Source organism: Acipenser ruthenus, chromosome 4, assembly GCF_902713425.1.
Source record: "Acipenser ruthenus chromosome 4, fAciRut3.2 maternal haplotype, whole genome shotgun sequence".
NCBI classification, from domain to species: domain Eukaryota; kingdom Metazoa; phylum Chordata; class Actinopteri; order Acipenseriformes; family Acipenseridae; genus Acipenser; species Acipenser ruthenus.
This window is the reverse complement of record NC_081192.1, coordinates 20,053,204-20,125,292: the sequence shown is the minus strand read 5'-3', so window position 1 is coordinate 20,125,292 and position 72,089 is coordinate 20,053,204. Positions and strand designations below refer to the sequence as shown.

At 39.3% G+C, this 72,089-nt stretch overlaps 1 protein-coding gene and 1 long non-coding RNA gene across 3 annotated transcripts; one reads left to right on the top strand and one right to left on the bottom strand.

The window, feature by feature from the left end:
- Nucleotides 1–39,389: 39,389 nt before the first annotated feature.
- LOC117399986 (uncharacterized) lies at nt 39,390–49,313 on the bottom strand. 2 transcript variants are annotated; one of them, XR_009328423.1, is made up of 5 exons: nt 48,888–49,313; nt 41,227–41,388; nt 40,503–40,748; nt 39,861–39,912; nt 39,390–39,739 (listed from the first exon to the last, which is right to left on the bottom strand). It is a non-coding gene; the product is annotated as an uncharacterized LOC117399986 (long non-coding RNA). The 2 variants fall into 2 exon arrangements; XR_009328422.1 differs by having other exon boundaries at nt 49,018–49,313.
- Nucleotides 49,314–52,710: 3,397 nt separating this feature from the next.
- Nucleotides 52,711–67,186, top strand: LOC117400729 (uncharacterized). The gene is made up of 5 exons (XM_034001028.3): nt 52,711–53,286; nt 55,575–56,105; nt 62,023–62,231; nt 65,596–65,854; nt 66,781–67,186. The coding sequence occupies exons 1-5, from the start codon at nt 53,058–53,060 to the stop codon at nt 66,909–66,911; spliced, it is 1,359 nt and encodes a 452-aa protein (XP_033856919.3). The 5' UTR covers nt 52,711–53,057; the 3' UTR covers nt 66,912–67,186.
- The last annotated feature ends 4,903 nt before the right edge of the window (nt 67,187–72,089 follow it).

Below are 72,089 nucleotides of genomic sequence, written 5' to 3'. Positions count from 1 at the left end.
CCACCCACCGGCGGGGCCTTAACTAGGGGCCACGATGGTGGAGTCTACTGGGGGGAACCCTTCATCATCATCGCTGACTGATAAGTCAGCATCACTGTCACTGGTATGTCAATGGCTTCCCACAATATATCTCAGTCTTCTAAATGCCCACAGGTAGATTGGAATCGCTACATAACATGCAATTGGATACAAATGTCACCTGACCCTCCCCCGACTTTCATTGCACATTCCTGCCTTAAAGAATGAAACCTGAAATGCTAGACTGAGAAACCGATCATAGAATAGAATGGGAAACTTGACGTACGCACGTCATAGTGTTGAAGTGGTTAATAACGAAATATATATTTATTTTTAAAATAAAGATTTAGCATTTAAATGTTGAAAAGTTGCTAAATATTTTAAGATTAATAAATTATATCTGAATCTACACATTTAAAAAAATATTTATTTATTTTCACAACATTTATAAATCTGGGAAAAAAATACAAGATTTAAGTTAAATCTGGAAAAAATAGACATGTTAAAATATTATTGCTTTTTTTACACATGGCACCCCATAACTGAGCTTGAAACGCTACGCAACTGCACTCTGTTTAAAAAGAAAAAAAACAGCATACATTGCTTTGCGACTGTAGTCTGCTTTTTCTAACCCTCAAGGTACTTTCTAGTGCCAAAAAAGGACGGTGGCCTATGCCCCATCCTAGACCTTAGACACCTCAACGGGTTCTTGAGGGACAGGAGGTTCCAGATGGTCACACATCGCCACATCCTCCAGTCAGTCCGGCAGGGTGACTGGTTTACCACTGTGGACTTAAAGAATACGTATTTTCACGTGCTTATTTGTCCCACGCACAGGAAATATCTCCGCTTCGCCTTTCAGTGAAGCATCTTCGAGTTTTCCGTGCTGCCATTCAGTCTCTCCTTAGCCCCCCGCACGTTCTCAAAGTGCATGCATGCCATCCTAGCCCCCTTGCAGCTGCAAGGAATCAGGGTGTTGCACTACCTGGATGACTGGTTGATTTGTTCCTAATCGCAGGAAGAGGCAGTGGCCCACACGGTGATCGTGACGGAGCATCTGATGAGACTGGATCTCATCCTCAACGAGGCCAAAAGCAAATTAATACCAGTGCAAAGTACAGTTTACTTGGGTCTCCGGCTGGATTCCCTTACAATGCGAGCCTACCTGTCGAACAACAGAGTGGCCACCATTCACAACTGTCTAACCCTGTTTCAACAGGGATCCACAGTACAACTGGTGTTGTGCCAGAAACTATTGGGTCTGATGGCCGCAGCTGACCGTGTCTTGCGTATGCTGGGAAGCCCTGCGCCGGTGGAAGCACGCCTCTCACCTGCGTGAAGGTGTAAGGATGGGAGTGATCCACAACCCTCAGGTGGTGATAACAGATGCATCCAACTCGGGTTGGAGTGCAGTCTGGGCAGGCAGAGGAGTCCGCGGGTCCTGATCGGGTCGCTGGACATCCCTGCACATAAATGCACTGGAACTGCGGGCGGTCCACCTTGCTCTCCAGCATTTCCTTCTAATGCTCCAGAGGAGACATGTCCTTGTCCGCACGGACAACATGTCTGTAGTAGCATATGTTAATCGCCTGGGAGGGCTTTGGTCCCCGGGGTTGCAAAGAAAACACAGAATTATAAATCTATTTAATTGTATTGTAGTAGTCCTCAATGCATCATATAATAGCATCAGAATATAATAAAAATAATCGAATATAATAATATAGCACCTTTCATAGTGGACTGCCATGAACAAAACACTTTACAGAGATAGGCTGTGAGAGTCACTTACAATAGGACATTGATTTAACATCTTGTCTGCAGGATAGAGCACAAAGAGGTTAAGTGACTTGCTCAGGGTCACACAGTGAGTCAGTCAGTGGCAGAGGTGGGATTTAAACTGGTGACCTTCTGGTTACAAGTGCTGGACTTTAACCACTGGACCACACTGCCTCCTAATCTACACTGCAGTTGCCAAATTCAACTGTTTCATTTTGGTTATTTTCCATACTTTGGACTTGTTATATGAACAGATTACATACAATGAGTGCTGTTTTTATGTCACTCATCAGGAGAGTCATTGGTTATTCATCTGTTATAATTCCTGAAACAACTACAATACTTCATGAATGTTCATGGTGTACCACTAACCCTAGCCCTAGCCCTAGCACTAGCACTAACCTTTTTTCAGATCAACTTTGGGATCTGTCCTTGCATTTATTGAAATATAACAATGTAACATAATGACTGAGTGAATCTCAGGGTTCCAAATCATGCCTCATTGCTAAGCAGACACAGAACTTGACTTAAGGAAATCAATATGAAACAGAAATTAGTTATTTGTTATAGAGAAGCTCATCAGTATCTTTCCGGCAAAAAAAAAAAAAAAATGCTTTCTATGGCAGCTTCTGCAGAAAACGTTCTACTTCATTTTCACATTCATGAGTAAATGACTGATGCTTTTTGCAAAAATGAATTTTGCAATCCCTGCAACTGAGAATTCAAGTTAATAATAATGTCACCAGAAATCACAATCGGAACATCATCCGATTTTGATGGAAACACACAATGGTTGGGAAACACTAAACCCAGGCATTATATGGAGATCGTTTTTGGAAGAATTATGCATTGTAAGTCATGGCATTGATTTTATATATTTAAACAGTGACTTTTTTTTTTTGATTGATATGTATTTCACTACCAGCAGCATGATGCACAGTTGTTAAAATATTTGCTGTCCAACTGTCAGTGAAGACGGCAACCAAAGACCAAAAAAAGCATTCAATATGGTAAGCATTCAATATGGTAAGCATTCAATATGATAAGCATTCAATATGGTAAGCATTCATATGGTAAGCATTCAATATGGTAAGTTGGAAGATGAAGCGAACCATAAAATGATTTTTACTTTTAATTGCATCACATTTTATAATTTGCTTAATTTATATTTACTGTTTGTGTCACAGCAGGAAAAATTAGCACAATGTTTCTCCTTGAAGTTTTAAGTTTTTAATTGACAGATGATCATTGCCCTATTGTCATAAGGCTGGCACTGGGGGCGGCAAAATGTAAGAAAGATAATTTGACGGTTTTGAGGACCAGACCCTTTTTGGAGCATGAACTGCTTACATGAATTGCGTAATATATAGAAAATATATACAGTATTTTATTTTATTTGTACCTTTTAAAATCCTCCCTAAGAGTAACAACGCTATAATTAAAACACTTTCCTAGGGTTTGCATTGCACTGCAGTAAATGGTTTCCCTGTATTGGGAATAAAATAGAAATGTATCCTATATTACGTTACAATCAATGCTTTGGTGGGAAAGGTTAACTGAGACAGGGATTTAGGAAAGTACATTGGAATTGTCCCCATATATAGTGGTTTGGGGAAAACTTGTTTCTAACTACACTTTCATTGCAACTTAATGAGTGTGCAATCTTCAGCTCTGTCTCTGTCTTTAGACCTCTGAAAAAATGAGGTAAAGAGGTAATATAACTCATCTTTAATGGAAGACAATTTCCAGCTGTTTTCCCATGTACAAATACTGCTTTGGAATCTCAGGTAGTTAGCAGTTAAGGGATTAAACGTGATTCAAATATACCACACTATCTGTTATAATTGTATTCTAATGCTAGATAAAAAGTAAAATGCATTATTGCCAATTAAATTAATAATGTTCTAGTAAGACCTCCAGTGAAGCAATTCAATTTAATTTCTCAAGTCTGTTATAGTTTGTCAGTGGAAGGATAATAGAATGTCTGTGAAGCCAAGGTAAATGCAACCTGCAATGACATGTTAGTTAGGTTTGGCTAAGGCAGGGATGTGTTTTTCTCTTATTGCAGAATTTAAAGAATTCTAACCATTTACACCACAGAACACCTTTCAGAGGACAGATTTGCTTTGTTTATCTCTAATTCATTTTAATAAATGGGGAAGAATAGTCCAATTTCAAGTCTGCAGTTTTGAAATTGTTATTGGAAATTTCTCACTGGTTAAGAACCTCGAGTTTTGCTCTAGGCTGAGTCCTTTGTCGTGAGAGTCACAGACAACATCCTCATTAGCTCTCTGGGTTACCTTCCTGCTTAGTTCTCCGAGGCAGCATTTGGCATCATACATCATTGGTGTCTGTTTTATTTCGGGTGAGTGATATATAATTGGTTCCACTCTTATCTTCCCCACCACAACCAGTTTTTTCAGCCAACAATGTTTAATTCTCTCTGTGTGAGTGCCGTAGGACTCCATCCTGGGCCTGATTTTATTTATCAGGCAACAATTTCAAACGTATGTCAATAACTAGCTTTTTTAAAGAAAATTTAAGGCATGGTAAAATCATCTGATTGTCTTTCAAATATCAAAAGATTGTTCAAACTATTAACCGTTGTTGGTCACCATGGCAACATTTAATTTTTTGGGAGACAAGCAATGACACACAACAGGGTGTTTAAATGTGGTCCCATATCCTGCTGTTAAACAGCCAAGGCCTACATATTTTGGACTGTATTTGAACACCATGGAGTGTGTTATTGTGCTTATAATATGGTTCCCCACCCTACCCATCTCCAACCAAAGTGAATTAGTTGTAAAATAAATCAGCAGTGGTTCTAAAAGTTCCAAGCTGTGCTGGTATAGTGACATATTGGACAGGTTCGAACACTTGTTAGGAAACTAGACTGCTCTGTTTTTTATTCTTGCCATTTTATAACTGTAAATATTACACAGAGACACAACATCTGAATGCAAATCCACAAATCATGGCTATAAGTGGCTATGGCGAGAACTATTCAATGACATATAACTTAGTACAACTTTAAAATAAATGGCAATGCTGTTATACTTCCAAGTATTATATGCAGGCTCAAACATAATTCTGTGTTTCTGCTACTAACTTAAATAGAAACTATTAGACATTAAATTAGGTTTACAAAATGTGCCCATGAGTGACAGCCAATGTACTGTGGAAACTTTATCATGAGGATGAACATTTGTGAACGAATGTACACTGTCTTTAAAGGGTTAATATTGATCTAGAGTCATGGATTTCCTTGTTGTGTATGAAATGTAATAAACCATGTGAGAGATTATGCATTAGGATATGTATTCAGGATTAATTATTTTTTTAATTATTAATTACATGAATTGCTGTGTGTAAAGGAAATATGTGCACAACGAAGAAAAAAGGCTTCTTGTATAGCACACAATTTTTAGTTGCAATGTTTAGGCGCTGGAACGACCAGTGCTACATTATTTAGGTTTAAAAATATGGCAGATCATGACTGTGAATCATGAATTCAGTGGCAACAGACAGAGCCTATAAGTGTGCAGAGCAACCGCATGCAAATTCTGATTGCAGCCTTTATTTTTGCTGTGAGCTAACATTTTTTCAGCATGAGAAATAGATCACTTTTAATGTAGGAAATATAGAGAAAAGTAGTATAATTAAAGAATGGAAAAATTAATGCTTTAGAAGTCGATAATAATCTTTATTTTACCCTATGCGTAGTTTGTGTTGTATGTTATGTTATTTTTATTTCAAATTAATAATTGTTGGGCACGGGTGTTTAAGGTCGGCAGGGAAGGATTATCTTTCCTGCCAAATTAGTTCACGTGCAGAATGTGCCTGGGCCCGATTGAATGATTAACAAGCAATTGAGCCCAGGCATAGCTGCATAAATGAGGCAGGGATCTCTCACTTGGGGTTGGGTTTTATTCAGAGGAGGAAGGTAAATTAAAGATACAAAAATATAAACAATTGCTACTCGGGCTGGTCTAATGATACTTGTTTGTTCAGTGTTCGTTGTTCACTTATTGTCTGTTTTGTTTTGCGGTAGCGACTGTACTGCAAAGTATGAATCGCTGAGGCGCGTGTTTATTAAATAAAAGATTTAAACAAAACACAAATCAAAACACTTTCCAAAACAAACAGCAGTACAGTACGGTGTGTGTCTCTTCCTGGTCTGACGTCACCATCAAGCCGTATCCATGACACACCGCCAGCAAAAAATACAACAAAACCAGGCAACATATTACATTATTTGTGCAGGAGCTACTCTCCACAGCAAAGAAAAAACACTGACAACTTTAAACGCAGTGGCTTTGATAAGCATACACAAAGATCGAATTGACACTGTGAATGATGGAAACATTATGATCGTGTTTATAGCAAAGAATGAGCGCAGAGAAGCCTACTTTGGCAAGTCAAAGTCTTAATCCTCAATCAGCAGACCTCAAACCGTACTGCAAGAAAATGCTTTATTATATGCAGGGTGTTATTTTGTTTATTGTGGTAAAATATAAATATATGATTCAATTTGTTCATAGTTTAGTACTATAATGTTTGGAGATTGTGTTCCATATCAGTTGTTAAATGCAGATCCTTTGTAAAAATATTACCAGTAGGGTCTAGTGTTCAGGATTTGCTGAGGAACTCTGAGTGGGTGCAGGTAAAAGGTTGTTACATTGGGAGTACATTTTGACCAGTATTTTCTCAGTGTTAAAAATCTGGAGACTAAATACCGGTTGCCAGTTGAACATCTTGCACTGGCATAAAATTCCTTCAAAATGTTGTTAGGGTTTTCTGGACTTAATTCCTTGAAATGAATGTCCATATTTGTTTCTTTAAGCCTTTAAATACATTAACAACCCATGTTGTAGTCTTTTTTTTAGTATCTTTTCATCATTTTCATCTTTGTTGTCTTCTATTTCATTTAACTGTGCCTCATTTAATCTTGTGTGTCTACTGTTGACAGTTCTTGTAGCACATACTTTTTTTCAGGTGGCTTACTGTCTTCACAAGGAAAGTTGGTGCTGTACCAGTTCTCTGTAGTTTCATCTCCAAATATATTAAAGAAAATGAGTGGAATGTCACTCATTTTGTGGCAGTGGTTTTATAGCTAATAAATAAAATTGTAGTTTGTCATGGAATTTTGTCATTGAATTTTTATAATGTTGTGCGAATTGATTTATACAGTGTGAAGTGGCTCATTAGTATGCAAGCCGTGAAAAAACACCATATAGCTGCACGGTCATGTTTAACCAGTCAGAGTTTTGTAAATTTTTCCAAGCCATTTTACAATGTAGATGAGCAATGTTTTTAGGGTTTTTTTTGGATGAAAGCAGAGCCTAGCTCCGAGGTTGCCCGGAGTGACTCACTGTCACATTCTCCAGTCTGTCCGGCCGGGTGACTGGTTTACTACCGTGGACTTACGTGACGTGTACTTCCACGTTCCTGTTCATCCTGCGCACAGGAAGTACCTCCGCTTCACCTTTCAGGGGAGCGTTTACGAGTTTTCCGTGCTGCCGTTCGGCCTCTCCTTAGTTCCTCGTACGTTTTCAAAGTGTGTAGACGCTATCCTGGCCCCCTTGCGGTTACAGGGGATCAGAGTATTGAACTACCTCGACGATTGGTTGATTTCTTCCCAGTCACGAGAGGGAGCAGTGGCCTACACAGAGATTGTGACAGAGCATCTGGTGGGGCTGGGCCTCACCCTCGACGATGCAAAGAGTCGGCTTACACCGGTGCAATGCACAACATACTTAGGGCTCCAGCTGGACTCCAGTATGATGCGCGCATACCTGTCGGATGACAGGGTAGCAGCTATTCAAAAGGGTTACCTTGGTGTTGTGCCAGAAATTATTGGGTCTGGTGGCCGCAGCCATATCGGCCATCGAGCTGAGCTTACTTTGCATGTGCCCGCTGCAAGCTTGGCTCAATGCATTCCACTTGCATCCAAAGCACAACAGTCACCTCGGCTGACAATGTCTTGCTCGTGTTCGGCAGCCTTACGCTGGTGGAGTTGGGACTCTCACCTGCGTGAAGGCATGCAGATGGGAGCGGTGGTGAACTATCAGGTGGTGATGGACGCCTCCAACTTGGGTTGGGGGGGAGTCTGGGAAGGCAGAGGAGTTCATGGCACCTGGTCGGGCCGTTGGACATCCCTGCACATAAACATGCTGGAGTTGCAGGTGGCTTACCTTGCTCTCCAGCATTTTTCCCGGATGGACAACACATCAGTGGTGGCGTATGTCAACCACCAGGTTGGCCTTCGGTCCCTGGGGTTGCATCGCATTGGCTTGCAGCTCCTGACTTGGGCCCAACAGAACCTGCTGTCTCTACGGGCAACGCATCTTCCTGGAGTGACGAATTGGGCAGCGGACCTCCTCTCGAGGAGGGTACACATCCGTCAGAGTGGCGGCTCCACCCTTAGGTGGTGAAGCACATTTCGGAACAGTTCGGGAACGCGCAGGTCAATCCTTCCACTGCTTAGGTCAACTCGGCGTCGACACCCTAGCCCACGAGTGGCCCAGGACACTCCTTTACACGTTCCCACCAATACTGCTGCTCCCGGCCTTCCTAGAGAAGATCTGGTTAGAGATGTGACAGTTCTCCTAGTGGCCCCTTGGTGGCCCAGGAGAGTCTGGTTTTCGACCCTGTGCCAGCTCCTACAAGGCCAGCCCTGCTCAGTCAGGCGAAAGGCACTCTCTGGCATCCGGATCCAGGCAGGTTCCAATTATGGGTCTGGCCCCTGAACGGGAACGCTGGTTAGCCCTAGGGCTATCTGATGCGGTCATGGGCACACTGCAGAATGCTAGGGCAGGCTCCACTAGGTTGTTATACGCCTATAAGTGGAGATACTTTCAGAACTGCTGGATGCCACTAGGTCACCTTCTACTTTGAAGGTGTATCTGGCGGCCATTGCCCCTGTTGACTCTGTATCTCCGGGTGCATATTTCTTGGTGACCCGTTTTCTCAAGGGTGCTCGGGGATTACGCCCTCCACGGAGGGACGTTCTCCCCGAACGGAGCCTTGTTATTGTGCTGGAGACTCTCGCGAAGGCCAGTTTGAAGTATGATGACAGCCTTCCTCTTGGCTATCACCTTAGCAAAGCGGGCCAGTGAGCTAGGCGCTGTCAGTGCACAGCTCCTGTATGTGTATTTGGGATGATGGGAGCAGGGTGTCACTGCGTACAAACCCTGCTTTCCTCCCTAAGGTGATCACAGCGTTCCACATGAACCAGTCTGTGGAACTGGAGTCTTTCCATCTGCAGCGGAGATGAAACAATAGGTTTTGGGTGCAACCCCGGTTCCCTGAAAGAGAAAATAACCATCAAGTATGGGACATTGCCGTCAGGCAGTAGGGATTGGCTGAGCTTTATAGCAAAGCTGCCGATAGGCCTCTGCGCGAGCTGCCACGTAAGCCCGCCCCCCTGGGAGCTTACTATACGCAGTGCGCAGAGACTCTCTTCCTCTTTTGCTCTTCAGGCCGTGAAGGCTTCCGGAGCGACCACGCGGCTTGATGGTTATTTTCTCTTTCAGGGAACCGGGGTTGCATCCGCAACCTATCGATCCCTTTCAAGTCGAAAATAACCATCAAGTATGGGAACAGTGTACCCAAGCCGTCGCGAGGGAGGATTCTAGGCAGTAGGACAGACCTACGTCATAACGCAATTGCGTAGGCAACACATCTACGAGTATGTGGAACCGCGCCTCAGCGTCTATGCTTGCAATGACACCTGTCCTAAGATGGAATAATCAACACCATATCGTGACAATACTCAATATAACCGCCAAATAGGGCGTCATAGAGTGTAACACGGATGCTCCGAATGACTGAGCAGAGGATTCCAGTACATTTAAACGGTAGAACCTCATAAAAGTATGCGGTGTAGCCCAACTGGCTGCAGCGCAAATGTCAGACACCGACTCCCCTCTAAAGAGGGCCCAGGATGTCGCCATACCCCTAGTGGAATGTGCCTTCAACTGCCCTGGTGGCGGAAGGCCTGCAGATTCATATGCCAATTTAATAGCATCCACTATCCAATGGGAAAGGCGTTGTTTAGACAACGGCTGACCCAAAGCCCTAGAACCATGGTATATGAACAACTGTTCTGTTTGCCTCACAGTCGTTGTACGGTCAATATAACACCTCAATGCCCGAATGGGGCAGAGCATGTGTAACCGTTCTTCCTCAGGGGAAGAAAAAGGAGTAGGATGGAACGCCATCAACTCAGCTGGTTGGTTCATATGAAACGGGGATATGACCTTGGGTAAAAAGGCCGGATTTGGACGCATGGAGACCTTAGAACCGTCTCCTGCAAAACGAGTACATGATGAATGCACTGAAAGTGCATGTAACTCGCCCACGCGTTTTGCTGATACCACTGATAGCAAGAACGCAGTTTTCATAGACACAAGCTTCATATTCATGCTGTGGAGAGGCTCGAACGGTGCCTTGGTAAGGGCTTCTAACACCACGTCAAGGCTCCATGACGGTAAACTGGTCATCCTTGGAGGCCGCAAGCGTCTTGCGCCTTTCAGGAACTGAGATGCCAGAAAATGGCAACCTGGTGATAAACCGTCAATGCGTACATGGCAAACCGATATGGTGGCTAAATACACCTTAAGCATAGAGATTTCCCCTCATCTAACAGTTTCTGTAGAAACTGTAATATCACTGCCATAGGGCAGGATATTGGGTCATGGCCCTCCGCCAGACACCAATCTTGAAACAACTGCCACTTGTACGTATACTGCGACCTAGTAGAGGGCGCTCTAGCACTCACCGAAAAATCAGTCGGTCGAAATCACCGCCGTCGAGAGCCCTAAGGTTGACAGGCGCTCCCGTTCAGGGGCCAAGCCCATAGCTGCATGAGCTTGGGATTTGGGTGCCAAAGCCCTCCTTGGGCCTGTTACAATAGGTCCGCTCGCAGGGGAAGCTCCATCGGGTGACCGTGCAGCAACTGCACCAGGCTCGGAAACCATATCCTCCGAGGCCACCGAGGAGCGATCAGGATCACTGTCGCTTGCTCTACCCTGACCTTCTCTAAGAAGGCGGGGAGCATCGGAATCGGTGGAAACACATATAGGAGCCCTGGCGACCATTCATGAGCCAGTGCATCGACTCCTAGGGGGCTGTCGAGATCCCTCACCGGGAACCATAGGTGGCAGTGCGTGGTCTCTCACGAAGCGAAGAGATCTACTTGCGCTATGCCGAACCATTCCCAAACGCGCCCTACCACCTGAGGGTGGAGACGCCATTCCCCCGCAAGAGGGCCTCCTCTGGATAGGAGATCTGCTGCATAATTGACTCTGCCCGGTAGGTGAACTGCACGCAGAGAGGTCAAACGCGGTTGTGCCCATAGCAACATCCGTGTTACCATCCGGTGAAGGCGAGGGGACCGTAGGCCGCCCTGGCGGTTGATATACGCCACAACCCGCAGCGCAGCACTTCCCAGCAGGTTCGGGATACAGTCAACCTGCTGTGTTTGTCTCTCCGCGGATGCAATGCGAAGGCATTGAACCAGGACTGCAGAGGTCTCTGGTGTAATAAGCCCAAGGGAAGGGCTTGCGAGGCGGCAGCCATCAACCCCAGCATGTGCTGACACAGCTCCATGCTGACTGTTTCTCTCAACCTGAATAGGGAGAGACACCGCTCCATCGAGGCAACTCTTTGTGTCGACAGGGTCGCTTCCATGGACACTGAGTCCAGATGCAGACCCAAGAATTCGGTCTGTTGGCTTGGCACGAAGCGGCTCTTTTCTGAACTGACCTTCAGACCTAGCCGCTGAAGATGGTCTGTAACCATCACTGTGTACTGTGCCAACTGCTCCTTCGACTGCGCGCATACATAAGAATATAAGAACATAAGAAAGTTTACAAACGAGAGGAGGCCATTCAGCCCATCTTGCTCGTTTGGTTGTTAGTAGCTTATTGATCCCAGAATCTCATCAAGCAGCTTCTTGAAGGATCCCAGGGTGTCAGCTTCAACAACATTATTGGGGAGTTGGTTCCAGACCCTCACAATTCTCTTGCGAGAGCCAGAGCTGCCTTCTGGCCACCACCAGAGATGCGATGCTCCTGCCCTGAGCCCGTGCGTTGAGCTGGGCCACCTTTACCAGCAGCTGACTGACCGTCCCCAACTCGCTTTTGAGGGCCGAAGAAGGGCACTCAGGCTGGTCTCTAATGAGTGCCGCTTGATAGACTGTCAACAAGCTGGCCACATTTGACAGTCTGACCGACTCTGTGGCCGCAGCGTACCCCTTTTTTAAGTCTACCTCTGTGGTCCTGCACTGCTTATTGGGGCATGCAGGATCTTTTGTCAGCCCTGATAATGACGCCAACCCAGCTTCACTTGTCCCTTGCATGCTAAAGGCCGAGGCCTTGCAAGAAGTCGCAGGGGCAGAGGCCGGAGCCCCCCAGGTGGACTGCACCTCCTTAATAAAGTCTGGGAATGCCGGAAGCATCCTGGACTGATGGGGCTGGGCGGAAGGCGACTCAAACAAGGAACGCCGTGGTAGTTCCGCCATAGGCCACTCGATGCCCAAGTGGCGGGTTGCTCTCTCCACCAGAGCGTGCTCTCTCCACCAGAGCGTCTCCACGGTCGAGCGTGGCTCAACGAACGCCAAAGGTGCGTCGAGCGCCGACGCGTCAAGCGCCGAAGCGTCGAGCACCAACGCATTGAGTGCCGAAGCATCGAGCACCGAGCGACCAAATCGTCGAGCACCGAGCGCCGAAGCGTCGAGCACTGAGCGTCGAGCGCCTAAGCGTCGAGCGCTAAGCACCCAAGGTGCGTGCGTCGAGTGCCGAGCACCGAAGCGTCGAGCGCCGAAGCGTCGAGCGTCGGAGGTGCATGCGTCGAGAGTCGAGCGCCGAAGCGTCGAGCGCCGAGATGTGTGCGTCGAGCGTCGAGCGCCGAAGCGTCGAGCGCCAAAGCGTCGAGCGCCGAAGCGTCGAGCGTCGAGCACCGAGTCCCAAGCGCGGAAGTGCTGCACCAAGCGCCGAGGCGCTGACACCACGTGAGTGCGAGTACCAAGCGTTGAGACGCTAGCACGAGACGCCTAAGCGTCAGCTGACCCGCAGAGCGGAGATGCTTGTGCTGGTACAGTGTCTGATGCTGGTTAAAATACTTACCTAGGTGCTTAAGGGAGTATGTGTTTGGTGGTCGTCTTCCTAATAGTGAAAAAAGGGATTTTTTTTTTCGGACGCTGCAGCAACACTATATAGTGCTTAGTGACTTAAGCGCAGGCCGTACATCTACTGCGCGGTAGGGTTGGAACACACCGCAGTGGATTATATATATAGAGACTGCAGAGCAGGCTTCACACACACAAGGTCTAGCCAGAGGCAAGACCGAGGCTGCAATGCACGTGTGACCAAAGGCCAACGCAACGTGCGTCCTAAACAAATATATATAAAATATATAATTTATTACAAAAACCCCAAAACACACAATAATAATTATGAAATAATCATAGTAATAAGTAAAGACGAAGAGCACGAGAGTAAACAAAAACGTGATGCCGAAGCAAAGCGTAAACGAATATATCATGTAATATAAAAAATATACAATTATATAAACCGAGTATACAAAATAATAATGAGTGCAACTGAAATAAACTCAGAGAAGGCAAAAACCAGCTTCTCAAGCCTAAACTTAATGAGTACAGTCAGTCGACAAGCTCTAATGACCTACCGCTACCGATGCTGAAGACAAAAGAGAAAGAGAGTCTCTGCGTGCTGCGTATAGTAAGCTCCCAGGGGGGCTATCGGCAGCTTTGCTGTAAAGCTAAGTCAATCCCTACTGCCTGACGGCAATATCCCATACTTGATGGTTATTTTCGACTTGAAAGGGAACTCGCAAAGAGAGATTATGAAGTTATAAAGTAATCTGTTCCATTATATGGTGTTGGGATTGTTATTCAAAGGGGAAGGGAGACCCCTTGTGGTTGTAACAGGCAGTTAGCTAATTTGCGGCAGGAAGTGCACAATCTACTATTGGCTGGTGGTGAGTTGGGTTTTTCCTCTGCTCCGTTTTATTATTTTTATTTTTTGGAAATACTGTTAAAAATGCCTCTGAAACCATCTGTAAACTTGAATAAGGATGTTGTTAACATTTTTTTGAATGTGGTGCGATTATTATTCATTATTTATATACACATGTGCGCGGCCTGTAACAAGCAATGTGGCCGGATCCTGATTTTAACGCACATGGAGAAAATGCACTAGACTACAGACAGTATGATAGCTGTTAGTATACTAATCCGTCTTACTTTCGATAAGTAGAAGAGAGAGAAATACTGCTGTATGAAGTGCCTTGCCTGTTCCAACCATGTTGTTCATCAGGTATGTTTTATTTGTTTTTTTTTGTATTCTACATAAATGGTGAACGGGTCTCCCCAACGCTATTTGCATTTTTTTAAATTTTCCTGTAAACGTGGGTCACCGTGATGTATATGGTATTAGGTGTTCTGTATAAGATAATTGTGATACTGAATTGTTTTGTTTTCTTGAAAAAAAAGAAAAGAAAAGACTCATGCAATGTTATTTTCTAATATAGAGAGAGAGAGAGAGAGATAAACTATATGATCACACTGTATTTTACTGAAATATGACTAGTGTAGTAATGTATTTGAGTTGGAAATCTGGAGATTTGGAGAGAGAGAAATACTGCTGTATGAAGTGCCTGTTCCAACCACAGTCTGTTGTTCATCAGGTATAAATGTCATGTGAACCCGTCGTCCTGTGTTAGTGTGATTCCTCCAGAAGTAATAGCCAGCCAGAGTGCAGAACAGCTGGCAAGATCAGACAGGTTACACATTCACCTCCATTTTCTTCGGAAGAGGATAGGAGATTGAACTCCCTCTGCCTGGTGTGGGCATTGAGGTGGTATGTGGATAGGACAAGAGCTCGGCGTCATTCTATCCAGCTCTTTGTCTGTCGTGGTATACGGACCCTAGGACAGGCCCTATTGAAGCAGCGACTGTTGCACTGGATTGTGGACACAGTCTCGACTGCGTATGAGAATGCCGGCTTGCCCCCACCTGGGTGGGTACCCACGCACTCTACCAGAGGGTTAGCTACATCTTGGGCCCTCTTCAGAGGGGCTTCGTTGTCGATTTTTGTACTGCGGCTAGCTTCCTTGCCTTCATTAGGCACGAGGGTCCTTGAGGTTTCAGTTCCTTATCTGCCGCCGACCTTTCTCCCTCGCGACCGCTCTGGTATACTTTCCCAAAAGTAATGTTGGTGATCGTCTTCGAATTGAAAGGGAACGTTAGGTTACATACCGTAACCCTGGTTCTCTGAAAGAGAAGACCACCACCAACCAGCGAGGTCACATCGGTCACGGGTTCGATGCAAAAGAGAAAATGGTCTCTGTGGTTTGACTGTTTAATCCCTCGGTAGGTGAGACCAAGGACGTCACCACATGGAGGGGCCTATAAAATGACATAAAAATGCTCAGTTAATACCTACCTATGGCAGGCATATCCCAAAAGTAATGCTGGTGGTCATCTTCTCTTTCAGGGAACCAGGGTTATGGTAAATAACCTAACGTTATGCTCTGCATATAGTTTTACTTTGTGAGATGTAAAAGTGCATTCTCAAAATAATATTTTACTTAATCATGTCTGCATGAATTAAAACAAAATTACATACATTGACTGCTCTGCAGGCAAGCTACATGGCCCAACACGGGAGGAGGGAATGCATTTTGTAATGCATCAGTACTGAAATCCAGATAAATGTTTTGCCTTTGGCTGCACAAGGGAACTCATGAAACAATATCAGAAGCATACTGTCAAGTTGATTTGAACACCTTTTGTCACTCCAGGTGGGCTATTATTGTGTCATTGTAAGCTTTAAACCATCTGCTAAAAAAATGTTTACCAGCTGGATACAGAAGCATTCAATCTGACCTTCCTATGCAAATGACTTGATTTAAATTTCAGAGTCAATATGTCACAAAGTGACTAATGTTCTAATGCTCGAGACCTGAATTAAGATTTGAATTGGGAAAACTTCTAAAGCAACTGTGTTTTATTACACCTTGTTTTGAATACAGGTAATAATATTAATATGGCAGTAAATTAAAAAAATAATAATAAAAAGCCCATCTGTTGAATCTCAAACAGTGTTTTTCCATACTCACTGTGTCACGAAAGGATTAAAGCAAACATAGTAAACTGACGCTTGAATATCGAATTTATGCAAAACACTTCCATTTCCACCACATTCATTAATCTAATAAATAATGCATTTTTACAAAGATGTGCTTTGTATACTTTTGTAGGTTTTATGGTAAGCTAACATGATCAGTTCTCCAGTGGGCTTTGGATATATGTTGAGGTTCATTAGATAAGAACAAGTGCATGACAGACGTCTTGCTTATAACTGGATACTGAGAGAATGTGAAGACATTCCCACTTGTGATTTCCCTCACGACACATTAAAAGGAACAGTGATGTCCAGAGGGTTGTATAGACAGCTGGGCTGAGATATTAACAGGCAATACAATGAAATAGGAAAATGTCACCCAGGGCAAACAATGAAATGTGCATGGACAGATTAGATAAATCCCACTAAGAAATAAATACATTTTCAACTACCCTAAAGGTGTGAAAACTAAATTGAACACTTAATTGTTTACCTGTGCAATGTATTTAAGAGCCTACAGCGTTAAAAGGCACACATGTTGGGTTAATAAAACATGACCACATACTCATGGGAATTATTATTATTATTTATTTATTTTTTTTACAATACATTTACCATGTACAGGTACATGAAGTGCTAGAAGTTTATCAAAACGGTAAAACTATAAAGCTGTTTACAATTAGTTTTGAAGAGCAGAAATACTATACAGCATATCTACAGTAAGACAACACGATGCTTTTATGGCTGATGAAGGTAGACGATTGATACAGAGAACACATACCAACATTGTGGTACTCAAAACTACATTCACCACAAGATGTCCAGGGATAGGTGACCTGCAGTCCTGCTAGTTAGGTATTACATTACCAGACCCCAAAACTAATTTATAAACACCCTTTTGGATGAAATTAAATGCCATTCCACAACAGAAACACAGTACATTGACATAAGTAATAGTGTTACGTGTTGGCAGACCCCAGGATCTTCACGAGACAGTTTCTTGCTTAAAACCGATTTTGAGGGGTATGTTTTCTCGGCCGTTTCAAAACCATCGGGACGCTGTCACGGCAAATTTCTACCCCCGAGTCATGTGACATGTCAGCGTTCTGTTGCTATGCGCGTCACTGCTTTTGCTCCACTGGTCTTGAGACTGACAGTTGGAGTTCATTGATGCCGTCATACAATTGTGATAAAATAATTTATCTTTTTACAATACAAATTTATTAAACTACTCAGAAAACTACATTTATCAATTGATATGGATCACTTGAGAACAGAATATCGCTACTGAATATCCTGAAAAAGCCACCAAAGAAGAGAAGAAGGGTATCAGAAAGAAAGCCAGTACATTCATTTTGAAAGGTAAAAAAAATAGAGAAATATCGAAAATTAATATTAATACATTATAAGTTATTGAAACCGTCCTGTATTTTTGAAGACGTACATATACATTTAAATAAATGATAAACGTGTGTGTGTGTGTGTGTGTGTGTGTGTGTATATATATATATATATATATATATATATATATATATATATATATATATATATATATATAAAGTAAAGGTTTAAAAGATTTAAAAAATCTCTCTCTCTCTCTCTCTCTCTCTCTCTCTATATATATATATATATATATATACACACACACACACACATAGGGTATCTGGAATTTTTAAGTAACTAATAGCAGACATTTTAGTATCAGAAAACAGAATCTGTATTAAAGAAAGAAATTATATATATACAGATGTGCTCAAATTTGTTGGTACCCTTACAGCTCATTGAAATAATGCTTCATTCCTCCTGAAAAGTGATGAAATTAAAAGCTATTTTATCATGTACACTTGCATGCCTTTGGTATGTCATAGAATAAAGCAAAGAAGCTGTGAAAAGAGATTCATTATTGCTTATTCTACAAAGATATTCTAAAATGGCCTGGACACATTTGTTGGTACCCCTTAGAAAAGATAATAAATAATTGGATTATAGTGATATTTCAAACTAATTGGTTTCTTTAATTAGTATCACACATGTCTCCAATCTTGTAATCAGTCATTCAGCCTATTTAAATGGAGAAAAGTAGTCACTGTGCTGTTTGGTATCATTGTGTGCACCACACTGAACATGGACCAGAGAAAGCAAAGGAGAGAGTTGTCTGAGGAGATCAGAAATAAAATAATAGACAAGCATGGTAAAGGTAAAGGCTACAAGACCATCTCCAAGCAGCTTGATGTTCCTGTGACAACAGTTGCAAATATTATTAAGAAGTTTAAGGTCCATGGAACTGTAGCCAACCTCCCTGGGCGCGGCCGCAAGAGGAAAATCGACCCCAGATTGAACAGAAGGATAGTGCGAATGGTAGAAAAAGAACCAAGGATAACTGCCAAAGAGATACAAGCTGAACTCCAAGGTGAAGGTACATCACTTTCTGATCGCACCATCCGTCGCTTTTTGAGCGAAAGTGGGCTCCATGGAAGAAGACCCAGGAGGACTCCACTTTTGAAAGAAAAACATAAAAAAGCCAGACTGGAATTTGATAAAATGCATATTGACAAGCCACAATCCTTCTGGGAGAATGTCCTTTGGACAGATGAGTCAAAACTGGAGCTTTTTGGCAAGTCACATCAGCTCTATGTTCACAGACGAAAAAATGAAGCTTTCAAAGAAAAGAACACCATACCTACAGTGAAACATGGAGGAGGCTTGGTTATGTTTTGGGGCTGCTTTGCTGCGCCTGGCACAGAGTGCCTTGAATCTGTGCAGGGCACAATGAAATCTCAAGACTATCAAGGCATTCTGGAGCGAAACGTACTGCCCAGTGTCAGAAAGCTCTGTCTCAGTCGCAGGTCATGGGTCCTCCAACAGGATAATGACCCAAAACACACAGCTAAAAGCACCCAAGAATGGATAAGAACAAAACATTGGACTATTCTGAAGTGGCCTTCTATGAGTCCTGATCTCTATCTTATCGAACATCTATGGAAAGAGCTGAAACTTGCAGTCTGGAGAAGGCACCCATCAAACCTGAGACAGCTGGAGCAGTTTGCTCAGGAAGAGTGGGCCAAACTACCTGTTAACAGGTGCAGAAGTCTCATTGAGAGCTACAGAAAACGATTGATTGCAGTGATTGCCTCTAAAGGTTGTGCAACAAAATATTCGGTTAGCGGTCCCATCATTTTTGTCCATGCCATTTTCATTTGTTTTATTATTTACAATATTATGTTGAATAAAAAATCAAAAGCAAAGTCTGATTTCTATTAAATATGGAATAAACAATGGTGGATGCCAATTACTTTTGTCAGTTTCAAGTTATTTCAGAGAAAATTGTGCATTCTTCGTTTTTTGTGGAGGGGTACCAACAAATTTGAGCACGTCTGTGTATATATATATATATATATATATATATATATATATATATATATATATATATATATATATATAATTATGTAACTTAGGAGACTAAGAAATGACCATTATAATAGGCAGAGACAGTTTTCCACAACATGTCAGTAGTGTCAGGTCTTTAAGGGCTGCATCACAATGAATGTTTTTCTAATTCTTTTGAATAGGTTTGAGGTCATTCTTTTTAAAAACATTCATTTAAAAACCTCCACTCATTGAAGTATTTACTGTAGTATTATCTTTCCTTTTGTTTTATCTGTCAGTTTTACCTGTATGTCCCTGAGAAGAATGGAGAGTGTCTCCATAGGGTTGTGACCGATGAAGAGGAGAAGACTGCCATTCTCAATGAAGTTCACGCAGGACACTTCAGCTCATGGGTGTGTGGACAAGGGGGGGTGTGTGGACAACGGGGGGGGGGGCAGAGCCCCAGAATTAGGAGTTGTTTTATTCTGTTGGGACAACACACATGGCTGGGTGATAAGGTAATGGACCACAGCCAAGCTCTGCTACGTAGACAGTACCCACAGGTGGGAGGTTTGTATGCTGTCACCAGCCTGACACTGCTGACATCCTTCAGCTCACCGGCTCAGGGATTTGTACAGATTCTCAATGTGTCTGGCAATCACTGGGTCACGGTAAGTAACATAGGCTGTGAGGAAGGTACTTTAAATGTGTTTGAATCTTTGGGAATTAATAATAACCATGATTTTCGTTCCCAGGTCGTATCACTGCTGCAGTACAGTGGAAAGACAGTTTGGATCGGGTGGCCACATGTACAGCAGCAGGGGTGGAGTGACAGTGGACTGTTTACCATCGCAAACAGCCTCACACTCTGCATGGATGGTGATCCAGGCAAGTTATGTTATGATCAAAAGCAAATGCATGATCATCTTTTTTTCTTGTTTTGTAGATGGATCTCTTACTCCTTTCCCGAGCTGTGAGAGAACCCCCTTCCCAGAGGTACATTTCTGTGATGTGGAGACCATACAGGATTGCACTGGAGCTGATGGTGGAATGCGGGAGGTGTGGCGAATGGTTCCATGGCCAGTGCCAAGATCTACAGCCAGATGACCTCATAAGTATGGAGGAGTATATGTGCTCCATTTGCAGTTACACACATGGGTACGTATGGTAAGTAAAGGTGTAACAGATGTATTTTGTTTTTTACTGTATATGTTTTTCTGTACATTTTATACTAAGCATTCTATCTTAGTATATTATACTAACACTCCAATGTGGTAATGACTGTCAAGCAACATTACCATAATTTACAGCTATTTACATATGTATTGTTAATAAGACTCATTGTCTTCAGTGTTTATTTTTCATGAGCACACAAAGTACTTGAATAATTTATTTTTTTCAGCAGACATTTTTAATTGGTATGGTAGTCTTAGTTTCTGAGCTACTGAATTATTGCCTGACTTGAGTATTTCCAGGGCAGAGATATCAAAAGTAAATTGGATGTCAGTTCTAACACCCACCTTGTTTAATGTAGTTATATTGAACCAGCTGGGGAGGTGCTGATTCACTGTATTTAAGTGAAATTGTGCCAAATAAGGTGTGTGTAACATGATATAAAAGTACAGTAGATGTAATTCTGAAGTAATAAACAACTTCATATTTTACATGTACATGTTTCAGACATTCATGCTTCAATTTCAAATTTGATTTCCATTCCTATTAACTGATATTAGACAATTACATACTATAAAAGTTAAGAGTATGAAATGTCCATATCATTTACTGGTAACACGTCACTATAAATTGGTGATGTCATTTTTAGACAGGCAGCCTCTTTAAAGTCCTTCTTTTTTGTGGGTTATGTGAGAAGGCATTTTAAAGTTCTGTTAAACCTACTACTAACACCCCACTCCATAGGTCAGGACCTTGACGTGGTGAGGGGGCTTTTTACCAAAGCTGACCTGCAGTATAGTTTTTTTTTTTCACTAATGCTTACGAATTGAGTCCTGGATAGCACGTTACAATGGAAATATGCAATCTGATCATGTACTTGTTTTATTGTGAAGAATACAGAAAATAAAGTTTGTTACATTTTTCAACATGTTGTGCCTTTTTTGTGAATGTCTTTCTGGTTCTGACTACTACACCTGATACACAACTCACTAAAATGATTGAGTTCAGATTTCTGCTCGCCATGCAGTGCTCTGTTAAGGGTTCACCAGCACTAAGGCTGGACAACTCGGATCTAGATTGACTTCTACTCTAGCATTTACACAAATCTGACATCCTGTATGCTTCATTAGTTAAGAGCCTGAATTATACACACTAAAGTCAGGAACAATATGTAGTGGTTAACAATCACATTGCTTCTCGTTCCAAATTTGTACTTTTCAGTATTCGAAGTTATGGAAGAAACATTCTTATTTTATAGCATATGATATAATTTGGCTTCATACATATTTAACAAATACATATACAGTATTACTGATAACAAAGGAACAACAACCAATCTGCAGACCTGCTTTGAGAAATGACAGGCTCCATTCCAGGATGATGCCAATGATCTGACAAACACTGTAGGAAGTGGCAACATATACAATGAGGGTGTATTACTTCATTTTTTTAATGACAAGTTATATGGTTAAACTAAGAGAAATTTGTTTGCAGATTTAGTACAAGACCATGCATGAATAATGCTAAAGATTAAATCTTTTGACCTGTTCATTCCTTTAATTTTTGACATTCCCTAAATATTTCTCACAATATACACTGAAGCTACTGTATAACCTATATTAATCATACTGCCTTATTGGAGTAAATAACAATATTTGTTGATCACAAACTTATTGGCACATTTTGAATTAAAGTCTGTGTAAGTTAAGGTTAGTCTTAATTGAGCTAGTCACTATTAACAATATTCATCAATTTGAAACCACTACTTATCAATTTAGCAATATCATTAAAAAAAAACAAAAACAGCTGTAAAACACACACAGAAACTGAAGCAAAGTAGTTTGTGCACTTAGCAAAGCATAGTCAAAACAAAGGAGTTGGATCCAGATGTGAGAAAAGCACTTGTTACAGTAACTACTACAGCAGCAGGGGAATCGATAAAGAGCGTTGTGGGGGAAAATAACTGTAATACAAAAATCCACAATAATCAAGAAGTATTTGAAGACTAATTCAACTGAAAGGATGGAAAGAAGTGGACGTCCCAGGAAAATTACGATGGTAATCACATTTGACAACAATTCAAATAAATAAATAAATAAATAAGCACGTCTTGAATGATCTTTAGTTAAGGGTGTCAATAATTTTGTCTGCAACTGTATGTGTAATCATGACAACTCCCTGATTGTGATCCATAAGTATGGCAAGACTATAAACATCAACATCAAGTGGTTCGGGGCTTCCTGGGCAATCACAAGGCCGAAAACTATGTGGAGCTGGTTGAGACTCTGGTGAAGAACTACGGCACAATGGGCTGTAGGATGTCCCTCAAAGTCCATATCCTTGATGCTCATCTTGATAAATTCAAGGAGAACATGGGAGCGTACTCGGAGGAGCAAGGCGAGCGCTTCCACCAGGATATACTGGACTTTGAACGCCGCTACCAAGGACAGTATAACGAGAACATGATGGGAGACTACATTTGGGGGCTGATTTGTGAAAGTGATTTACAGTATAATCGTAAATCTCGAAAAACTACTCACTTCTAAATCTTTTATAGTCATTTTTGTATTACTTCAGTATAAATACATGTTAATTTGGATTCATATGTTTATTTTTTCTGACTTTATGTGAATGAAAAGACACAAATTCGCCCGTTTTCTCATTGGAAATAGGTCAATTTCAAAATATCACTGTCCTGGTCACAAAAGCAAAGTTTGTGGGGAATAATAGCCATTTTCTATACTTTTGAGGCATAAGCAATTACGAAATAACACTTACTACCCAGGAACAAAAATGGTGTTACATAGTGTTATTTGACAGGACGTTACTTCCTGCTTTGCTGTTGTGGTCTAGACTAGAGACAAACACAAGATAGCAATGTAAACAAGGTTGAACTGTTGTTGCATGGGGCGGTAGAATTTGCAACAAAAAAAACATTAGCTGCTGTTTGCAGTTAAACAGCAATCATGAGCAAATTAAAAAAAAAAGTTTAATCAAACTTTAGGTAGTCAAATGCTAGCGATGCAAATAATGTAGAGCCACATATTAGCAGTACAACTGTTGAAACGTAAATTAACAGCACGGAGGCAAATGTGAATGCAACTTAAAAAAGCCTCTTCAGTACACATGAATGTAAATAAGTGCATTATTAAATGTGAAAAGAAAACGTTTATGGTAAGCTTATCTTCTATTCTACTTCTACCAATATTTACACTGTTTACTGTTTTGCATGTTAACTTTATTTCCTGGTATGTGTGGTTTAGTTCATCTTACATACAAAGCTTAGCATGACCAATGGAATAGTCGAATCAATTATATATTTTAATACTAATATTGCAAATCAATTTTTACAAGTGTTATGCATTTGTAAAGTATTGTTCCCTTCAACTTTTTGTTTTATTATTATTTCACATCATTGCACAGACTCCACATAAGTAAACAAAAAAAAAAAATCAAATACACTGTATATTAATGAGAAGTCTATGTAGAAGTGTACAATATATTTAAAATGTGATCATACTTGGAAATGTTTGCTTTAATAATAGAGGATGTTGCAAATACTAAGATGGTTTGCAAACCTAAAACTTACTCAGAGAAACCTACAATGGAAAAAAATGATGTACTTTCCATTGCATGTGTATACAGATATTTTAACTCAGCATTCCAGTAAAAAAAAAAAACTATGGACTGCCACTGCGCTCTTACTTCACCCATGTTCTGACAAGGCTTTCCAGCACACACTGCTTAACTGGTACAGTAGGTGGGTTCACTTCAGACAACATAGGTAGTCACCACCACTGGGCAGGTCAGTGGGTTGCTGAGGATTCAAATATGTGTAATTTCCAATACAAAGATGACAATTCTGTGGCAACCTACATACGCGTTCAAGGTGTGTCCATTTCTGCTAAACCAAAACCCTAATGTAAACATTAATCTCTAAAGATAAAAATCAACAAAACAACCCCCATGACTGACACTATTTTATATCCTTTCAACAATCTCATTACTATGTCACACAGCTTTGATTAGGCCAATTGTTAGTTTAATTGAGTGTTCAATAAAATTGAGTTGGAAAAAAGCAATCTTTTAAAAACTGCATGGAATAATGTGGGGATACAGAATTATATGGGGTAATGTTACAGAAATCTGCATAACATCTGTCAGAACAATTTGATTTTGAGATACATGCCTCAGTTCGAATGTCAGTGACTGAAGTTTCTCCAGTCAAATAACCGATTTGCCCCCCCGCCCCCCTCCCCTTGAGTTCAGGCCCTAGGCACATGCCTAGTTTGCCTATGCGTTAATCTGTCCCTGCCTCCAAATGAAGGTCATGGAGTTGCACACACAATCCAATTTGGATAAACAATTACAATTAGGTATACATTTGGATCCAATTCATTTTCAGGGAAACCCCTTAAACACAAGCAGGTAATGCCCACCATCTTTTCTAAGGCACAGTGCAGACGCTATCACAATGTTGTCTACAGATACCAGAATAAATGCTTGTAGCAGGGCGAGCAGCCCTGTACATTGTTTTGTTTATTTTTAGAACGGAGTCCCCTCCGCCACTGTGCAGATTATTGTTTTTGTTTATTATAATTTAGTATTGTAATTATATGACGGCGAAGCACCGCGTATTTTGTTATTGTTTTGTATTAGGACGGCATAGCCGATTGTTTTGTTTAGCGTGGATGGGTAGCCCCATCCACAAAATAATTAAACTCGTGCAGAAGGTGGCCATCTCCTGAATTAATTAAGTGATTAATTTTGTTGCTAATCGGGAGATGGTCACCTGTTATAAAAAGCCTGCAGCTCTCCAACTCAGGGTGGGAGTTCAGAGGAGGAACGAGAGAGCAGAGAGACGGCGAGTAAAAACGAAAACGAAACTTAATAAAAGAAACATAGGAACAGTGAAGGCAATCTGCCCAGCCTGACCTTTGTTTATGTATTTTTGTGTTCGTGATTTTGTTTTGTTCAAACCTTTTATTTTCGCTCTGTGAGCAAGTGTTAATAAAAACGGCAGCCAGCCGATTCTTTCTTTAAAAACTGCAGTCCCTGGTGTCAGTGTTTTCCCTTCCTGCTTCTGCCTGACGTCAGACCACCAGTCACCCTGCCACAATGCTAAATAGCTTAATTATGTTCATTTAGGGCTCCTTCATACACCATACTAGTTTTTTGTACCATAATCAGTTTTGTGTTTAAAAAATAGATGGTGCAAACTTGTAATTATTATACAAGTAAAACAAATCATTTAAACTACTCTATTTTGTATTAGAATTTGAGTTTAAAGTAATAAAGCATACTTGTATTCTGGATGTGCAACAGCATAATTATACATGATGATGCTGTAAATACACAGCAGTTTCATAATGACAAAAACTGAAATAGTCTGTTATAGAGCACTGTAGTTTTTCTAAACAGACTGACAAAAAGTTCAACAATGAAATGATTTCAATTGCATTTTGTAGAAAAGCACAGTGCAATTTCTGTGCAATTATCCTGTCACTGAAAACCAAACAATGGATTTATTTAATATAGAAATCAATTTCATGTTTTTTTCTTCCTTGAAACAGAATAATTTACACTACACCCGCCAACTCAGAGGTTTTATATTGGATTTTTAACAAGCCATGCTTTTTTTCCCCAAAACATTTCAATCTGTACGTCTGTCAAAAATTAGTGTTTCAGTCCTTTGTGTAGTTTAAAGAAGCAATTTATATGCTCTTACAATGAGGCATAAAGTAGCAACAATAAACACCTGCATAATAAATAATAAGCTATAAAGAGCAATTGGCTAAGGTTAACATTCTCTTAAACACAACTCACGTGATTACCAGGAGAACAGCATGCTGGTTATTTTGTGATTCACCATAGTGTGAGCATAGTATTGTAATTTTTGAGAATATGTTTGAAAAGTACAACAAAATATGTTAATCAAGATTTAAAAACAAAAAATAGTTTATTGAAAAGAGCAACCATCTTCTACAGTAAAACAGTTATTGGGGTTTCCATGGCATCCAATTCATTTGGCAGTCCCCCTTGAAAGAGTTTATAGTACTATAAGACATGTGTTACTTTGCATTTGAATAAAATATACTTTTATTAAATATATCTGTTTGTTGGTATGTTCATAAAAATGTTGATTCATGTTAACTTTAGTGGAGTTCAGGGGGCGTGAGTCAGGGCTTCACCCCTTCCTAATATCATCTGCCTATCATCATTGACTAATTTCACCTGTTTGTCATCATTGACTCCCTATTTAAAAACAAGTCACAGCTCAGCACTTTCTCTTGCGTTTTGCTTCTTATACGCTGCAGCCCGTTCTCTGTGCAAAAAAATTTAACTCTTGATTTTCAGCAGACCTGCTGCCCCGGCACTACGGAGATCAAAATGCCCCTGCCAGCAGGCTCAGCCTATGGAGCAGCTATTTTATAAGGATTGGCCACTCACATAACTTAAAAACCCTGTACGACAACAATATCAACATCCCGGCTGGAAGCGAGCGTATGGAGTTGTTCAATAATAATTGTACCTTTATATCTGCTTCACCCACCTTTCCTCCTTCTCGCAAGCCCGCTTCCACAAACTCGCTCGCCCAGAGTCCCAGGACAGGCCGCAGCACAGCCCCTCTTCTCCAGTCATGGTCATCCCTCCTCTCCAGCTCAGCACAGCCGAACAGATCCTATCCTTCAGCTTCATAACAACATTTTCAAGGACATGAAGTTCCTCATTCACCCCATCGCTGTCTCAATTGCTTCAATTAGTATACTAAGAAATGGCTGAGTTGATGTTTCTGTCAAATTTAATTTTGGAAACAGGCTTCACACTGCTATTTTACTGGACTTTCCCATCCTGTACACTTCCAGTTTTCACTGCTACTGAACTGAAGATATTTTCATAATCTCGATTTTACACCGGCAAAGCCGATTTTTTCACTCGCTGCCCTATGCCTGCTCGCTCGGCAGCAATAAACACTTGTTTAGATGTCAGCAATAAACACTTGTTTAGATGGCATAGACAATCGCTCCAGCACCATTGTAGCTCCTCCTTCAGCCTCTCATGTGCCCCCTCCTTCTATTTCAGCCGCTCCATTGCTTGCTACAGTCCAGGCAGCTCCGGCCCAGCCCCCATCTATCAGCATTTCAGAGTACAACCTATACAGCATCTGTACAGCATCAGAGTACAACCTGTACACCTTCAAGAAGCTGCTTGATGAGATTCTGGGATCAATAAGCTACTAACAACCAAACGAGCAAGATGGGCTGAATGGCCTCCTCTCGTTTGTAAACTTTCTTATGTTCTTATGCTTCAGGCTCCCAATCAGCAGCCGCCATCCAACGTCACACCCTCTTCCCGTTGATCCAAAGGCAAAAAATAGAAGATAGCCAAGTTCCACACACGCTCTGCACCGCCCCGCGGTCACAGACACACATACGCTCTGCACCGCCCCACAGTCACAGATACACATACACCCCACACCGCCCCAGGGTCACAGACACACATACGCTCTGCACCGCCCCGCAATCACAGACACACATACGCCCCACACCGCTCCGGGGTCACAGACACACATACGTTCTGCACGCCCACGGTCACAGACACACATACACTCTGCACCGCCCCACGATCACAGACACACATACGCTGTGCACGGCCCCACTGTCACAGACTCGCCCTACTTTAAAAGCCTTGGTTGGCCCCCTTCGTTATTTCTCTCTGTCCTATTTATATGCAAAAATCTTCGTTCTGCTTCCTCCGAGCCCAGAATCACTGAGTCTCTAATTCAAGCCGACGAGTCTCCAATTCAAGTCGAGATGGACAAAGAATTCATGGCTGGCCCCCTTCCCAGCTCTGTTCCCCATTTTAAGGATTAACCCCATCGGAATAGCGACCCACAAAATATCGGGAAAAGCACCTAATCATCGATCTTTCCACCCCAAGAGGCAGTTCCACTTCCAGGCTCAACACCCTAATTCCTCATGATCATTTCTCTCTTTGTTTCATTATAGCTTCTGACGCTATTAAATCCATCAAAGCAGCAGGCCACGGCGGATATTTTAGACACTTTTAAGTCATGCCCATTCATCCCACCTCTTCGGAATCAGCTGGGAAGACTATATCCCCACCTTCGCCTCGCTCAAGCAGTCCCCCCGCTCAAGCAATATTCAATCTGCAATCCCTGTTTTCTTCAGTAGGTGTCCCACTCTCAAGACAAACCATCGGCGACTACAATTCCTCAGAATCACCCGGGACACTGTCAGATCCGATGCCAGCCTCCCACTCGACAATCCTGGAATGCATTCGTCAGCTCATTAAGAACTTCCAAGTATCAAAATCAATCTCTAAACGCAACCCGTTATCTCCCCTCGGCAACTTCAATTTCGCAATTTGCATTATTCCCAAGGCAGAACATTCATATCGCACCATCTCGCTGCCATTTCCGCAGTCAAGGCTAACGCTAATCCCCATCTAATATGTTCGCTCATCCTCTCAAATACTACAAGCATTAATACATGGTGAGAAATGTGGTACAAGACTGGAAATCTGTCTTGATTATGAGTTAAGGAGTGCCACTATTAGGAGAATGACTAGAGTTGTGAAACCCAAATCTCTAAATGTGAGTTCACCTTTTCCATTCTTTTCTCATCTTTAATTGTTTGGATGTCAGTTTCTGTGGCAAAGTGGTTAACAGTGTGCAGGTGCAGGTGATCAATAATCAGACAAACAATGATAATCCAGGTTCAATGAAGGTTTAATTGTATAATCCAATGCCTGATGGCTAACAGCAGTATACAATAACAATGTTAATGAAGCAATACAGCAGTGTGTATTGCTTAATTATAATCTGCGGGTTTGCCCCGAAATAATAACAGTCCCGTTTCAGTTCACCCACATGTAACACATACACAAACACCAACACCAGTCCACAATGCATGCTCTAGTGCTCATGGTAAATACAGTTCTTTAGTGACAACAAAAGTGCAGTGATCCGGGTTTAGTGCTGGCCTTTGGCGACAGCTCCGGATCGTGTTGATCGTTCAAATAATTACAAACAGTATTATTAACGACAAACAAAAACAAACAAAACACTCACGTTTCACAGCACAGGTTCTCCTTCTGGTCATTTAACGTAACCATTCTCAAAGGAACAGATCACATCACTACGTCCCCTTTTTATAACGTCACCCATGACCCCTTGGTCAACGAGCGCATCCGCTCCACCAAATCCGCGGATGCCACGCCGTTTCCCGTCTAGATCATTGAGTTTGTATATCGTAGCTTTGCCCCCTTTTTGGATGGCCGACTTCCACCTAACTCTGGGAATAAACTGTCATGCCATTTAGTGCAGGGCATTCTGTTCCCTTTATAAAGCTGCCTTGCAGGTCGGGAGGGAGATCTAACACCAAGAATCATTCGATCTCTGCCACAGTTTCCCACAATTTCATCATCTAAGCATCTACAATAATGCAGCCATCCCAGCAGTACATCTGACACTCAGAGGAATCACCAAGAACCCCCCTGCATCTCCTTCCAGACTTCCTATAATTGCTCCAAAAGCACATTACCAGACGCTTGTTCTCTTCCCACCTCGCCGCTCTCGTCACCAGAGCAGGTCTTTCTCCCCTATTCTACACCACACACTCCTTCAGGATTGGCGCAGCCTCTTCAGCAGCCAGAGCCCGCATCAGCCATCATCTGATCAAGACCATGGGGTGTTGGTCCTCTTCAGCAGTCAATTCCTAAAACCGATCGCTGCCATCCGATATCACTGCAGCTTTATAGCTAGCATGCCCGGAGTGGGGGTGCGCTCTCCGCCAGGACCACCACAGGTTTTCCCCTAATAGAAGGGATTTTTTCTTCTCTGCCGAGCAGATGGCCGACACATATCTTATTCCACTAACCATCTATTTTTTGTTATTTTGTTTGTATTTGTTTGTCTCTTCTTGCTTTTATGTTATACATTGGCACACAGTCTTTGTTTGTCTTCACAGGTGTGGGTTCAGCGGGGACCTGGTGGTCCATCTTATTGTTTTCTCCCCAATTTAGTAATGTCCAATTATTTTTTTAGGCTCAGCCCACCGCTACCACCCCTGCGCTGACTCCGGAGCGGCGAAGATGAGCACATGCTGTCCTCCGAAGCGTGTGCCGTCAGCCGACCGCTTTTTTACACACTGCAGACTCACCATGCAGCCACCCAGAGCTACAGCGTTGGAGGACAACGCAGTCCTGGGCAGCTTACAGGCAAGCCTGCAGGCGCCCGGCCAGACTACAGGGGTCGCTGGTGCGTGGTGAGGTGAGGACACCTTGGCCGACCTAGCCCTCCCTCCCCCCGGGCGGCGCTCGGCATCCAGTAAAGGCGCTCCACGCGGAGCGCCTTTACTGGATGCGTCACTCGGGAGCCCCTGACCCCGCAAACTTCAGGATTGTGTTTTGGGGTTAAATTTCTTGACTTATACTCGAGCAAATACAGTACTTAATAAAAAGTATGTGTTAAGGTGCTTTCACCTCTTTTAAGGAACTGCTCTTCAGTTCTAGTTGCCTAGACAGCTATTTGCATCACCCTTTAGAATTAACTAATTTTACTTCTTCATAAAGTCAAATGAATGAATTGAGGAGGCTGTGTGGTCCAGTGGTTAAAGAAACAGGAGGTCCCCGGTTCAAATCCCACCTCAGCCACTGACTCGTTGTGTGACCCTGAGCAAGTCATTTAACCTCCTTGTGCTCCATCTTTCGGGTGAGACGTAGTTGTAAGTGACTCTGCAGCTGATGCATAGTTCACACACCCTAGTCTCTGTAAATTGCCTTGGATAAAGGCGTCTGCTAAATAAACAAATAATAATAATAATTGCATACTGCTTTGAAGTTTTCCATATACTTAACAAAAACTGACAAAAATTGAAAAATGCGTTGTTTCGAAATCTAACATGAAATACTGTACTACTATTACGGATTCCAGTAGACTTTTGCAGTTTATTTGATTACATGTTAAATAAAATATCTAAATTGTGTTCATATATAAACAATAACAAGTAATTGTCATGCCGCCAAAAACCTATAAATACCTCGAATGTTTTGATTCAAACACAGGCTCCCTTGAGAAAGATATGTACAACATATCGAAACGTTGGGCAGCTGGATCTTTGAGCTAAAAAAAATTATATATATATATATATATATATATATATATATATATATATATATATAATTATGCCTCAATCCTAAAATTCTAGGTTATGCAAAATTTTGGGCCATAGCTGTATTTAACAGACTAGATCCGACTGGTCATGCCTTCCCTCAACCCTCCATCCTTCTCTTCCCTAGCCCCTCTGTGGTGGAACCAGCTACCGGAGAACTTCAGGTCTGGTCCATCTCTCGCTGCCTTCCACCTCAACCCACCTTTAGACTCCTATGTACTGGACTTGCCTGACCTATGCACCACGTTACTGGATCCTCAGCTAATACACAACTAATATGTAATTGTAGATATAACTTGATGAAATCCTAACACGTTGCATGCTTTTTCATATTGTATTTTAGTAGTATTATTTGCACTAACTGTACTATACTGTATTTAAATATTAATCTTGCATTATAACCCTGTAAATCGCCTTGGATAAAAGGCATCTGCCAAATAAATAAATAATACTAATAATCCCTTATCCCATAGATTTACCACAGTAATTTAACTTAGCACAGTAATTTCCCCGTGGTTATACTTTGCATGGTTTGCTGTGTTTTTTAATATGCTTTATCATACTTCTCAGAGCTTTACAATGCTCACCTACAGTATGCATTACAATGCTTTCACTTTTCATTATTACCCATTGCTATGCTGTTACTAATGGAAACTTTTATAAGGGATCAGCCAAAGAGTCTGTATAAGTAAGAGACAGTGCCACCTAGTGATGTGTCACTTTGGATGAAGTTTACTTTTGTTTTGCTGTGTGCACTTGATGGTGCTGGTGCATCTACAGTAATTTCAAGACAATTTGGCTGACCTAGTCCACTTTACAAATGTCTATGGCTTGCTTTTTGACAAATTGTAATTTTATTAATAGCCCAAGGATGAAATAATATTTTAATAATATATTCCACATTTTCTAAATTATGTAACAGGTTTATCCCTTCCAGCTGGACCAGCACTCCATGTTAATTAACTTTTTCAAGTAGCTGTGAAAAATGAAATTATATATTTACGCAACTAACTTTAAACAATATTGACAATATATATATATATATATATATATATATATATATATATATATATATATATATATATATATATATATACCTTGAGCAAGGTACTTTACCTAGATTGCTCCAGTAAAAACCCAACTGTATAAATGGGTAATTGTATGTAAAAATAATGTGATATCTGTATAATGTGATATCTTGTAACAATTGTAAGTCGCCCTGGATAAGGGCGTCTGCTAAGAAATAAATAATAGAATTTTAAGATTAAGACATAACTAAATATAAAGGAAAACTATATGAACATCATTTACATCTTTTATTTAACATCATGTAATCAAATAAACTACAAAATTATATTGCAAAAGTCTACGGACGTGATAATAGTAGTACAGTATTTGATTTTAGATTTTGAAATGTCACATCTTTCAATTCTTTGTCAAGTTTTTGTATATGGAAAACTACAAAGTATGTAATTCAATATGTGAAAGTAACCATATTTCACAGGTTTCATTCAATTCAAAGGGGTTCTCTGCATCTTTTAAGTATAAAATAAATTATTGAAAATGCCAACTGTTCCATTTGACTATATATGAAAGGCAACAGCAGCTATCTCTGTCAATATATTGAAAAGATGTTGTCATTTATAAAATGTGTATGGATTTAGAGGCGTCAAATGCATACTCTGGCCTACCAAAATATGTAAGATATCTGCTGGTTTGTGGTGGATTTAGTGGACTGCTTTATTACTAAATACAGTGTCTTGGCATCCCTGAATAATCATCAAAATTAGACAACATATTTTACTCAGCAAGGCATCCCCTTAGTGTAATGGTACCCACAATTTTATACATTTACTACAAATGCAGAACAACTGAGTGTCAAAATAGTTTTGCATTTTATGAGCTCCCAGATGGATTTCTGAGGACTTTAATGACTGTATGCCATTGTATCTTATGCAGCAGCATCACCAATCATCCGTATCACAGCAATGCATTTTTCAACATCATTTCATGGGTTATACTCTACATGCAAAATAAATGGGCAATGCTCCCTCCTGCAACAACGTTATTGGCCCATTATGTATATAAAAATTACAATGAAGACAAGCTACTGCAATGGTAAAGTAATGCTTTTTCTGGAATCTTGCACAATGTCATTTGTTACTTATTATGAACTCTATATAATCACTAGATAACCTGTCTTTTACAAATAAATAATCTGCAGTGTATAGACATGTAGAAATAGTGAATTTTTCTAGTACAACAACTTTGCTGCATTAGAAATGTATAGTTTTATAATTATAACTAATATACAGCAAATACACTGAGGTAAAAGTCCTTTTCATACTGAAGGCCAGGGGGTGACTATTTTAATTTAGGCAGACTAGAAATTAAGATCATTTCCATAGTGATAGCTAACGTTGCTTAGCAGCTATTTGTTTTAGGATTTTAATTAAATGTAAGGATTAGAGTAAATTAAGCATGCAGCTTTTCTGTGTGTAGACTGATAACAACATGTTATCCTGCTACAGTATTTATTGTTCCACTATAATTATTTTTGATTTCCTAATAAATATATTTGGTTAAATGAAACCCTCCTGTGTCCAACTGGTTTATAGGCAGTACATTATTCTCAGTGTCACTTTTGCATAATAATTTTGGCTTGAGGCCTCCCTTGCTGCTTGTAAAAAAGCAGATGCTAGACAACATTAATTACAAATGTGTTTTGTAGAAGCACGATGTCAAGTCAATTTATCTAATTACCTACATTTTAGAAAGTAATTATTTTACACAGAGACTCTTTATACTTATTCATGAAATCCCAGATTACCCATCAGTTTAAAAGGCAAATGACAAAGATCTTTGAAGCTATCTGAACATCAAAGGAATGGTTTGTAAAAGTGCTGCCTGCTGAGAGAATATATGTCCTACACTCCTGTGAGAAAGAGTCTGTTGATGGAAGCGCAAGCTGTTTAGGAATACAGTGCTCCTTAAAGATAAGAGTCACCAATGACTGAACCTAATCCTCCCCATCTATGGAATTATCAAAGGCAAAGTGATTGAATTCCCTTCACTATAGTACTTTTATCATTGCCACCTTTACTTTTAAACAAATCTGTGTATGCATATGTGAGCATCTCATACACCCTTACTTCCCACCAGATATCTCGCTGCCAAGAGCTCTCTTCTTCCCTCATATCCTCTCTTCTTGGACCACTCAAGGACTGTTATCTCCAGATGCTGGTTTTCTTCCCACCTCTCCTCCCTCCTGTCAAGAGCCAGACTTCCTTCTCAGTCCTATTCTCCTCATTCCTTCCAGATTGGAGCTACCACCTCAGCTGCACGAGCACGGGGTTATCAACACACCATTAACACTAGAAGGACCGGAGATATACTCATACCTAGAAGCCCCGCAGCCCTCTTTCTGATGGCTGTATTCAAAACACTGTAAATAGTATAACGAAAGGAGAAACAGTCGGATGAAATTAGTATTTTTTTTATTGAGTACGTCGCATAAACATCTGTACAACCGAAGCATATATATCTATTATATATACTGTATATATGGACATTTATTTTACAAATCAAAACAAGAAAATGTAGATAAACAAACATCTGAACAGACATTGGTTTACAACATACCTATTTATAAAACTGAAATAGCAATACATTTTTAACTTTTCAACAGCAATCGGTTTATTATCCGATGAGCAAAACCAACTGAAGAACGTAGATAAATAAACTTAGAAAAAAACATTTTACGGAAGCGCACAGCACAAGGAGTTATAAAAAAAGTCTAATTTATTTATTTTTTCGAATCTGTGTCTGTTCACAATCAACACAGATAATGCGCTTCTCCACGCCGCTTTTCTGCACAGCTGTCTGAAGTTTTATTTTTATTGCACTTGCCAACCTGGCATTAGCGTCTCTTGCAGCTCTCAGCGGGGTTGCCAGCTTCAGCTGTGGGTACACGCTTGGCAGTCTCCCTCTGTTACAAATGCTTCTTGTGAATTTCCTGTGCTAACTGTAAAATATATTCTCTCCTTGGTAAATTCTTCTCCGTGCATTCTTTGTAAAGTACCCAAGAGTTGATGGCTGCTAGGTCCAATACATTGTAAAACACCTGAACAGACCACCGTCGGCAGCCAGCTTTCACAGAATACTTCCATGCCATCTGATCCAAAACATCAATTCCATATTTTGTTGAGTTGTAAAACTCCACGGCCTCTGGTATTTATTTTCACTAGTACCGATGCTAATTGACTGACCAAAGCAGCGCAGCTGGCAAGTAGGCGCCAGCCTTCAAAAGGCTGATTGAAAACAATAGACTGTCAGTCCATCATTCAGACAGAGATTAGAGACTAATCTGATTACAGCTAAACACATTGCGGAAAAATTATTAAAAATAATAAAGTAGAATACCGTTCTGTCTAATTAAAATACAGTTGTTTTCTGTGTGGCCGTCAATGTGACTGCTTCCGGGGCTTTTAGGTATAATGTAATAGATCTCCTTTATTTCTGCACTCCAGCGTTTCATGCTTTGTGGGAATATTTAATACATACGGACAGAAAGGTACACGAACACACAGCCCCATATGTGTTACACAACTGGAGAAAATTACATTTTAAAACAAAAAAATACCAAAATGACTGCCGCGGGGTTTCTAGTGTTAAATCCCTGGGACGTTGGTTGTCTTCTGCCATAGAGTCCTACATCAGAATTTCTTCACTGGACATTGCAGCTGCCCAACAATCCTTGGTTAGCATGCCCGGAGCGGGGGCGCCCTCTCCGCCAGGTCCACCAGAGGTTTTCTCCCTACTAACCTCCATGTCCTTCTGTTTTCCAACTTGCGTTTATGTGTGAGGCTTGTGGTCTTTTCTTTTTCCTGTCACACGGGTGCGGTTCTGCGGGGAGCAGGGGGTCCATCCTTTGGGGGAGAAGTGAGTCTCACTCCCCCGGCCAGGCCTGGCTACGCCGCCCAGGTTCCTCGTAGGTCAGAGTGGACCCCTGGCCACACCTGTTGTTTTGCAGCTTGTGCGCTTTAAACTCAGCGAGGCTCTAATCTATACGTCTTTCTCTTATCCTAACCCTCTTCCCCTTTTCCTCCAGGTCCCACGGGCAACCAGAAAGTGCCCGGCCCTCACTTCAGGGCTCACGCCTGATGGAGGTCGGTTCTACGGACGGGACCTGTCTAGATCTTTCCTTTTCCAGGTCCGGGTACCCTTCTGTCCCCCCAGGGTAGCTAGGTCTCCCTACCACCAGGCAAGCTACCGGGACAGGTCCTCCACCGAGGGAGTGGGGGGTGGAATTTCCTCTATCTATGTTTTCGGTCTCCAACCATACCAGACACCACTTGTCCCCTACTCTCCACAACCGGTCAAGCAGCTAGCGGACCTCCAAGCAGTAGGGACCTGTCCTGCCTGTTTGACTTTGTCACTAACACTATGTCGCCCAAGTCCCACAAGCACTCTATTCCCTTCCGCCTTTGCAGACGCCCTGTGAAACACAATAAAGGGCTTATTTTATTGATCTATGAATACCATTACCCTTAAAGTATGGACCTAATCCTGCTGTATTGTTAATAAGGTGGTCATAATCGCCACATGGGAAACACATGGGTTTAAATATTCATTTATAATCACTTAGGTCAGCCACTATTTGTTATTATGAAAGAAATACATACCTAAGAAAAATGCAAAAAATAATAATAATAATAATAATAATGAAGTTGTGTTGCTACATCTGGAAAGCATTACATTACTGTTCAATCTTGTACAGATGGTCCTGCCACTTGTTCTGGAAACCAGGTAAAAAAACATTTTCATATTTTAGCACAGTACCACTGCATTACCACATTTATAGACAATAGTATTTCAATTGTCCCACTGTGGGTTAAGGTTCGACTTAGGTTAATGTGTACTGTAGATGTTCCCACAGAAGTTGCCTCTGGATAAAGCAACAATGTAAATCTGTACCAGTATGCTTCTGTTTAAGTTGCATATCTACTGTGTTATTATTGCTGGTAATTCTGTGGTCTGCTAATGATTTTTAAGCTTTCAATATGTATTTTTTTCTGTAATCAGTATACATCCCCCATGTAATCTATTCTATTTTGTTTGCCTCAAAATCTCTGCTACACTGTAACATCAACAGTTGTTACTGCTCATACAGTACTATGAAATTATTATTATTATTATTATTTATTTCTTAGCAGACGCCCTTATACAGGGCAACTTACAATTGTTACAAGATATCACATTATTTTTACATACAATTACCCATTTATACAGTTGGGTTTTTACTGGAGCAATCTAGGTAAAGTACCTTGCTCAAGGGTACAGCAGCAGTGTCCCCACCGGGATTTGAACCCACGACCTTCTGGTCAAGAGTCCAGAGCTCTATCCACTACTCCACACTGACTAAACTGCATGCTACATTAAACAGTTCAATGTGTGCCTGTAGCTTAAGCAAAATCATTATTAATACTATCTTAAAAGTGAAACCTATACAGTCAATTTACATCAAATACAATTAAAATAAAGAGCCTAAATAAAGGTATTACATGCACTTGCATTATTTATATTCCTTTGGCAATTAATAAGCATGCATCCTGTGTAAACGTACCCACCTCACAGTATGCTTGACTTTCTTGATTTGATTTTCGATAAGTGAGCAAATTAATTCCTTTGCCTTCCTAAAACCTGTCAGACACATTGTGGTCTATTCAAGTAATACCCCAAACCTTTAAATCTGTAAGAAAACTGCAGTTTCATTTTAGTTTGCAGGTATCTACAATTCTGAGTTTGATGCCTTTGAAATAGTATTCAGATCACCGCTTGTTTAATAAATTCAATAGATGTTACTGTCTCACTGGTAGCATCTCAGAAGCTTGCCTAGGACCATGTTGTCAAGCACCTTTGTTGAGCTTCCAGGTCTACAATGTCTGATGTGCAGTATCTCAGCAGAAACAGCAGGACCCAACAGGCAGTTTACTCACTGCCTATGTATTCTGAAGTTAATTTTAGACCCAGAACCACTCAGAATAATTATATTAAACAGATTAACACAAGGTGGTTTACCCAAATGAAACAAGGTTATTGGATGTTGTGCTCCACCTCCAGCAAAGGAGCTGAACATCTCCACATATTAATGTGGCACGTTGTGTATTGGTTATCCTGGACAGCCATCTTTTTTGGCAACAATGAGATGTCATTTCCAGAATACCTAGGTTCAGAGTTGAAACGGTATAATCCTATACTGTATGTAGTTTTACACTTTCATTTTTACAATGCCGTTTACATAAAATGCAAAAGAGGCGAGGATAAGGCTTTTATCTGAGAACTGCCACTCTTCGAGTCTAGTTGACATTTTCCTAATTTGCAATTATACAGTTTCTGCATCATGACAGTCAACAATAATACATCCAAACACTTACAGACTGCCAAGAGTGGTAGTGTGCTGCTTCCTTGCTGACATCACTGGTGTTGTGTTATATCTGTGAGTTTCAGCTTTTTGTGTGATCCTGTTAACTTGGTATGGGTCTTTATAATCTGTTGTGCCATGTTGCCCTCCTGTGGTCAATTTTGGAATGAGCAGATATTAACTGCACTGCAAACTCTATTACAGTCATGCCCTCTGGTCCATTGTTTGTATTTTTTTTTGCATTAAATATGTAATATCAATAAATCCCCAGTGAAGTTTACAAAATAACTGCTATATTATTTATTTAATCAAATCAACAAAAATTATAGATTATTTTGCCAAACCCTCAAGACAGATGACCAATAATAAAATATACACCATATTTCAATAACACTGCTGTTAGAATGCTGTGTTAGGAACTATTACATCGGTGGTGGTGATGGCATTAGGTCTATTCACCACGGACCAGCGACCCCAGTAGTCTGGCCGGGCACTTGCGGGCTTGCCTGTAAGCTGCATGGTGGGTCTGCAGTGTGAAAAGAAGAGGTCGACTGATGGCACACACTTCGGAGGACAGCGTGTGTTTGTCTTTGCCACTCCCGAGTCAGCGCGTGGGTGGTAGCGGTGAGCTGAGCCTAAAAAGAATTGGATATTCTAAATTGGGAGAAAATGATAGAAAAAACAACTGGCAACTACTAAATTAAAAATAATAAATAAATAAATAAATAAATAAAGAATAATTTTATATATACTTACATAAACTCAGCTGAATATATATAAGGCAACTTGCTACGGACAGCCATTCCATCTAAAATGTAAACGTCATCAGTTTTAGACTCCTGGCAAGCATAAGCTTTTGTGTATTAGGATAGACTCATTATCACTATTGGTAATTAGTTTTATTGATGATTTAACAGTGTAACAAACATACACTTTTCATGGATTTAAACATGAACAAAATAAATAATACAAAACAAAAATGAGCTGATGAAAACTCCTTCAAAACCCAACTGCAGTTCTGTCGCTTGTGTTTTGAAAGCTTCCGAAGAGAACATTGGACAGTGCAGTGCTTTGTTACAACTGATTACCACATTTACCAATAAGTTAGCAACACACACACCAACCCATCCACCTTTACTAAGATGTCTGTTTGAAAAGTTCCAGTTCCACACCACCCCTACACACAATTAAGATCAATTAGTAACATTTGTTCCAATATTTAACCTGTGTACAATTTACGCAGTTTTACGAACATATATTTTACAATTAAACTTAACATTGTAAAAAATATCTTTATCATCCTTCAAAGCTAGATGAAAACCTAATATCAAGAACCCTGAAGCTCATTTGACAAACTTTTCAACTGGAATATGAAATATGGAGTATTTGTTTTTTTACCTGTTACATGTTTGGCAATCAACTAATGCTTCATGGTTCACGTTTATGCTAGCAACAAGCCCTCCCTTGTTTGCTTCAGATCCAGCATAGTCAATTCCCTCGCCTTTGAGAGGGGTCATGTGACCTCCCTGTGCTTTAAGCAGTGCATTGCCTGCACAAATATCCCACTTTGTGATACATGGGTGTTAACATCTGCTTTTTCATGCTTCTCATCAGGTATATCCAGAAGAGAAAGAACCTTGTATCCTGAGAAAAAAAAGGAAATACACATTAACCATAATGTGCCAATTCCAACTGGATCTAAATATATATTGTTCCACAGTTACAATGAGCTTTCAGCTTATAAAAATAGGAACAACAATATCAGTTTCAACACCTAATCATAATATTTGCAGTAATACTAAAATACTGTTTCAGTCAACTCAGGAGATGAAAGGTAGGATACCTGTAATACAGAAGACATTCCAAAACAGTTTTTCCCAAAATTGAATCCAAATAGAATAGATAAAACTATAAACATAATATCCCTGGTAACTATTTAATCTTTCTATCCAAATTTAAATTAAGTATTTGTCTTACCTGTCATCTGTTTGATATAACACTGTTTTGAATTCACTTCCTGATTTTTTACATTGCATCAGTCTCCCAGTATGTGCAACATATCTGCAGTGAATTGTGAGAATGTACATATTATGATACTGTACTATTGTCAACAGTGCCTTACCTGCTCCACCAGCTGGCATGACGACCGTGTCATTTCCAAATGCCTTCTGAGCGATGGTCTTCATCTTCCCAGCATGACAGCGGGAAACAATTCTTTGTGGCAATTGTTCATTGTAGGATGTACAAGCCTTCACATTTCAACCACCACCCACCAATGCCCAAGCTGAAAAACAAACCACAAAGCTAAGGAAACTGTACTTTTATTTTTTTTAGTCATTCCATAAAATTTCATAAAATGGAAACAATTAAAAATTAAAAAAAATTAAAACCAACAACATCTAGAGTAACACAAAATAACACAAACAGGACAAATTGTGTAAGGGGTTAAAAATTACTTGACCTCATATCCAAAGGAGGCAAAGCATGGAAACAACCTCTATACATGCAGTTGTCATGGTAGCAGAATTAACAACCAGAAGCAACTATTATTTGTTAAACTGCTTCAGTACCCTCGCCAAATTACCAGTCCATTGTTTATGAATAATCTCATCAATGTTGACAATAGGAAGACACAAAGTAGCTTATTTCACTATGCTATGCTGGTCACAGAAGTAGATGAACAATCAGTTTAATAATTGCCTGTTTAAGTTATAGATTTAAAAACAATACTAATGAAAACTTAAAAACAAAACAACATACATATATGTACATACAGTACTACTGACTTCCACTACCCACGTAAACTAGTGAGGAAACTAACACATACTAAATGTACAGTACAGGCTGGTGGTATTCAACAGAGAGCTCTTAATAAAAGCCGATGTTACTGTATCATTTTGCTTGAAGGCTAGAAATAAGCCTAAAAATAAATCACAACCATTGTTACTAGACCAGAATTCAATTTCTTTGAGCCTTTTCTGAAAACTACAAAAGGGCTTTTCTCATCGTGTCCAAAATACGTGGAGTAAATACGGTGTAAAATACACAGTGGGAGTCGATACCAGACTCCTGCAGATTAATAGAGGTAGTGCAGGTGAAAGCTGATGTTAAATTTAACCCGGACTACAAAACACCATGTAATCAACAAAACAATGTATCCGGTTGTTTGATTTCTTCAACTTGTCATTCAATCCAGAGCCAAGTTGGTTCTGTTTTTACTTTATTGCCGCTGACAGCAAACCCTATTCTCAGGTTTTTTGCTATACTGAATTTAAATAGACAGATTGAACTACAGGACAGCGAGGAAGCAGACTTGGTTTACATTGACAGACGACATTTAGAGGGCGAGTACTAAAACAGAGATGATCTTTCATCTAGCAGAAACAAAAGGTAAAATACACAAACACTGTATTAACATATTTTTCGGCGGATTGACTTGGAACAGTAATTAAACTTAGTTTGAACGATAACATTCAAGGCCCTTTACCAGAGATTAAGGACCTCACATTGACAAATCAGGTTAAAGGAAATCTCATTAACATGATTTTTCATTGAAAAGTAATTGCCACAGAATTGGACAAGTTCTTTGAAGACATTTTCTCTTTGCAGATTTGAGTCAATTTTACTGCAGATTTCCGTGGAGACCAGCTAGTATTTCTATACATGGATCCTACTACGAGCAAGAATGTTAATTCAATTGTAAAATTAGCTTTGTGACATTTCTGTATACAATACTATAGTGTCTGAAATTTATTGAAATGAAAAAGTCATGATATATAAAAAAAAAACTATAAAAAGTGTTGCTGCTGTTTATATGCTATCTGTTAACACTGATATTAAAACAGTAGACTAGTTTTAAAATAGATAGTGGTTTGGCCAATTCCTTCGTACAGTCAGTTTATTAAATGTGTAATTTCACAAACCTTGTTTTTTTGTTGCCAGTGTATGCTGTACAATGTATACTGAAGCATTCCACAGAATGCAGACCTTTTACCTCAAGCACTCTATTTGCAGGCGACCACGGATGCAACAGAGGGCTCAAAAAAGCTAAACTAAATTGGTTTTCAAGTCTGAGACATGATCATACAGAATATGAAAGTGTGACAACCCCAGGGTGAGCTTGCCACATGCAGGACCATCTTCACTTGTCTTTTGTGTAAAAGGAACAGTACTCCACACAAGCACAGGTAGGTTTTTAACCCTATGAGTAGTGAGTTCTAAAATGCCCTGCCGGCACTACAGGAGTGTGTTTTTTTTCTGTCTTCTGCACTCTTGATTATTACAAGTACAGAGTATAAACAAGCTCAAAGGTATGTCTTTGTTCAGTAGCGCAAATACTTCCAAGGTTAGCTCAAAGATATTCTATTTAATAGAATAGAAATAAATAGATTTGGTTAGCTGTACCTGAGAAAATGCAGTGAAAACGAGCAGACATATTTACCTGGAAAAGAGGTACTCTCAGCACAGTAATAAGCTTTTAGTTGAAGGCAGCAGGAGCATAGCCTGTTTTTTTTCTTTCTTTTTTTGTATTTGCTTGACAGACACCTTTATGCATGGCGACTTACAGAGGTAACAAGTTATTACAATAAGCTAAGAAACAAGTGACACAGCTTTTTTTTTTGTTTGTTTCTGTTTGCACTTTTTTGTAAAATGAAACAGTTTTTGCAATTATATGCACAGTGTGTTTGTTTCTGTAGGTTGTATACGCATATTTGTTTTGTGGTTGTACTGTATACGTGCAACTGCTGTTAAAATATAAACTGCTAGAAATGTTCGCCTTGCTTCACTCGGCACCATGCTTTTTCAGTCTTGGCTACTTTGCTCTGCTCCCACCCGTGAAGAAATGTCAGACGATAAGATTGCAGCTCACTGAAGGGCTTGGTAAAAGTTGCCTGTTCACTATTCAAATTGATGAAAGCGGTTACATCACCGAATGTGCACAGCTCATGGTTTTTGTACGTTCCATGTGGCATGATGAGTTTATTGAAGATGTTTTTTTTAATTAAATGTACGCTAGTGTAGCGAACCTCAGTTCCTGCAGGTAGGCGCATCACACAGGGCAAGGCAATCCACACACAGGCGGAGGGCCGGGTCGAACACGGTACCTCTCGCACTAAAGCACAGCGCCGATACCGCTGTACAAAAGAGCCAGCAAGGAGCGTATATTGGGCTTTGTGTGTGATTATGGCACCTACCAGCCCCGCTGTATTTGGCGCCGTTAGGGACATATTTCAAACTGACACCTCATACACTACACACTGAAACTGCATGCGGTACACACTGAAATCTCATACACTACATGGTGAAATCGCATACACTACATACTGAAAATTCAAACAAGATCAGTGACGTCACATCATAAAATACTCCCGCGTCAGGCAACGGAGTTCATTTCAGTTTCACAGGTTGTCAGAATGGAGGGATTGAGGTGTACAGCGGCAGAGCTAAAAGAACACATTTTAACTAGACCTGGAATCATAAATACTCTTTCAAATGCACTTGATCAAAGGGCATCGGCTGAAGCACTCCCTGTACATACCACTGTCAATTCAGAAATTAACAGTTTGTTTCATAGGGAGAAGGGGTTGTAGCATTCTGTAGCCCGTGGTCCGGACCACTCCAGCTGTCCCTGTTATGTTATAATTTCACAGTTTCCTTTTCATTTTCTTTATTGGCAGTTATATTATTTTCCAAATATGTATCTTTCAGCAATACATGCCAGTGTTTAAGTTTATAATAAATGTGCTTGGGACCCGTTACCATTATCATGTGTATTTAGAAAATTGATTTTACACTTCCAGAAATGTTATCCTTTATATAAGGTAAATATTTTCTTGTTTTAAAACTTGCCGATATAATATATAGCCTACATATGCATTATGATAGCCTTAACTACAAAATTCACAATGACAATAATAAAACAAACATGGTGTAGCAGGTTCATAGAGATTTAGTTGTTGTAGCTATATTGTTTTTAAATGTCTTACGATGTTTTTCTATGTATTGTTTAAAGTTATGTTGACGTTGAATAGTACTTTTGACAATGCCAGTGTCTTCTGTTTACTTTTGAATAACTTTTCATTTGAGCACAATAACAGGTAATGATGCACTTGTCTGTGGAAATAAACAATAATAATATATACTACTACTACTAATAATCTTGATTTTATCTCCTATTTTGTCATACTTGTACTTGCTAGAACCAAAGTAATTGTATTTTATCTTGCTCTTAATTGTATTATTACTTGTACTGTGATTCTTGAAATGTATTTTTGTTTACGACTGTAAGCCGCCCTGGATAAGGGCGTCTGCTAAGAAATAAATAATAATAATAATAATAATAATAATAATAATAAATAATAATAATATAGCGCCTTTCATAACCAAATATCTCAAAGCGCTTCACAAATAAGGGAAAAACAGATAAAATAACACTAAAACAGCCATGACATATACAAAGTGATCTGCAAAATACTAACACAATTAGAAATAAAGAATATAATAACAGCAGAAAAAAAGGCAATTTAAATAAGTGGCTTTTTAGGCGAGATTCAAAAACAGACAGCAACTCATAATCTCTGATTTCAATAGGAAGTGTTTCTGTTTCTACACCTAGGTGCGTAGAACAATGTTACATGAGAAAAAAGTTTGCAAATTCGAAAGGATTGTATAATGGTTATTAACCAAAGATATTGCTTGAAATAAGAATAACACGTTTAAAGCGTTGCGAGTTTACTAAATTAATAATCACAGTGTATCTTCTTCCAATTATTTAACGTTAAGAAACAAAAATTACACAAACACAATGTCTTTTGTGTGTGATTACGTTACCTACCAGCTCTACTGCTGCCTATCCCCGTGCACGTTACAAAATATATATATATATATATATATATATATATATATATATATATATATATATATATATATATATAAAGACGTGTAAATAAAATATGTCAGCATTGTCTATTAGTAAATGTCTGTTTTGCACTGTATTTGTGTCATTTTTGTTTCTTAATGTTAAATAATTGGAAGATACACTGTGATTATTAATAATTTGAAAGAGTATTTATGTTTCCAGGTCTAGTTAAAATGTGTTCTATTAGCTCTGCCGTTGTACACCTCAATCCCTCCATTCTGACAACCTGTGAAACTGAAATGAACTCCGTTGCCTGACGCGGGAGTATTTTATGATGTGACGTCACTGACCTTGTTTGAATTTTCACCACGTAGTGTATACGATTTCACCATGTAGTGGATGCGATTTCAACATGTAGTGTATGAGATTTCAGTGTGTACCGTAAACGTCTGTCTCTAAAATTCGCTTTGTCTGCATACATACACTCTGCTTTCCTGCTTTTGCTGCGGGCACAACCTTGTATTTTACTGCAGAAGATAACCGATAGAAATACAACACATACAATTGCACTTTGGGCAAAATTTCACTTAGTTTCATATAATGTAAAAGGCATTTGTAGCTAATTCGTCTTTTAAATAACTTAAAATATTTAGTCAAAAAAAAGAGTTCAAATGAATAATTAAATAAATAAATAAATAAATAAATAAATAAATAACGTAGACCTATAATTATTATGACCATGTTTTTTCGTTTCGTGGGCTTTTATATTAGTATAACGTGCACGGGGGAAGGCAGCAGCGGTATGAAGCGCCGTTAGGGACATAATTCAAACTGACACCTCATACACTAGACACTGAAATTGCATGCGGTACACACTGAAATCTCATACACTACATGTTGAAATCGCATACACTACATGGTGAAATCACATACACTACATGTTGAAATCTCATACACTACATGGTGAAATCGCATACACTACATGTTGAAATCGCATCCACTACATGTTGAAATCGCATCCACTACATGTTGAAATCGCATCCACTACATGTTGAAATCTCATACACTACATGGTGAAATCGCATCCACTACATGGTGAAATCGCATCCACTACATGGTGAAATCGCATCCACTACATGGTGAAATCGCATCCACTACATGTTGAAATCGCATCCACTACATGGTGAAATCGCATCCACTACATGGTGAAATCGCATCCACTACATGGTGAAATCGCATCCACTACATGGTGAAATCGCATCCACTACATAGTGAAATCGCATCCACTACATGGTGAAATCGCATCCACTACATGGTGAAATCGCATCCACTACATGTTGAAATCGCATCCACTACATGGTGAAATCGCATCCACTACATGGTGAAATCGCATACACTACATGTTGAAATCGCATCCACTACATGGTGAAATCGCATCCACTACATGGTGAAATCGCATCCACTACATGGTGAAATCGCATCCACTACATGGTGAAATCGCATCCACTACATGGTGAAATCACATCCACTACATGGTGAAATCGCATCCACTACATGGTGAAATCACATCCACTACATGGTGAAATCGCATCCACTACATGTTGAAATCGCATACACTACATAGTGAAATCGCATACACTACATAGTGAAATCGCATACACTACATAGTGAAATCGCATCCACTACATGTTGAAATCGCATACACTACATGGTGAAATCGCATCCACTACATGGTGAAATCGCATACACTACATGGTGAAATCGCATCCACTACATGGTGAAATCGCATCCACTACATGGTGAAATCGCATCCACTACATGGTGAAATCGCATCCACTACATGGTGAAATCACATCCACTACATGGTGAAATCGCATCCACTACATGGTGAAATCGCATACACTACATGGTGAAATCGCATACACTACATGTTGAAATCTCATACACTACATGGTGAAATCGCATCCACTACATGGTGAAATCGCATCCACTACATGGTGAAATCGCATCCACTACATGGTGAAATCGCATACACTACATGTTGAAATCGCATACACTACATGGTGAAATCGCATCCACTACATGGTGAAATCGAAATTGTAGGTGTGCTGGTAGCCATTCTGTTTCATTTGATAAAATACAGCAAGTTAATACAGTTACTAGTATAATAATTATTTTCTATCTATATCATTTGTGTACATAAGTGATTTTAAAAACATTATTGTTTATATTGCTGCACTTTTTCGGTTGGTACTGTATATATGCTTTTTCACACCATCTCACTGGGCATGGGTCCCAGTCCGGTGGGTCGTGAGCTGTGAAAGTTTGGGAACCTCTGCTCTAGGGGGCAGCAGCAGTTACTTTGGCTTCGTTGCAACGGAGATCATTTTTCGTATGCCACTAGGAACTATCTTGTGCTACCAGGTTCGTTGCAATTGGTATTAACTTGCGTTTTAGTTTAGCACCAGCTCTGTACTAACCACGGGGTTAGTACGCTGCTTTCAGTTCGTTGCAATTGACTCTGCATGTCTCTATGGATTAAGTAATTTATTTTTTACAAGGATTTACTATTACAGTGCATCACTGAACACCTCCAGTACTGTTTGATGAGGTGTGTTTAAAGTGGTTTCACTGCACAGTGTCACGTTTAATTTAACTCACTTACTGCAGGTTTAAAATAGGGTTACTCCAAAAGTTTATACTACTGCAGCATATTTAAAGATATCTTACGGATGTGTGTGGATATAGTACTTGTGTTACAGACGCACAGTAAGCACTGTGAGGACCCAGGCTTTCAAAATAACAGTCTTTTCATTAGGTTACAGAGCACAAAGTAATGAAAATCAACTAGGTTAAACTCTAAAAAGAACTAGATAATCGTAAATATCGGTCTGTGAAACGCACAAATACATAATATAACTTACCCTTGGGGAAAAGTGTATTTCAGATTCAAGTTTAAACATCTTCCTATGTGAAAACAAGTCTCCAGTAATAAGCATTTCCTTCGCTCCTTCTCTAGTCTTCTTTAGATTTATCATCAGAGCATTTTCTTACCGAATTATTTTCACTTCTTGTCCTCCCAGAACTGCACCTTCCACTGATGATAGTGCCAGCAGCTCCCGCAGATCCAGTCTTTGCTTGCCGAAATGCGGCTATTCGATCAGCTATAACTTCGGAGTATAGATGGTATATTACACCAAGCCCCAGTAAACAAAGCATTGTCACTTCAAGAGGGGAAAGTCGGAGACACTGAGAAAAAATAAATAAATAAATAAAAACTTCTGATGTTTTGCTATAATGAAGGTTATAGTTAAAGGCAGCCTGTTCCTTTTCCAGGTCAACAAGGCTTATTAAAATGTCACATGATCGGGCTAGCTTTGTTACTTCCTGTATATTTTGCTTTTCTATATTTAGGTTGCTAGTTCTGTTAATTTTCTAATTGAAACTACAATTTTACATTATAATAAATTCCATGGTCTAGGGCATCCAAAATAGTGATTTCAAAAAGTTAAAATAACAACAATAACAAATACTACTACTACTAATAAATACACACACCCATAGTACAATTACTAAGACACCCAATCATTTGTGTGCCCATTTAAGTCATAGTAATTATTTGATTGCTATGTTTAGCATATTTGGCTATTTGTAAATTATGAAGTATATTAGTCGTAGTAGTCGTAATGGTAGTAGTAGTATGTCCACTGTGCTGTTCATAAAAAAATAAACAGTACCCTTATGTTCTGTAACATAACACAATTAATAATGCATATGTCACCATTTCCCAAAGTGAGGTCTGCTGTTGTGAAGGAGTTCAGTGTATCATATATGATATATGTATATCTGACCACATGTCTGTCATACCTTTTACTCTCAAGTATAGAAATGCTTCGGACATTCATTAGCACAGGTTATTAAAAAGTGTCTGTCTACAACACACTTTTTTACATTTAGAGAACAGCTTGTCCAATTGTGATGAACATTGTTCAGGACCCTTTGAACACGCATGAGAGTGAAGGCTGTAACATAACTGAAGGTGTGCAGTAAGTTTCATCTCGGTCCTTTCTGTAGCAAAAATCAGTGGGTGCAAGAACCTCATTAAAAGTAAAACTAAATTTAAAGGATTCAATTATATATTTTATGTCATTTTCAAAAGCTGGCACATTAAAGTTATTACATAGTTAAGCAAGTGAGATGATGTGTAATGTCACATTTTTACAAGAAGACGTTCCATTGGCCCGAAGTTTGGCACATCTCAATATTCATACTGTATTTTATATAAAAAGAAGTAATCTTTTTATAAGAAACTTGAAAAGGACATTCTGCTTCATTTTTTATTATTAAGAGACTATATGGAGGTTCCCTTCTTTTTCGGTCCATATGTTACATGTTTTCTCATACTGTATATATCTAGAAAGAAAAAAAAGCAAATAAATGTCAGGAGAGATTTTGATATTTTCTTTTTTTACATGTGCGTACATGTTACTGACTGCATTTCTATTCAACAGCGGTGAGCGATGAATGTCTCTGACATGCTTGTTTAATATGTCAGGACAATTTCTTACAAGCAGGTTGTTCACACTATCTCGATTTCTTTTTAAATAATAATAATAATAATAATAATAATAATAATAATAATAATAATAATAATAATAATAATGTGTCCATGTTATATTATTTTGTTTATTCATTAACTTCTGCTGACTGATATTAACTACACATGCAAACAATCACTTGATGTAGTGACTGTTAATAGATGATCGCTTCATATCACTAAAGCCTATAATGTTTGTGGAAAGACCACACACAATGTTATACACCCCCCCAATCCCTTACATGAAAAATCACACCAAACAAGTTTTGAAATTTACCTGTATGGAATATTACTATTTGTGCAAAAGTTTTTTTTTTTTTTTTTTTTTTTTCCCCCCCGATGGAACTAAATAATACTAACAACAGTCAAGTTGTCCTTCTCTAATGAGACTCCTTATATTTTGGTATTTCTTAAGAGAGTGAAATTAAGGATTCTTAACTTTTATAGATTATACAAATTTAAGAATTAAAGCTGTGAGTTCATGAGAACATACTGCAATAGAATGCCTTCAAAAGCTCACCTTTATTTTACCCATTCTAATATTCAGAATACTGTATGCTATTTAAATTGAATAATAATAATAATAATAATAATAATAATAATAATAATAATAATATTCATTCTGAATACCTATGCTATTGTCATCTAGAGCTTGGATCAATAATTATGTTTGAAATAACAATGCAAAATTAAACCTTCTAAGGTTTTATTTTTTTTTCTTCACACTTCTGAAAGCCACATAGCAAAATAAAATTATTTAAAGAGTTCACAATAAATATAAAAAAAGCAAAGCAAGCTTAATATTTAGATATGTAAAAGAGTTCAATTTTTGTTGTGGTCTTTCTTAAAACACCACAGTAATAGGATAGAATCACTGTAGCACAGCAATATGCAGAGCAATGTTCTGTCTGGCATATTTCGTTCCATATTCAAGACATTGTTATCAGTGATCTTATATGGCAGATGCTGACAGTTGTCATGACAACACTGGTACTCGCCAAAGTAGTTCATTCATCAGCCCCCAGTAATGGTTCTGGTTCCCAGAACAGATGTTAGATGGTATTGTTTTTATCATTTTTTAGGCACAAGCGCTATCACTATTCTGTACAATATTTTTGGGTAAAAATTTGGAATAAATGGGCTATTGCAGTCAAACGTCCTAGTCCTCAACAAATGCCCTATTGTGTTCATAATATTCAGAATTCATTTTTATATTTCCACGTTTGGAAAGACATGGCTTGCATAGGTACATCATAGCCTTAAACTGTCTGGCAGAGAGACAAGGCTATTTGTGAAGCCCAGACCCTCACAGCAACAATTTGCCATGTGGTTGTCAACCACCCAGGGCATGCAGTCATTTCAAAGTACTGCAGACCCCACTGAGGTTTAATCCTTACATAAAAGCCAATGAATAAACAGCTGCACATAGCCACTAAAAGAAAACAAATAAGAAGAATAAAACATATTTTTCAGCTGTCTAAATATGCCTAACAACACACACCTCGGACAATATTTCTAAACTGCTCTACTCAAAAATATGGACCGTTTTTAAACTATGAAAAACTGATTCCCAGAGACCATGGGTCTTGTGTGTGTTCAGAGATGTGTCACGGATGTTGCACACATAATAAAATTAATGTAGCTATTGATTTCAATGTGTAAAGAGTGCCCCCTTGAAATGCGCAACTCTTGATTGTTCTTGTTAATTGTGTTTTGGAAAAAACAAGCAAAACCAATGGACATAAGCGTAACACAAAACCTATGTGAATCCATCTGTGTCAAGGTAACTGACAAAAAAAACTAAAGGACTTGCACTAGGAATGTCCTACAGACCATCAAACATGGATAGCAACAACACTACCCTTTTATACAACACCATTAGAGTTTAAATAAGAGCATTGCATAAATAGGACCCTGTAAATAGTCTGTTCCTAATTAAACATTAATAAAACCTATATTTATCTGACTCAAGGGTACACTAGTAATTATTTGTGTATAGTTTGTACAGTTTAAGAAATCTGCATTTAATTTTTCTGTTCATAATTTTACACTATTGATTTTGATCAGCAGAGGGCCTGCTGTCCCTTCCGTTCAGCTTTATTTCTATGCCCATCCCCCGCAGCATTCTTCCGTATGACATCACAGTAAAAAGGCAAGCAAGAGGCCTGTTCTCCATTTTAATCAGAAAGCATGCAGAAGCCATCTAGCTGAATGCCACTTTAACCACTGTAATTAAGTGTTCTTCTGATTAAGGTATTAAACGTTTTCAGTAAATTGTTTCACAGACTACAACCTAAATGATTTTTAAATGCTAGACACAAGCTTAAAACAGGCTGAAGTCCTCACAAATGCTTTCTGAAGGCCAGGCATTTGCAATGTAACAGAGACGGCTTGATATTTAGTATTCCTAGATATTCAGGAATATTAAAGCATCACTGTAAAGGGACTGAGGATTTTTAAAAGGTAGCTTTTTTTTCTTCAATATAGACTTCTAAGAATGCTAGAGGCAGAAGATAAGGAAGAGCACTATGCGTGTGTATTTATTATTTCTGACTCTTCGGTATGGACAAAAAAGATATCCGAACTGAAAATTTCTAGCAGCTCATGCATAATGATTGGAAGTAAAGTATCCTTCAAACTACCAATTCAACTTATTGATGAGACGGGAAAGCAGGTTATCCTGGGGGAACAGGAATATGAAGGTGCATTGCTTTTTCATTCTACTGGTAAGTATATTATATATTATTATGATGGCAAAGACTGTTATTGACTTGAACTGATGTGGTTTTCATACTTTTCCAAATATGAAATCCAGATTCTTAAAACACCATTATTTAAACATTTTCGGCTAGATTACCAAAGCTATTTACTTATACAAAATATCATTAGCATGGTATTTTCATGAAGTAATAACACAGCCAATAAAGTTACCAAAGCATAAATGAACACTACCACACCCCTAGGCCATTATTGGTCAAACAGGTAGGAGTCGAGACTTACATGTTTAAGTGGTACACAATCTGTTCTGTAAAGTTAAGGCTTTATTTTTGTTTTCATATCTATTTTACTGCTCTAAGGAACTCATTCACTAATGGGTGGTAGTGTTTTTACTGTGTGTGGGATTTACAGCGTGTTAAATAACCAATTTGTACTGATTCATTTTCATTTGTATTTAATTAATGAGGTTGAATTATGAGGCCTCTGATATTCCTCAGGTATTCACCAAGGGGTGATAAATTTACTATGTGCTAAAATGACCATGAATGGGAAGCAGGCGTTGTAGAGGGACCAGAGCAGGCTGGAGCATGGCCTAATTGCAGGGTTACTGATTGGCCAATGCAAAGAACACAGTGGCATGCTGGCCCTTTAATACTATCTCCCAGCCTGAAAACAGGCACACTTAATAAACTTCTACACTTATTAAAGTAATTACAAGCTTGTGTAGAAAAGGGGTATAATGGGTGTTTTCTGAGTTTTCTTATAAGTCAGGTATTTCATTATAATTTCACATTCATTGGGTAAATACATGAGATGCATTTTTGATTTTTTTATTTACTTGTACAACAGAGTGTGATAAGAATGTTATGGATAACGTTATATGTATTTATTTATTTATTGCTAGTCCCAGAATTGGCCAATGGCACTGTTTGTGGATATAATCTATTAGAATCACTGATCAGACCAGTGGTTTGAAATGATAAGGAGCTGCTCAGTGTCAGCAAGAACAGGGAGTTTTGAGAAAAGAATAGGCCATTTTCCCCATCAAATTAACCCTAATTGCCTCAGGGAAAGTTTAATATGGTAAACTATGCAAGGCATTCAAAGAGCATAAATAATCTTTTATGATTTCTATATATTTTGTATGCACAGTTTAATTGATATGAATGTCACAGTACAGTGATATTCAAGGCAGCTCTTAAATGCATCATATTTCTGATGGGCAAAACAACTACAGTCTAATTTTCTCTAAAGAAAACCTTGCAATGCAATAAAAATGTTGACCACTAATTTTATACAAAAAACACACTAGGATTATCCGGAATGGTCCTGTTACTTTGGGTATACCTAAAGTAAATTAACACTGTAAAATTATCTTCCAAGAAATTAGCTTTCTATTCTTTTATGGATTGTTTTAAATAACTTTTGCTACTTTAAACAAACTGAATATATGTTAATATTTATTAAAGCTTTAAAAAAAAAAAAAAACATTATTATTGAGGACACTTTAGTATTTAAGTCAATTATTGCTTTAATAGATGGTGATGGTGATGGTGCTGTCTCCCCAACACATGATAAATGAATATACCAGGTTACAAACATCTTTCAGGTTGCAAACATGTTAGCTATTGTAGCAGAGTTATACACATTTTGAAATAAGATGTCTTTCTATAGCTAATTAGGCCTTATATTTTATACCAGGACAAATTATGCAATCGAGATCTTGAAACTGTTCTGTAGGTAGGCATCCTTTTGCTCTAAAATATAATCTCTGTGGATTGGATCTAGTCCAGCCTAATGATGTGTAACAGGGCAGAAGCTGGGCATGAAATGTCAACCTTGTGTCTTAGCTACTATGCAATAGAGCGCCTCTGCATTCATAGCTAAAGATCTTTTAGCCTCATCTCATTTAGTCAACAGTAGACACAATCCGTAACAGCAGAATCACATAACACTGTTCGTTACAGAGGCATCAAACATGATGTGCAATAAATCTAGAACAATGTGCATATCAAATGTTTAGTACATATTCAACCATAAAAGCTCACAATTTATGCAATTATATTTATAGTAGTCACTTCATATCCCTTGCAGTATGAACAAGGTAAGTTTTCAAGCATCTACAGCACTTCTGCACAGAAACTGACCTTGTCAAATCAGCTTCAATAGCACTTTCTCAAAGGCGCATTGAATATCTTTGATTTCAATATTTCTTAATCTTAAGAAACTATATATGAAATAGTGTGTTGTACCTGCAGTAAACATTTATTTTTTCTTTGTTTTGTATAAAATCTAGACTTTGGACTTTGTAAAGAAAAGGAGAACCAGTACTGCAAATTTATAAATGAGAACAAACACAAGCCTGCCACTCAGATTTTGGACTCTTTGGTGAAGCAAGGAAACAATGTTGACCGTGTAAAAGACGTTTGCGGACAATTACCAAGAACATGGAACACTTTCAATGAGGAAACATTCTCAATTCCAAATAAAAGACAAAAGATTGGTGGTAAGAAAGATGATGGTCTGCCAGATATTCCTGATACAAACCATACCTTGTCCACTGCCCCTGTGGCACCTGTTCAACTGAACACCGTGTGGAGCCCTCCCTCGCTAAATGTAAAATATGAGCAAGCTGCTGAAAATAGTTTTCTCAGCTTTACAATAAATGATGAAGACATGTCACCTCAGACCCCGCCGGAGGAAAACGCAGATCAAAGGCATGATGAAAATCCCTTTGCAGTGTTGGAAAAATTGATTAAAGAGAACCATGAGCTCCGAAAAGAAAATGCCCACCTCAAGCAGATGCTCCAGGCTGCTCAGAATGCAGGTAAATCATGTCAATATTATTGAGAACAGTGTATTTATAATTTTAATGCTATAGAACTGAATGTGAAGGGCTTTTAAGAGCCTTGGATTGAGAAAGATACACACAGATCCTCTCTGTCATGTTAGTAAGCTGGGTTTAGTCCTGTTACTGCAAGTTATATTTGAAATGCATATTTTGAGATGAGTAGCAGTTGTTCAATTAGGACATGGGTGCTAAACCCTGTATCCTCATACAATTTAACACTAGTTTCTAAACGGGGCCTATTGAGAACAGTTTTTATTTGTTTTCTTGAACAGGATGCAGTAAACAAACATTGTTGTTGTAATGTGCATGTATAATACATTGTGCAGAATGATGGTTGTCTATACTGAACAAGATCAGGGAATTAAGTAAACAAAAGCAAAATCCTGCTTTTACAAGCCTCACAATGTACCACAGTTCCAGTCTCTTTAAAAATAAAAATAAAAGAGAGAGAGTACTGTATATACCATGTAAGATTTTTGAGAAATCACACAAGTATTGTCTGTATCACAACAGCATTGCAATAAAACTAATGTCAGACAGTTAAGGAATCAGGTCAGTCTCTGCAATTTTAAAGTTACCAGAAAGAAGAAATGTACCATCAAATTGAAAGGAACTAATTTAAGTTACTGTAGACATTTTAAGACTATATTTCTTTGTGATATAACAATTCTGATTGCAAGTAAAAGTCTAGAAAAATGCTAGTTTATGTTTTTATTTTAGAATGATAGTACTCTCCAAACAACACTTAAGTGGGTTCTGATCTTGAGTGATATCTGGGTGTGATTTTGTTGCACGTGTTGAAGCCTAAATTCAACAGTGGCATCGGCAGGGTTCTGGTTATTTTGCTGTGCGGAAGTAGAAGGCAGCAGTGTTGTAGAATCTGCAGGAACAGCAGATCTGTGTGCTTGCTTGAAAAAGGGGCTTTTCAGTTTGGGACCTGTGCTGTGGAGGTATGTTTTTTAGTCCCTGTGACAGGGATGGCTAAGTGGTGACGTCAGGCCAGATGCAGTAAGAAACCAAACTCAAAAATACTGCGGTGCAAAGGCGCTGCTGTGCTGTTTATTTAAATAACAAACACAAATAAAATAAAAGGTTTTAAACAAAACAAATACTGCTCTCAGAGCGAAAATAAAAGTTTAAACAAAATAATCACGAACACTAAACACAAACAGTAGGACAGGTTGGGCAGTTGCTGTCACTGTTCCTATTTATATTTTAGGTTTGTTTATCATATAATCCACTCGCTCACTCTGCTCTTGTTCTCCACTTTTGAACACCCACCCAGAGCAGGGAGAACTGCAGGCTTATATACCGTGGCTTTTAAAAAATAATCACAAACACTTAAACAATAATTCAATAAACTGCACCATCCACATTCTCACGAGAAGTCTGGCAGATACGAGCTGCTACCACCACATCTGCCAGACCACATGCAAACAATAACAAAGAATACATTGTATTTTTAAATAACACAACATCCATTCAAATCCACAACACACTTGGCTATTCTCCGTCCTTTATAAATAAATACATCATAATGATAACAACAATAATAATAATACAACAAAACAAATACAAGACCCTGAAGGACTGCGCCTCGCTCGTCATAAAACACAAATACAAAATAACACAAATGAGACACAGGGGCGGAGGGGGAGATCCCGTTCTCAAAATAAATAAACAATCATGTACAGGGCTCCTCGCCCTGTTACAGTCCCTAAGTGACTAATTTGACCATTTAGGGCTGACAGTTTTCAAATTTGCTTTGTATAATTTTAGTTTATATACAGTTCCTACAGGCAGGGGTTTCTCACAGACAGAGGTGAGATGCAAACCCAGGACCTTCCGCACTGAAGCATAGCACCGATACCGCTGTACAAAACGTATACTCCTGCTCCACTGACCGGTATTCCAGGAAGGTCAAGGGTGGTGCTGGCCTCAGTTCCGCTGATATTAGCTGGTTCATAGTGTGAGCTGGACGGGTACTGTCTGGTTGAACCGCTCAACCATATCGTTGCTCTGTGGGTGAAGGGGGGTTGTGCAGGTCTTGTAGATCACCAGCCGCTAGCACAGCTCCCTGAACACATGCGACTCAAAGTTGCGACCATGGTCGCTATGCAGCTCCTCGGACATCCCGAACTGGCAGAACATGCCCTCCATCAAGGCAGTAGTGACGTTGGTTGCACACTGATCCGGCAGGGTGACCAGGACAAACTTGTTTCCCGCTGTGGACTTGGGAAAGGGGCCCAACACATCAATGGCCACATGTTCCAGTGGCATACCCACTTGATAGAGCTGGAGGGGGGAGCATTATGTCCGAGTGGGCCCTTCTGGACAGTGCCAGCATCACACCTCTACGTACGTCTCTACGTCCCTCTGGCAGTGGCCCCAATAGCAGAACTGTCCTACAAGGCCACTGTCCTACAAGGCCCTTTACCTCCTTGGAAAGGGGTCCCATCTCCTCCCATGTCGTCCGCCGGCCCTCGATCAGTCTGGCCATGACAGTGCTCAGTTCTGGGTCAGCTGCCTGCAGCTGTTGCAGTTCGTCAGCCAGTACTTCCTGCAGTGGCTCCTAGACCGTAGTGACGACGTTGGCTTGCTCCGGGGTCGCCTTGATGGCCCCTCTCTCTTTGAGGGAGCTACAGGGCCGACACTGTTCCTCCTCACAGGGGCAGCGGGATAGAGCATCCTTGTTTCCATGCTGCTTCCCGGCCCATTGTGTGAACTTAAGCTGGTACACCTGCAAGGCCTCGATCCACCGGGCAGTCTGTCCCTCCGGCTCCTTGAACTGCAGTAGCCACTGCAGCGATGCATGGTCCATCCGGAGGGTGAAGTGCCGTCCGTACAGGTACAGCGTCCACCTTGGTGGGGTCAGTGGCAACCCCGTTGGCCCCCACTGTGTGGCCCAGGAAACGTACCTCTTGCCTCATCAGGTGTCACTTCCCAGGGTGCAGTTTAAGTCCGGTGGCCCTGATCCGGTCCAGCACGTCCCACAGGTGGTCTAGGCCCTTGCTGGAGTTAGTGGCATGCACCAGCAGGTCATCCAGGTAGACCATGCAGTCAGACCGCGGCACCCCTTGCAATACCTTCTCCATCAGCCTCTCGAATGTTGCGGGGGCATTGCATAGCCCGAAGGGCATCACCTGGTGTGCTGGCTGGCAGGCAGCTGAGCTGGTCGGCGGGCAGGCTTACTGACTTGCACTGTAGTTGGCAGGCTGGTATGCTGGCTGGCAGGTGGCTGGGCTGGTCAACGGGCAGGCTTGCTGGCAGGCTGGTGTGCTGGCTGGCAGGTGGCTGGGCTGACTGGCTGGCAGGCTTGCTGGCTGGCACAGTGGCTGGCAGGCTGATGTGCTGACTGGCAGGCGGACGGGCCGACTGGCTGGCATGGTGGCTGGCAGGCAAGTATGCTGGCTGGCAGGCAGATGAGCTGGTCAGCGGGCAGGCTTGCTTGCTGGCATGGTGGCTGGCAGGCGGGTATGCTGGCTGGCAGGCGGCTGGGCTGGTCAGCAGGCAGGCTTGGTGGCTTGCATGGTAGCTGGCAGGAATGCAGTACAGTTGACAGTAGTGTATGCTACAATATATCTAATGCATTTGCAGTATGTTCTTGGATGGTATTTGTTACATTTACTCTTTTTTGAGCAATATAACATGTGTTTTAAGTGCATAATTTCATTTTTGTAAGAAGTGATTGTTTTCTAATATATTTATTCTGTTAAAAGTAAACCTTGACAATACCTTTTATAAACATATTTTAAAACTACTGTAGTTAAAAGGAACACATCATTAAGTCATTGATATAATTTTACGAATCAAAACACTTGAGCAACTATGTTAGCTTACATGGTGAAAATTTAAATGTATTTCATTTCAAGCTGTCAATATCTATTCTAGCTAATGTATTCAAACTTTATGAGAATTACTTGCAAAAACATGTTCCCAGACTTCCCATCAAATAGACTGATTTGTTTCACAATGATAAAAAAAGTGAGTTTGTTTCTACACTGAAACCATTACAGTATTGCAGAACACCCTTTATCTTTGCACTCTGAAAACCATTGTAGATACTGTACATGTACTATGAAGATGACTTTAACAGGGACCTCCTTAAGGCAGGAAACGTGATAGAATGTTGCAGTTTACAGCAACAATGAAGAACTTACCTTAGCTTTACAAGATACAATTGTGACAATCTTAATGATGCAGTAAGAAATCCCCTTTTCAAATGTGCAACTGTGGAGGTGTCCTGAAACTAAACCTGGAATCTTATGTTTTGATTCCCAATACTGTATGTGCAACAAACCTGTGCAGTTCAATCAAAATCAGAAGATGGGTCGCAAATTGGTCTGGTACTGGATGTAGTTTAATTGGTAAACCTAAAGTTAATAAAACATCTTTCCTCAAAACACATACAGTAAGTGCATCATTCTCAAAAATAATGGAGTAATCCATTATTTTCAACTGCAGGTCATTTAAGGTCATCTCTTTTTTTTTTTTTATAAAGCTATTGTAGTTTTTTGACAGTGCGTTTTTTATTCTGTTCCAAAAAAATCTGGAAATGGAAATAGAAAACTCCAAGTAGCACGATAAATTGACTAGAATGGGAGATAATACAAAGCACAGAATATACCTGTGATGAAAAACAAACATGTTTTAAAAGATCTGAGCCCAAATATATAGGCTCTGAGCTAGAATGTCAGGTTGTGAATGATTTGGCTTCTGGTTAGGAACAGAGCACTGATGGAGTAGGTACATTTTAAAAATGACAAATTTAAAGAATCTCTAAATCAATAGACCATTGAGTTCATTCATCCCAGATGACACTGTTGCATGTGATGCCAGGCACACCATATCCTAGCAACTTGAGCAGCTTCTGCCTGTAAATTAGCTCAGGGGAACTCTAGAATGAGAATACTAGGTACACCTACTGACTTTTATCGTGATGCACCTTTTACTACGTGACCGCAAAGAATGGAGACTATAATTCTGGGACTGTAGCCAAAAATGTAACATACTGTCTACTTCGGCATAGATCAGCGTTGCCCAAAGCAGTTCATAATCCCTAAAAAGCACTGGAAGTTTTTTCAAGTGATCCTGGAAAACAGGAAATAGCACAGCAATCCAATATATCTTACATGTATTGTTATAACTTATATTAAGGTGACCATATGACTCTGTGTTCAGTTTGGGACAGTTCAGACGTTTCAACACAACCTAATGCATTCTGGTAAGTGTAGTCCTGCTTCTCTTAAAGGAAAGAATGGTACCTGAGACAGGTAAAACGTACCAGAATGCATTGGGTTGCGAGTTGAAAAGCCTGAACTGTCCCAAACGTCCCGCTAAACACGGAGCCATATGGTCACCTTAACTTATATGGACATGACATGGCTCCAAAGAGTTGTTTTACATGAGTACTTCATTCCCTCTGAATTTGTACGATATTAATTTCTTTATTTGTTTATTATATTTGGTTAATATAGTCACCAGCATATTTTACCATTAGGACTGTCTCTGATCAAGTTTGAGCAAAGTGATTTCTGTAGAGGCCAGTATTAAAAGGACCACCAGGGGGTGCACTAGGGTTGTGCGCTGGTTATTTCCATCCCTTTGAATCAGTGAGTTTTCAGACATCTTCCTTTGTAAAGCTTTAACAAATTCTCAATTTCAACTAGAATTAACTTTATGCATTTGGAACACATTTTATCTTGTACATGTCATCTAGATACCTCTTATATTTTTTTAAGTGCTGTTACCTGCATTCCCTGTTTGTAAGACTGTTGCTACGAAAGAACAAAAAAGTGTAACATGTTCTACTTTCTCCCTGCAAAGAAAAGGGAATATTATGAAAACATGGGATAACTTTGAAGAGATCTGGTATTAACATCTGTTTTTGTAGTGCCTTTTCCGGGCCTTACTCAAGAGACCCGACGGTCAGCTGCTTGCTACCTGAGGATGGTTCTGGAACACTTAGAAGAGGCGCCAAGTTCGAGTCCTCCCTTGCTACATGAGGATGATTCCAGAACACTTAGAAGAGGCGCCACATTCGAGTCCTCCCAGCCATCAGGAAGCAAAAGGACACCCCACAGTGAGCTGAAGGTATTCCAGGTAAATATGAAACCCCACAAAAGTTGATGTTGGCATTTTAACAATTTAGTTAGCTTTATTATCACAGACATAACAAACATCTAAATAAATATTGAACATGGAAATAGCCATCACATGTTTAAAGCCATTTACAAGGGATCAAATAATTGAGTAAAGTTCATGTGGCAGAGCAAAAGCCCTACCTGCAAATAGTGTTTGTATGTGTTTTGGTGGTGGTTGGCAGGGCCGGGGTTAACTCCTGTCCCTGCCAAAAACATGTGAGAATGTGGCTGTTCCCAAATGGAATAATTGGTGCTAATTGGGAAAAGCCACATCCTATAAAAAGAGAACCCATTAGAGAGAGTCTACCAGGGAGCTGGAACAAAGAGAAGCTAGAGTGTTTTGATCCACGTGCAAAAAGTATATGGGTTTTTGTGATCGGTAAACAGCTTAGCTGGCTGGTGTAGTTTAGAAATGAAATGATTACTTAGCACCCCTGGTCCTGGAAGGAGTTAGGTTTTGTTTATTTTGTTTTGTGTTTAAAGTAAACTGCATGTGGCAAACGCACCCTAGTTTGTCACAATTCAACACTGGTATCTTATGTCATCTGTCAGTACCAAAAGAAGAAACCAGATAATCTATCGTACATATTCAATTAAATTAAGATAGGTCAGTTTTAGTTTAGCTTTTTTATAAAGTTCTTAAGACATTCGAAATGAATTTTTATTAAGGTTTTGGCTTTTGAATAAGCAATAAAGTTGCTTTTATAACTGGATTGCTGTGAAAAGTTATTACATTAATATCTCCTTTAGAGCAGTGGTGCACAAACTTTTACTTTGCATACATTTTGTTGCATACCCCCTGCTGACACTCATATTAAAACGTTAGAACTTTGTATTTTAAAGTCTGTGTGACAGGCTGGCTAAGACGGTGACGTCAGACAGAAGCAGGAACTAAACAAACCAGTCTTGCAGGTCAAAGTAAATGACGCGGCTGGCCGCCGTTTTATTTAACTACAAAAATAAATAAAAGGTTTGAACAAAAAGAAACTGTGCTCACAGAGCAAAATAAAAGGTTCAAACAGAAACAAATCTCGAACACAAAATAATAAATAATACAGGTCAGGCTGGGCTGTAGCCTTCAGTGTTCCTGTATCCTTTTTTTTAGTTTCGTTTTTCTCTCCTCGCTCTCTCCACTCTCCGCTCCTCATACACCCACCACGAGTGCAGTGAGCTGCAGGCTTTTATGCAGGTGACCATCTCCCGATTAGCAACAAAATTAATCTCCTAATTTGGGAGATGGCCACCTTCTGCACGAGTTTATTAATTATCCCTGGTAGAGGACGAGCACTAATCTCGCCTCTGCCAGAACACTTTTTAAAATAAACAAAACACACGGCTCTCGCCGTCAGCTATAAATAAACAAAACAATAACAAAAACATACGGCGCTTCACTGACAAATATAAAACCCAATAACATGGCGGTACGCCGTCACAAATACAATAAATAAATCTTAACAAACAAATACAAAATAACACAGGGGCAGAGGGGGAAACCCCATTCTAAAAATAAACAAAATACAGTTACACAGCAGGGCGCTCTACCGCCCTGCTACAGTCGGTCTATAAATCTTTTTTTTTAACTTGGCGAGTCGGCATTTAGTTGACATGTTAAATCTAGGTTTCTAACAAATAAATTGGTAAATTTTTATTTTTATTTTACACTTGGTGAATCAACATTTAGCTAACATTTCTAACAAGTCTGTGAAAAAATATATGCAACTTAAATCTTTTTTTGTTCAACAGTTACCAAACAGATAAATCTGAAAAACATTATTGTTCAGCGATTAAATCTGAAAAAAAAATCAATCTGGGTATTCATGAAATAAATATTGATTTTGCCAGCAAAATGAACCCCTGCCTATGGCATTGTATGCTGCAGAGCTGCCCTTACACTCCAAGAGCTAATGTCTCTGCTTCCTTGCCTCCTTTGCATACTACAATGCCAAAAAAATGTTCACATTTCATAATTAAGAATGTTAACATTTATGTATTAAGCTTAATCAGAACTTATTTTGGTTAAATCTATAAAAAAAATACACAATTTACATTAAATCAGGGAATCACACTTCACGCCCATTCACTGCAGTTTCACTGACACTCGCCACTTTAAGCATAATTTCTCTGGTTCTGCAAGTCCTAGCGTGATCATCAGTGGCTCATTTGAAAGGTAATAGCTTGGATTAATCAGCTGTCATTCCTATCCTTTTAAATAAAAAAAATAAATAAAAAATTACAGAACTGCCTCTTTAGTCATAGTTGCGCCCCCCCTTACTGACTCTCCCCTGGGGGGGTGCGCCCCACACTTTACACACCACTGATTTAGAGTATAGTAACAGTAATGACCCCAACTATTGAACATGTGTAAGGGCCTGTGATACGGGTTGTGGGTTATCCGCTGAAAGACCTGGAGGGACACCACACAGACGCATGCTATACAGGGATGTCCTGCTGATACACATCACTATACTTGTGGGTTTTAAAATCCCTAAACTAATTCCTACTTTGAATAATAATGCAATCTCAATCGCTGGTCCACTCAGTGGTCTGAGGCTTTTAGTTTATTTATGAGACAGGTTTGTTATCCAGGATAGCGTGGATCTGGTCCTTGGCTTGTACCATGGATTTGTGTCTGCAGACCCTATGCAAGGACACGCCCACCAGCCTGTCCAGGAACTGCAGCTGTCAATCCTCGGCTGCGATTCTCTGTAAACAAAGTGGCTGGCAGCACGTTTCGGACAGAGCGCCTGAATCTCTAATTATTTGCAGTATTTACGAAAACCATGAAAGAAAAACAAGCCAAATACAAAAACACACTTCTTTCATGTGCAGGGCCTCAGCCCTGCATAAACCAAATACGAGTGCTATATCTTTGTTGATACAATGCATGTAGTTTTAAAACTTTTCTTAGTGGGCAGTTTTATACTGGGCATCATGCAGACATCTGCTTTATTGAATTCAAGCACATCACCCTGCTTCCCTCACTTCAGGCAACAAAGAATGGTCTCCGTCTGTTACAAGTAGTTCAATGTATAATGTTACTGTAGATATTAGGAAAATAATTTAGTTGTTAGTCTTGGGGTATAAATTGGTTGCAGATGTGATCAATTCTGATAATATAAACAACAAACAGTACAATGCTATCCCCTTTATTTTAAGTGTTGAAATTCATATGTAATGATGAAGTATAATATTCGGTGAAACTGTAAAATATTTCATTTGCTTTTCTTTACAGAAACAAGCGTTTCTGTAATGAAGCTGGGCATTCTTCAGTTTTGTGTTCCTCAGCCTTGATTTTGAATATACTCTGTATTTGTTTCCCTCAGGAAAGGTATATGATGCCTTTGATTGTGGACCCCAATGATCCTGACAGATATGCCGACGTCTTAGTAGAATCGAACAAGCTTCACAATGTGTTGAAAAAGGCAAGGGAGCAGAAGACCCAGCAGGGAGGCTGTTTGCTCAATGGAATCATAGATCTGGTATTCAGCCCACAGGAACTGGCAGAGTCTCATGGGCTGGGCCTAAAAGGGAAAGACAAAGAGGAGAAAGCCCTGGATAAAATCAAAGTGTCAGCCTGTGAAGGTAAATACATGTAGCTATTTAATAGTAATGCTGTTTATTTTTTATTTTGTATTGCAGCTACATTTTCACATGTTTTCAATGTGATTTTATTCTTTTTTTCCCCTCATTTTTACTCATTGTTGTACAACCAGTAAAACAATACGGAAATGAAAATGAGTGGGGAGATGTATATGAGCCAGTCTTACCAGACAAATTGTTAGAATTGTATAGTTCATCTGTATCCCTGGCTGTGTACTAATAACTGTTTACTATGTTAATACTATATGGCTGTTAAAGTTAATCAATCGAAGTTAACTGAAATTGCAGTTAAACGGTTATACAATATATAGGGCTGTAATTTTAAGGTAGCAGTATAAACAATCGAATAGTGTTTAGATCCCAGTTTAAAGCGTTTCCCAAGTCCTGTTCCCAAGTTTATATAAGGAAAAGGCAAGTTTTCTGAAGAAATGAAACCATTATGAATGTATAAAACTGCCATGAAAGTACTGAAAAAAGAGCTCTCTATCAACTGTTTCTTGCTAGCACCATACCATTCAGTTTTTGGTTTCTGCTTTTGGACTTCAAAAAAGTACCCTTTGAATGTATACACATTTGCATGAGCTTAAGACAATATGGCATGAGATATCTGTGATATTTGCAATTGTTCTGAGTAGTTCTGAGTGTCGTTGCTCAAATAATGAGTTTTATAGATTTTTGTGACCTAGGAAAGCACTTTGAACTGTTTTGAAAAGCCCAGTGACTTATTAAAGTAGCCGAACCAGCTACAGTATTTACTCCAAATTGTCATTAGCGAAACAGAAAAAAAAACACCTATTACAATTATAAAACACATTAAAAACAGCTGAAGACTACTCAGAACTAACAGTTGATTTACATAATGTGTTCCAGTGCAGAGATACATATTCTCTCTTCTTTTTTTATTTTAGCTTTTCTTAGGCAAACTTGCTTTGAAGAAGGCTGGAGGGAGCCTGGTCAGGTTGAGTTCAGGAAGAAATTCACTGCTAAAATTTGTAACGCAAGAAGGGACCTCAAAAACTCACTGCAGAAATCCTCATGAAAACATTGCTAAAATACTCCAGGATTTTTTTCCTTGGAATTAATAGTTGTATTTCACAGCAGAGATAAGACTAAAAACTAGCTAAACCAGCAGAATTTGAAGGGCTAATGTGAATGCTGGATTTCTTTTTAATGTAATTCATTGATTTGTTTTCTTTATTTTTGTTACTGTTGATAGTTCTTTATCCTCATTTGTATTATTAAACAAACCCATATGGTACATACAAGTATACAGTATATAATCATTAAAATCTGTCAGGAGTTTGTAGCATCGTGGATTTCTTGTGTTATGTTTTTTTTTTTCATTCAAGGACATAGCATTATTAGATATATCCTAGCTGTGTAGAATGCTTCAATGACAAGCTTTGTTCTTTCTCTCATCCATCAGTGGTCCAGTGATTAAAGAAAAGGGCTTGTAACCAGGAGGTCCCTGGTTCAAATCCCAGCTCTGCCACTGACTCATTGTGCGAACCTGAGCAAGTCATTTAACCTCCTTGTGCTCCTTCTTTTCGGGTGAGATGTTGTAAGTGACTCTGCAGCTGATGCATAGTTCACACACCCTAGTCTCTGTAAGTCGCCTTGGATAAATGTGTCCTTCTTAATTCTCTTTAGTTGTGGGGGTTGTCCTGCATTTCTGAAATTAAGTTTAGCAAGTGGTCTTCACTGTAACATCCTTAGGGAAATTTGAACTCTATACAAATTAAACTCCAATGATAATGTGGTATGTAAAGCTGTATTGTAGATTATTTGAACATAATTAGTGACACATTTTAGTTAGTAAACTGCCTGTGTACTGTAGTTCATACTACCCAACACTGGAAAATTAAATCATGATACTTTTTAAAAAATATTTTATTAAATGCATTTATAGTTTAGGTTTACTATTTGGTAACTTCAATAATGTTTCAGACATGCACTGTATGTAAACATTAACAAGGTAGTAGACAGTAATGTTTTACAAGGCACTGGTTCATTATTATTTCCTGCCAAAAGTGAATTCATTTTAACACATACCAGTATCTATGCATTCACACAACCTTTTATCTTCTCAAAACTGTTTTAGCTTCTCAACCCACGATCTAAACAATATCATTAAAATTAATTTATCAACCAGATATCAAAATACTGAATAATAAAACTAGAACTCACACTTTATGTGAAAGGGTAAATAAAAAAAGGTATGACCATTACTATAATGTTAAACAAGAATGACTAATCTTATTCTAGCAAGTAACTAATCTAATTTTTATCAAGATACTCCTGGTCAATCCTGGTCTTCAAGGAGTATACACCCAGGACTCTGGAATGTTCAATTCAGTAATTAAGAACGTGGAACTTGAATCACCTCAAATAATCTGGGAGCACTTTAAAGTACGGAACATGTACACAACTACGTAATAATATAGTAGTAAATGTGTGACAATCAATTTTTCCTATGCTTGCATTGTAACTAAAGATGGAATAAGTGTGCAATTACATGGAAATAGTGTGCGCGGCTGGGCAATCACATCTGGTAACATCCTGTTGTTCACAAGACCACTTCCATGTAATTACACAGGCGTCACCATATATGACCAGGTACCATTTTTACAAAGTTATTACAATGTAATTACATGGCTATTCAATACCTGTAATCTATTGTGCTACCAGCCTGTAAAATGCACCGTCAAGGCTGCTCTACTGTCATAAAGTGCCTCCAGTTTTCCAATACAAGACACAGCCACGTTTTTCCATATAGCTTTATGTTTACAATGGCTAACTAAAAGGTAAATACATTGCTGTTTGATATTACATATTCTGTACATTCAATACATTCTATGTAATACAACTGGCTGGTTTCACAGACACTGATTAGCATGAATCTCTCGTCTGGGTAAAGCAGATGAAGTTTACTGCTTATCTGGGTCTTTGAAACCAGCCCAGTTTGTCTCGAGTCTCATAGATACGTCTTGAGTCTTATACATATAATGCAGAAGGCTGTTTGAAAAAAGAGCACGAATATATTGTATCACCAATGGGATACCCTGTAACCTCACATATTAACTTATTGATTCCATTCTTCTGTCAGTGTCACTTACTATAATAGAACATTTTCATATTTAGAAATCAACGCACAGTTAATATGTGTGGGGGTTTTAATTAAATTGGCATGCTAAATCTCATCTGTCCAGTTATTTTACTCTCTCTTTATTTATGGGAGTCTGATGAATTTCTTTAATTAAAAATATTTGCATACTTCAAACCAAAAGTTATTCTTTCTAATGTATTTAATTTATTTAACAGTTTAGGTACATGGACTGTTGACCCAGATATGAAGTCACAACAAATAGCCATAATATCATATAAAACGAGTTTTGAAAGTTGGACAAGGAACTACAATATAAATATACTTCAGTTTGTACATTCAAAATTACATGATGAAAAAGTTGATGACCAAGACAAATATCAATAGTCAATATAGAACAGAATAAGAAATGGCAATTATATTTTAATCATAATTTGATAACTTAGGCTAATAAATGTTAATATGAAGTTTCATGACAATTGGATAAGTGATTCTCCAAATATACACATACATGTAAGAATGGTACACAGATGGATGCATGTATGGATAGACACCCCCATGTATCCCCACAATCTGATACTTTACTTGTGCTAAATAATGTTAATACCACGTTTCATGGCAATTAGATTAGCAGTTCTGCAGATATATGCAAAAATGTGAAGTGTGAGCCCCACCGAGGGATAATACATTGTGATTGTAAGATGGTTGGAGGTGGAGACACAGACAATCATGTGACTGATATTTGTATCTTAGCAAGGGGAAAAAAGAACTCCTTCAGAGCAGGGCCACGCGCATTAGTCTTTAATGTAACCTTCACTTTGAAATTCTGAACTCTTGTATAAATAAGCAATCTAGGCAAGTACCCTAATTGCATATTTCTAATCCAAGTTTTTAATTGAAACCATGTTTTGTTTTTGTTTGTTTTTTTAACAGATACTTTATACTTGTGTTTGTTAAATTAAAATTGCAATAGCAGAGATTGCATCAGACAATAAATATTTGGCCTTTGTTATGAGAAAATGATGACCTCACAAACTAGAATATTGAGCTTTCACGGTTCTCCAAGAACCCCAAAAGGTCACAAAAATATATAATTAGAGTAAACACAGAGTCTATTTACCCAGGGTTATGAAGTGAAGCAATTGATTATGTATAGTATAGTACCTGTGTCAATAGCCTACACACACTTCAATACATACTTTAGTATCAGTACATTCAAATAAGTAAAACCATTTATAGACCATTTATAAGAGCACATACTTTAAACAGTTATACAGATCTGTACAGTCGTATAGTGATATATCTCTTACAGAGAACTCCTGCTGTGCAATCTGAAGACACACTACTGCATAAAATGTGTATTTTGCACAATTATAAGGCGTGATGGAGTTGCTTATGTTGACATGAGTTTTAAAATTCATTGGAACCCTACAGTCAAGTGTATTATAAGAACATGACACAAGTCATTTTCCCAGGGATATTGTTATTGCATCAGCTTCAGATACTGTTGCACAGTCTTACCTAAAATAACAAAGTCCAAGATTATTGATAATTGCAGTCTGTGAAATCAGCCAAAAGTGTTTATACCAGTATGTCGCTTGCTTTTTATAAATAATGTGCTGAGCACCAGATAACATAAACATTTTTTTGTATATTGTTTTAGAATTACATGGGTTTTTGATCACAGCCAATGCTGTGCATGTGTACAAGCAGAACATGTTCCTACATTTTTATTGACTACAGATAAGCAGCTTACAAGACATTTGGACCATAATGAAAGAATGAGGGAAAATAACATAAAAGTGGCCTCAGAGCTACATATTTATTTTTTCAGTTCAAGAGACAATATTTCTCACGGAATTGAAGCCAAAAGCATTTAGGTTTTCAGATGTTAGTTTGCATGAGCATTTTCTGTATGTGGCACAAGCCCTTTTTTTATCTGCAGCTAAAGCAGAGGCACTGAAATAAATTCCTGTAACTGGAGCCATTTGTCTGTGGCTGAGGTCCCTATAAGATTGTAAATCAGGGGAAAACATTGTGTACTGTATGTTCCTGCAGCTTGAAATAGTTGTGTCCTAATTATCCACTGCAGGGCATATGCTGCCTCATATAACTTTACTACTAAAGGTCCATATGTACTTTAATTGGTCTTGCGTTCTAAGTGGGTGCATACTTCTGCTAAGAAACAGAGATGTAACCTTGAATGCACTTATATAAAAGTGGTTATTCACAATCACTTAAATCTAACACTTTTCTTGATATTGTAATGTCATGTTTTAATGTTCTTAATACTGTAAAAACAATATAAAGAAATCAACATAAAGGTAAAAAAAAGGAATTACATTGTGTTATCAACCAGTGATGAAGTGAAGAACATCCCCATTATAAACTAAAAAAGCAACAAAATCAGATCAGATTTCTTATTAAATGCATGCGTAATGTGGATACGTTCATAGGAGACCAACTGTATAAGACCCCGTTCACACTCCTAGGCTGGCCTAGGGCGACCTCAGGGGCCGCCTCAGGGCTGCCCCATATTTAGGTCTACAAACCTGTTCACATTTGCGCACATTTGAAAAGCAGGCCTAAAATGTGGTGAATTGCTATTTTTTTTTTTTTTAAATGGAACGATAGCTTGCACTCAGAAAGGGATATACAGTAATCGTTGATTTGTAGCAAATGTTTAGTATTAATATATATATTTAATGCAGCACAGTAGCAATTTTATGGTTAACCTACTAGATTTTTTTTTTATTTCATATTTTTATAAAGTTGCGTGACGTATAAATAATGACCATTCAATACTGATCCACTGCTGTCTTGGCTAGCAGAGAATTCAGCTTTCTATTTACCTTTCACGAGTATGGGAGTGTTTACTGAGCTACGTAACCAAATTGGTCATTTGATACGAAAAGGCGGCCCTAAGTCTGCTTTGCGTTCATATATATGTAAAGGCCGACCCTGGTCTTGCAATTGCAGACCCTGGGCCACAGTGAAACGGTGGTCTAAATCTAGGCCGGCCCTGGGCTGCCTTTTCTTTTTTTGAGCGTTCACATATGAGAAAAGGCAGCCCTGGGCCACTTTAAATCGCAAGTGTGAATGGAAGGATCTATT

Bases quoted from the DNA above. Each gene is read 5' to 3' on its own strand.
- LOC117400729 (XM_034001028.3), top strand. From the start codon at position 53,058: ATGCTAGAGGCAGAAGATAAGGAAGAGCACTATGCGTGTGTATTTATT. The intron at 62,232-65,595 runs GTAAATATGAAA...TGTTTCCCTCAG, and splicing joins GTGAGCTGAAGGTATTCCAG to GAAAGGTATATGATGCCTTT. The intron at 65,855-66,780 runs GTAAATACATGT...TTTTTATTTTAG, and splicing joins CAAAGTGTCAGCCTGTGAAG to CTTTTCTTAGGCAAACTTGC.